At 48.5% G+C, this 70,693-nt stretch overlaps 4 protein-coding genes across 6 annotated transcripts; 1 reads left to right on the top strand and 3 right to left on the bottom strand.

Annotated features, from left to right (window-relative positions):
• Positions 1-2,389: 2,389 nt before the first annotated feature.
• Positions 2,390-3,346, bottom strand: TAS2R60 (taste 2 receptor member 60). Its single transcript, XM_012512166.2, has one exon. It carries the CDS (start codon positions 3,344-3,346, stop codon positions 2,390-2,392), a length of 957 nt encoding a protein of 318 aa, XP_012367620.2.
• A 5,482-nt stretch (positions 3,347-8,828) lies between these two features.
• Positions 8,829-9,767, bottom strand: LOC100589075 (taste receptor type 2 member 62). The gene has a single exon (XM_003270961.3). The coding sequence runs from the start codon at positions 9,765-9,767 to the stop codon at positions 8,829-8,831; it is 939 nt and encodes a 312-aa protein (XP_003271009.1).
• A 25,919-nt stretch (positions 9,768-35,686) lies between these two features.
• Positions 35,687-53,553, top strand: EPHA1 (EPH receptor A1). Its single transcript, XM_003270864.4, is given in 20 exon segments — positions 35,687-35,821; positions 36,881-36,948; positions 43,050-43,331; positions 44,603-45,005; positions 45,242-45,397; positions 45,710-46,054; positions 46,207-46,334; positions 46,585-46,735; positions 46,997-47,093; positions 47,309-47,339; positions 47,341-47,367; positions 48,166-48,244; positions 48,247-48,291; positions 49,175-49,360; positions 49,497-49,558; positions 49,665-49,871; positions 50,337-50,486; positions 50,820-51,013; positions 52,915-53,070; positions 53,155-53,553. Coding segments are annotated over 20 exon segments (2,928 nt in total). The 5' UTR covers positions 35,687-35,739; the 3' UTR covers positions 53,234-53,553.
• Positions 53,554-53,570: 17 nt separating this feature from the next.
• ZYX (zyxin) lies at positions 53,571-65,784 on the bottom strand. Of its 3 annotated transcripts, none has more exons than XM_030825958.1 (10): positions 63,276-65,784; positions 62,906-63,128; positions 62,245-62,444; positions 62,007-62,099; positions 61,360-61,893; positions 56,327-56,447; positions 56,000-56,169; positions 55,734-55,912; positions 54,702-54,822; positions 53,571-54,110 (listed from the first exon to the last, which is right to left on the bottom strand). In XM_030825958.1, exons 1-10 carry the CDS (start codon positions 63,438-63,440, stop codon positions 54,006-54,008), a joined length of 1,911 nt encoding a protein of 636 aa, XP_030681818.1. In that variant the 5' UTR covers positions 63,441-65,784; the 3' UTR covers positions 53,571-54,005. The 3 variants fall into 3 exon arrangements, with proteins under 3 accessions (XP_030681818.1, XP_030681820.1, XP_030681821.1); XM_030825960.1 differs by having other exon boundaries at positions 62,906-63,125; XM_030825961.1 differs by lacking the exons at positions 62,245-62,444; positions 63,276-65,784 and having other exon boundaries at positions 62,906-62,966.
• Between the last annotated feature and the right edge of the window lie 4,909 nt (positions 65,785-70,693).

Raw genomic sequence — 70,693 nt, 5'->3', positions numbered from 1 at the left:
CAGCTACTCAGGAGGCTGAGGCAAGAGAATCACTTGAACCTAGGACGTAGAGGTTGCAGTGAACCAAAATCAGGTTGCAGTGAGCCAAGATCACATCACTGCACTCCAGCCTGGGTGACAGAGCAAGACTCTGTCTTAAAAAAAAAAAAAGGCACTGAGAGATGATTCGGGTGATACACCTTCAGGAGATTAATCTGGAAATGATAATTCTGACTGGGGTAGTAGCAAACCATGAAATGAAGCAAGTAGTGAAGAAGAAATCTCAGCAGTGCAGGTGGGAGAGGAAGATAGTCTAATCTCAACAAGGATCAGGAATGGGAAGAAGGAGACAGATGATGGGGACATCACAGGGGTAAAATTTGAAAATGGTTACCTATTAGGTACAAGGGCTCAGTAGAAAGAAGGGGGTGAAAATTAACTCAGAGGTTGATAGCCTGATTTATTGAATAGCTGTAATAGATGAATGGATTCATCTGAGTAGGGGACAAGCTGGTGGGAAGAGGAGGGAGGGAAAAGAAGAGGAGGAGAAGGAGGAAATGAAGAAGAAGGAAATACTTTGAACTTGCTAAATTTGCTCATGGTACTATCAGGTGGTAACGTCCAATAAGTGGAAGAAAATATAGGATTGGAGTTTAGAGAAAGGTCAAGGTTTTGGTAATTATCGACATGAAGGGCATAACTGAAGCTATGTGAGTAGATTTAAACACAAAGGAAAGAGATTAGATATCATCTCAAAGGAAGAAGAGGGCTGGCTAAGGACAGAACCAAGGGGCAGGAGGATGAGTGGCTAGTGAAGGGGACACAAAAAGAAGCGATGGGAACTGGAAGGAGATCCTAGCATCCATCGCCAAGAGAACAACTTTTAGAAAGATGTGCAGATGGGCACTTATGGGTGAGGTTTAGTTTCCCTTTTAAAAAAAAATTTTTCACCAAGATCAGTAGTACTTTTGTAAAAATATTTTTCATCAGTTTATTTTAAGGAAATCATTTGTTATCAACAGAGGCAAATACCACAGAGACATGGGAGGATAAGGGCTGGGGACAATATCACATTTAGTGACAAAGAGATCGTGTGTGTCCCTGTAGAAACAAACACGTTTCAGCAGAACAGGGAAGCAGGAGAGGATTGGAAGGCACACAGGAGGACCCTGCAAGTGACTCACTGGCAGCACAGGGGTACAGGGAAGGGGAGGAGTGAGACAGATAAGGGGATTGTTTTCAGAAAAAACGTTTAGAGGCACATTTGTTGAAGAAGGGAAGGACAATAAAGAGGGAAAGTTGGAAGATTTGTGTAGAAGTAGAAATCCTTGACCTAGCAGCAGAGAGAAAACGGGCAGGAGCAGGTGGGCTAGAAGCATAGATGTCAGCCTTGAAAAGCCAAAAACAGAGACCCGTCCTCTAATGTAGAGGAGTGTGGTCGAGGTAAAAACTAGGAAAGGAGGCAGAGAGATTTTAAAGTGAATGGAGGAAAGTTGAGGGTTGTCCCCTTTGAATGATTCAAGGAGTAACTGAACTTAAAGAACGTTTGAGAGGAGCTGGGAAAAGCAGAAAGGCAGTCTGAACATGGTTCACCAAACACAAAGTCTTTTTCTTCTTAAATCTTAGGTCTTAGACAGATACAGATAAATTTCCCCATGTCAGTAGGGGAATTACAATAGGTCCCAATATCAATCAAAAGAAGTTACATCTGAACCCATAGACCTTAACAAATACAGAGGAGACTAACAGGCTGGGCTACTATAGAGAACATGAACCACATACAAATCATAGACCCCTAGCACTCAGAGGGATCTCCAAAGGTCATCAGAGAATACACACATCCCTGACAACACACACTGCCACACACATGCACCAATTACACTATGCTCTGTGTAGAGAGTTTAGACACCAGAAACTCTGCCATGGAAAGAAGGAGAGAGGCACCACATTAGATGGACAGAAAACTTTGAATTGATGAGAAGGGAAAGGTGGTTCACAGGACAAAGCCTGAGAAAACTGCAGTTCCAAAAACATGCCCCAGTTCGATTCAACAGATAAAATATTGCATGAAGTTTGAGGATCTTTGCATCCAGTTCCCAGAACGATTATTTTAAACACCAAGAGATCGATCACAGGAAAAATAAAGGCTTCTGGATTCTTTGACCACATCAAGTCCCACAGGAACCATGGCGACATGAACTACGCACTTGCTGAGTACATAACGTGACACTAGCCCACATTTCAGGACCTTTACTCTCACCTTGTATCCTATTTCATTGAAGTTATTTTTCTAATCATTAACTGTAGCAACAGGGAGAAAACATTCAATATGGCAGAGAGAGAAGCTATGTCCCTTTGAGTCCGTGCCTTCTCCACAAGAATCTCCTTGAAGTTTTTCATCAGCTGTGGCTCAAGGTGTCCCACACCTTGAGGAACGACGCCTCTTCAGCACAGCTCTCAGCCTGCGGTTGCTGAAGAGCAGAATGATGGGGTGAACTGCTGCACACAGATAAATCACTGACTCCCACACCCAGAATTTAAAGTCCAGAGGTGGAAAAATACCTGCAGCACTGAACACCAGTGACAGGAAATACGAGATGAAGAGCATGGCAAAAGAGAGGAGAGCCAGCAGAGCCTTTATGTGTGCCTGCACACTGGACTCTCCGAATCCTGAGGTTGTAAGGAGAGCCTTCTTCATGTGTCTTCCCAGAGATGTGATGAGCAAAATCATGCAAATGAAAAAGACAGCAGTGGGCATTGTCCAAGTAATCATTTTTAAAGGGAAGAGATAGAATTTCTCACAGTAGCTCCGTATGCTATTGCCAGTGACATTCCAAGGTTGTAGATGGTTCCTTAAATAGTTCTGATATATTCTGTGGTTGCCTATGAAAAATAGAATGGTGGTGAAGCTGGAGAGCCCTACAGAGCTGAAGAGCATCCATGGTACCCACCCAGACAACTTGTGCTTTAGCCAGAGGAAGACAGGGTGGGTGAAGGTAGCAATTTTCACACAATAGAATACACTAAGCCAGGTAGAGAACCATAAGGTGGCAGCATTCAGGAAGTCCCACTGGAAAGCTAGAAACTGCAGTACAGGGTTGTATGGGAAGGCCGTCGGATACAGGAAAACATAAATGGTCTTACCCATTACCACCCACTGCAGACAAAAGCAAGAGGCCCCTAGGCTAACCAATAACTTATCACAAGGCAACAACATTCTCCGTAGCACCCACTCTATGCCCAGAGCCACAGTGATGAAGCCATTGCCTGCTATTGCTACCAGGCATAAAAGAAGTAAAATGATAACCAAGATGATGGGCTTCTCGTCAGTCACCGAAGATCCTAGAACCACGTGGTCTCCATTCATCTCTCTGGTGGACAAGATGGGTCCCAAAGCTTCAAGGGTTATTTCTGTTGGGTTGCTCTGGAAGGTCCTGTAGGATATGTTTGTCCCTCCAGCTGCCTGAAGTGCAGAGGCTAGGCCAGAGTAGAGGACACAGGCTATCAGAGGAGGGTGAGAGGTTTTTTCTTCTCAGAGTAGATGCACATATTGTCAAGGCTCAATTTTCAAAGTCCACATACCTGCCCCAAAATTTGCCTGCTCTTCTGCCTATTCTCTGCCCATGTCAACATCAAAGTGGATAATATATCAGGCCCTGGCATTTAGTGTCCTTATACAAGAGGTTATACTTCTCTAAGCGGACACCTACGACAGGACCATGCACCTGCTGGCTCAGTAGTATCATCCGTGGGGCACACCCGCTACTGAGACAGCGCTCACATCCACAGGGCGGGGGTGGTCATTATGTTGCAGGCATTGTTCTGAGTGCTCTCCTTAGGTCTCACAACAACTCTATGAGGGGAGTGGTATGGCAATACCCCTTTAAAAGAGACAGAGAAAACTGAGCAAACCTTTACAGAGAAAGATTAATTCAAGTCTTATTACTCACAGTGACCATCATCATAAAAAAAGAACACAGGAGACAATTATACATAATGAGGCAGTCAACTTTTTTCAAAATTTAAAAATATATATTTTATAACTGGTGGCCTCTAAAATAGCACTTCACAGAGGAACCCCCCGTAGTGATAAGCCAATGGGATATGGCAGAATGAGCCCTGTGCTAGGAGTCAAGACAGCCTTTAGTCCAAGCTTCACCCCTTATTGTGAGTTGTTGGATATGTCAGCCCCTCTGTGCCTCATTTTGTCCATCTGTAAAATATGAAAAGTATCCTATGTTCTAATTCACAAAGATGTTTTAGAATCTAGACTTAGAATGAAAGAAGACATGAAAGATAATCTTACAGATAAAAGAAATAAGGCCCCAAATTACATATTAAGACTCCCAGCTAAAGTCACAGTTATGCAGAGGAAAGACCAAGATCCAAACTGATTCCAGGGCCAGGAATCTCTGCCATGGTTAGCAATACATGTTACACCCTCCATCTTCTTCATCACTAGCTGAACTCAGAAGCCCAAGTTTTGAGTCTTGTCGCAATCACTATGGATCCTCAAGCAATTAACCTCTCTGAACGCCCCCTTTCTTCACCTATAAAAAATATGGATCACAAATAAATATGACCATAAATATGGTAAATATATTGGAAATTATAAACCTCTGCATATGGACAAGCAGCAATGATGATGATGACAATGACTTTATTAGAATGGCTATCTTCTATTCCATCCATCCTGTGGCATAATAAGTAGCATAAGGAGAATTCAGGAGAGCATCAGGGATGCAACAGAAGTTCAGGGCACCAAATGTCAGACCATTGACATCAACCAGAGAAGGACAGAGCAAAAAAAAGACCACATTCTTTATAGAAATGAGCTTCAAAGAGTCAAAAAAAATCAGCAATCAACACTCAGGTGAGTGTAAGTAGGTTAACGTGTCACAGGGAGATAGGAAGGCAGAAATTGTTCTGGGTCAAATACAGCAATATTGAAGCCTCAGGATCAAGTAACATGACAGTAAGGGGATTTGTAATAGAATACACATCTTCTGACACCACAACCTACCAGTTCCATGTATAGGACCCCCACAAAAAGGGAATAGAACGCATGTCAGCATCTCTTCCCAGTTCCCAGTCTACTTCCCAGTCCCCAGTCCACTTCCAGGTGGAATTGTTTCTTTAACACATAGGCCAACCATAGTGGACATAGTTCTTCTGAGTAAAGGAAAGAAGATGAACTACGGTAATTCACTCTGCCTTTCTGCGAAGATGCAAATTTCCAGGAGATAGAGTTCCCAACTGCTCTCTTCCTTGCCCTTGTTCTTCTGGCTGACATTTGGCTGTTTTCTACTGGAACTTGGAGAAATGGGGCAAACTTTGGGCTTATAGCTCTGGAGTATGGCCACCTACAAACCACCCAATATAGAAAACTTGAATCTTTTTCATCCACCTCCCACACCTTCAATGATAAAGATGTGCATTTAACCTTCAATTCATTTAATAATAATTTATTAAGCATATCCTATATGCCATGATAACCCTTTGAAAGACATTGGCTACAACAATGAATTAGATATCTGCCCTCAAAGCACTTTTATGGTCTAAACATAAACCCAAACATTTACTGGATGTAATGTGCAGAGTAAGTTAATCCAAAAGAGGGAATAATCATTTGAATTTAAATATGCAATGTGTTTCGTGGTGATTCTTTTGTTGTTTGTTGTTTGTTTGTTTGTTGCATTTGGCTTTCTCATGTCTAGATTTATCTTCTTAGGTAAAAGCCAAGTCTGAGAGTTTTTAACTTTTCATAACCAGTCTTTATAAATGTAATCATGAGGGTAGTAGGATAGGGATCCTGAGTTAGCTCCCTATATGGAAAACCTTCAACTCAGTACTCTCAACAAGTGACTCCCAGTCTGTGGCTCTATGTGTTAGGGATCTCGTTATTCCCATCCCAAGATTTCTCAGAAGAGTTGAGCAGTAACAGCCCCATAATTGTGAGACAACAAAGATGCTGTCTTGCATGTTGGAAGGAAAAAGATGAGGCATCAGTAAAGGACGGGGATACATGACTATATCCAGAACGATTAGATACATTTAGCTACAACAGAGGACTTACATAGAGAAGATGGCATATCAAGCCAAAAAGGTAGGCTGGAGAGATCACAGAAAATTTTGGAAGCCTCGATGAGATATTAGATTGTATCTTTAGTCAAGACAGAGCTGCCAAGTGTTTTGGGGCTTTTATGAGCTAGAGTTTTAAAAAGGAGATTGAGAACATCAATCAATTGGGAACTCCTGAGACAAGTCTACTTAACCTGGTATCACTCGAAGGGCTGTGAAGATGGAGCAGAACATGAGAGTTGAATCACCACCCACTCCCCACCCAAACACCTTCAGTAAACTTCTGGAGCTCTGCCCAAGGGAAGAGCAGTCTTCCAGGTGCTCACAGTTGAGTAGAAGGGATAGAGGAGAAAGATCTCCCTGCTTTCGCCACGCTCCTGTCTTCCCTGCCTCCAACCAACTTGTGGCTTGAGCCCCAAGGCTCAGTCTCATAATCTATTATTAATCTACCTGTAGGAAGTCATTAGCTTGCTCATGTTGCTACAAAGAAAAAGAAAAATTCCTCGTGATTGATGATGAGGATAATACATGTTCTCTAGGTGGGATAATTCACAGACTTTAGGTGTCTATTTAATTTAAAGCCCGGCCACAGTGCCAGCTTCCCACAGGTTCCTCCAACCTGCCTCACCCTCGCTCTACCCTCTGGGGAAATCCCCCTGGGTTCCTCACCAGCAACTTGAGAATCTCCTCTTTTAAACCTTTAATCATCCTCTTGCAAGAGAAAATTCCTGATCTTGTTATCTTGCCTCTGGTCATCCCTCTCTCTTCTCTTGCCATATCCTGGCCTCCAGCTAGCATTGTAGCATAATGTTTTGGGGCCTCAGCTTCCCAGTATTATTGGACATTTGACCTTACATGCATTTATCTATTTGAAAATTCTTTGTAACCTCTGTTCTGTCCTGTTATTTACTGCTTCTATTTTGACTAGTTCGAACATACGAATCTCTCTTAACCGTGTGCAGTGTTTTTCCCAATCTCTTTTAGTCTATCGGTCTCCATACTTTTTTTATCATGAATTCCATCAGTAAAATATGTATATATGAACATGCAACCCACCAGCTGTGAATTGAATGTTTGTGTCCTCCCAAAATTCATACACTGAAACCTTAACCCTCAATGTGATAACATTTCGAGATAATGCTTTCAGGAGGTAATTAGTTCATAAGGGTGAAGCCCTCATGAATGGGATTAGTGTCCTTATAAGAAGAAACACAAGAAAGATAAATCTCTCTGCCACGTGAGAACACAGCAAGAAGGTATCTGTCTGCAACCCAGAAGAGGGCCCTCACCAGAACCCAACCATGCTGGCACCCTCAGTTTCAGGCTCCAGAACTGTGAGAAATAAATATCTGCTGCATAAACACCCAGTTTATGGTATTCTGTCACAGCAGCCTAGGCTGACTAAGATACTACCATATGCATATTTATTTTTAATTATATGCATGTACATTTTACTAATACGTTATATGCATCACAAAATACCCTCCAAAAAAGGGATTAAAAGGAAAAGATAAAAATAAATGGAAACTGAAATTGCTACAGGCCTAGTGGATCATCCTGCACAAGCTCTGGGATGCAGACATCCCAATCTGGAGATTCCCATCCTCAGCAGCAGCATCTGGGATCCACCTCCTGGGTGAGCAGACAGGAAGAGTAGTATCATCAAAATTAAGAAGTGTAGGACATTTCCTTTGTTTTCCATCTATCTTCTGTTGGCCAAAACCTAAAAGCATTTTTACATCAGACAATTCCTATTCATTCGACATGAGCACATGAAGTTATGGATGTGACATACAGTGGCACCAAACTCCTATGTGTCCTTAGCCTTCTGTGAGATCAGGCTGGAAAAGCTCCCTGAGTGGAATCAGTCTTAAGCAGAGCACAAAGGAAGGAAATGACGGAGATTGGCAGAGAAAGGAAAGAAGGAAGTATTGGGTGGACCCAAGAAGCACATGAAGAAGAAAAAGACTTGGGGGGGAGAGGGGAAGAAGATTTATTGAGCTGAAGTGGAGAGACGAGGCCGAGAGCACAGGTGTGGAGCAGAAGGGCAGACGATGTCAAGTGGATGGTGCTGGACAATCTATGTCACTATAAAAAAATAAGCTTCAAGGTGGGGTGCGGCGGCTCACGCCTGTAATCCCACAAGTGGGTGGATCACTTGAGGTGAGGAGATTGAGACCAGCCTGCCAACATGGTGAAACCCTGTCTCTACTAAAAATACAAAAATTAGCCAGGCATGGTGGCACACGCCTGCAGTCCCAGCTACTCGGGAGGCTGAGGCAGGAGAATTGCTTGAACACGGGAGGTGGAGGCTGCAGTGAACTGAGATCACGCCACTGCACTCCAGCCTGGGCAACAGAGCAAGACTCCATCTTAAAAGTAAAATAAAACATATAAAAAATAAGTTTCAGTTTACCCACAGAGACAACTGACAACAGTTATAGTTCTCTATAAAGGGCATACAGACCAAAATGATGCTTGGCAAATATTAGGGTTGCTTACCTATAGATTCTTGGGGCCCCATGAGGAAATGAGGCTACCAGCAAAGGTCAAGGTGATTGACAGCTAGCGCTAGAGACTCACAGCAGTGGAGGGGATGGTAAGAACACAGACAGCAAGATGGAAAAGGGATTCTGAGGCATGGACAGAGGGGGAGAGAAAGAAGAAACTGGAAAGAGAAAGACGGTACCCAAACCTTATACATTCCTGCCAGGATCATTCATCCCAGGACTGGTTATTGACATGGATAACTCAGGAGCAGAACCACCCTATGGCCAGCACCTTCCAAAGCCCTGTGAGCCAGCAGCACATGGGCACTGGAGCTGAAGCCATGTCTTCAGGCCCTTTTTCAGTTTGGGGCTTCTCAGCACCAGGACAGTAGAGTGCAGACAGATGTTGGCATAGATTAGCACTTCCCAGGCCCAGTGCCAGTGATTCTGAAGGTTTATAATTTTAAAAGCAGAAACAAACAAGGACAGGAAGTACAATGTACAGAAGATGAGGGAAAAGGTGAGTGACTTTAAAGCCATGGTGTAAGCCTGGGTGCTGGGATCACAGGGGCCGGGCCTGAGGTCCCTCAACTGCCCCAACTGCCAGCACAGTGAGACTATGAGCAAGACGGTGGACACTAGGAACAGAAGGAATGGAATCGACAACACAAACCCTTCATGAAAGAAAACGTAGAGCTGAAATGAAGCCTGCACTCTATAAACTAGAGTTTCATTTCCGTAGGAACTCAGGGAGATCTTCCTCTGACCCAACAGTATGTTCCCAGTGGCTGATGAGATGACTTCCAGGCCACAGATGATCAGGGAGCCCTTGATCAGCTTGGGCACTAACCGAGAGATCCTCCACTTCAGCCAGGAGAAGGTGGGGTGGGAGAAAGACGAGATCTTCACACAGTAGAAAGCAGCAAGCAAGGCAGTAAACCACGAAGTGAGGGCATTGAAAAGGCCCCAGAAGATGTTCACATAGGGAACTGCGCACCAAAAATCTAGGGAGGCCAGGAGGTTGTTCGCCATGGCTACCCCATGCAGGCAGAACCGGGAGGCAGCAAGACAGGCCACAATCATGTCACTTGTGGACAGTGTCCGGCACCTTACCCACTCCCTGCCCAGCATTGTGACCAAGAAGCCATTCTGCAGCATTGCAGCCAATGACTCCAGGCAAAAGATGGCTATGAAGATCAACGTGGGCAAGGAGGGCATCTTCTCCAGGGAGGTTCTGCTAAGTCTCGGCTCCTACTGCAGAGGGCTGGGACACATCTGCAGGGAAAAACAGCCTCTCTGGCTGAGTCAAGCCACCCTGTCGACACCAGAGACTCAGAAGCCCTTGCCCCTGGATTCACAGAAAATCCCAGCCACCAGCAAACACCCCCAGTCCCCAGAATTTGAAAAGATAATTTCTGCAATCTCCTTTGGCATGCAAATCACTCCCAGCTCAATGACACCGTCTCTATTTGCATAACCTGTATTTGCCTATCCTTTCTCAGAGCCAGATGCAGGGAAATGTTAACAGAATAGAGGCTGCTGGGGTGACTGAAAATACCCACATTTTGTACATGATGCCTTAACTGTACTATTTCTTTCCTAACTCTTCTTTAAAAGACGTTGTTACTCTTATTGGCCTCCCCAAACCACAAACCTTCCCTTCACGTCCTGCCTTAATATTTTATTCAGTAACCTCTATACACTGCCTTAGCTCACCTCCTGAATGGGTGGAACAGAAAAATCATTCGCATGCACAAGGCTTCACATTACCAAGAAAAGGCTCCCTAACCACTGACCTCTCACGCTGCCTAAAATTTCACTGTCAAGCTCCATTTAAAATGTGGATTTCTCTGATGTGTTACCATCAAATCTGTTAACCGTTATCCCCTTGGCTCCAGAGTGCTTGATCAACCAAAAGTAATCAGATCCTAAGAAGCCTCTGAGGAAATGAGAGAGAGTAGATAAGTCATGATGAGAAGACGAGAAAGACAGAGAAGGGAAACTGACCCAGAGAGGACATCACCATAGGAGGTGGGGGAAGCAAGAGTTGGTGGAATGACAAGAAGAGCTCAGGGCAAAGCTGGGCCACAGGGAAGTTCTGCTTTATGTGGAGTGAGGCCTGTCCTATAACAATACTGAAGATATAACAGTAAAAACCACCCTGCTGGAACACCGTGTCTTTTTTTTTTTTTTTTTTTTTGACAGAGTCTCGCTCTGTCGCCAGGCTAGAGTGCGGTGACGTGATCTCGGCTCACTGAAACCTCCGCCTCCTGGGTTCAAGCAACTCTCCTGCCTCAGCCTCCCGAGTAACTGGGACTACAGGCATGCACCACCACTCCCGGCTAATTTTTGTATTTTTAGTAGAGACGGGGTTTCATCAGGTTGGCCAGGATGGTCTCGATCTCTTGACCTTGTGATCTGCCCACCTTGGCCTCCCAAAGTGCTGGGATTACAGGTGTGAGCCACTGCACAGGGCCCCACCTTGTCATTTTTAAAGTGATTTCACACATGTTACATTTCACCTATGTTACATTTCACCTTTACCGCCAACCACACAAAATGACACTGGTTCAGATCAGCCAACCCAGGCTCAAGGAGCCATGAGGACAAGTTCAACTGAGGAAAGAATGCCTATGAATGTGGAAAAAGTGAAAACAAAAGGGTTAAGAGGGAAGAGAGAGAAGAAGGGTAGCAGAAAGCAGAGGTGTGGATAGAAAAACAGGGAAGGGAATCCCCCAGCAAATGTCTCAGATCTTGGAGTCAGGGCTCTCCACCGAGATAAGTCATAGAAAAAATAGCCTTGCCTACTTCCCATAGTCTCACTCAAGATTCTACAGGTGAGAGAGGCCTGTGTGTGAAAGATTAAAGAGAAATAAAAACAATGACAAACATTTATGGTGGCGACTTCAAGAAAAAGAGGTTCAGCTCTCTCGAATACAGCAATTGCTTGAAGAGCTGCTTGTTTGTTTGTGTGTTTGTTTGTTTTGAGATGGAGTCTCGCTCTGTCGCCCAGGCTGGAGTGCAGTGGTTCGATCTTGGCTCACTGCAAGCTCCACCTCCCAGGTTCATGCCATTCTCCTGCCTCAGCCTCCTGAGTAGCTGGGACTACAGGCGCCTGCCACCATGCCTGGCTAATTAAAGAGCTGCTAGTTTTTACTGAACTCTCAAAATATTGTTAGAGAGCGGATAATTCAACCTGATCAACTGTTTTGTAACACAGCTTCAGTGTCTTTATTTAATTCTTTGCATGTCTTCCTCTGGCTTCTTGAAGACAACAGCAATGAGTGGCTTCTGCATGCTCCACAGCATTTTGGCTCGTCTCAAAATCCTTTGGCCAGAGCCCAGATTCATGATGTCATCAAGAAGCGAGCTGAGGCCATGGTACACACGCCCTGTTGCGGTCATGTGTAACCAAGCAGACATTCAATGTTTGCAGGCAATCTTCATGTTCTCTGCAGAGGTGCCAAAGCGTGCACTTTGCCAGAACAAGTCTTCCCCAGGACTTTTCTTTTTCTACAGTTGATAGCTCTAGAAAGTAAACATTTTCTCCTGTTTCAATACTCTTCTATAAGAAGGCTGAAAGAGTACCTTTCCCGCAGGCACCTGTTTATCCATCTCTCAATGCTTCACTAGATATATCTTACGGGGGTCCCATGTCCCATTCATAGTCTGCCACCAAAAGAGACCATAAGCAAGACGATGTTTTAGGTTTTTTCAATTTTTCAAGAGTCCTTTGAATATGAAATAGCAATCAAAATACAAGGTGTTTCTCACAAAAGTTTGGGTCATATTTCTCTTTTTTAAACGTGTCTCATTCCTGCAGCTGAAGCTAATGAATTCTTTTCTGCAGCATGATTGGAGACTTTTTTTTTGGGACGAAGTCTGACTCTTCTGTGAAATGGTAGTAATGGTAAATAAGTAACAGCAGAAGACTGGATTAAAATGGAAGATTCTGCAAAGAGCTACTCGCACTTCCCTCACATTAGTCCTCTACACTAGTAAAGTGTTTTTTGGTTTCTGTTGATTCTTTTTTTTATTTGTTTTTATTTTATTTTCCTTATCACGTTCACGATTACATTGGTTCATCTTAGAGACATACAAAAATACATTTCATTTGACAAGGTTTCTCAATCTTGGTGCCCATTCTCAACTGGACCTTTGAGTGACGTGCATTGCATAAATACTTCCACATATTTCCATGGCTTTATCAGGTAACTGACGGCCCACTCCAGGGAAAGGTGGAGGAAGAAGGAAATAACAATGTTTTTAATGGCTATACTGTGCATAAATGTTAAGCTAAACTATGCACAAATTTAATAATGATTTCCCTGCAAGATAAGCCCTAAATGTTTTTTCTCACCCTGAAGTCTTCCTCTGACTCTTATATTTAAGTAAGTAATTTAAAATAAACATTGGCTCTACTAGCAATCCAGCATAATAGAGAATTTTAGTTTTCTGAAAGTAAATTTGGGAATTTCTAACATCTTCCATTATCAAAATGTGAATGTACAGTTGAATATTGTTTAATATTCAGGTAAATCTACAGACTTTCCTCTCAAGTAAAAAATAGCATTTGATAGTTATTTTTGTAATTATAAAGTTAGCCTGCAAGGAAGTTGAGTCCAATTCCATTTCAACTAAAAGATCTTTAGAATGAATCTTTCTCTTTGCCTTGCTCCATTCGAGCATTTAGAAGCAATAAAATTAATCTCCAAAGGAATAAATCAAATGTTCTTCCAATAATGCCATGAACTTCACTCAATGTCTAACATCTACTAGAGGGATAAGTTATGTTCAGTAATTTCTAAATCAGTGGTTTACAAATTATGCTTTCCAGGGAGTTCTCATGGTAGGGAAAAGGTAAGAAGCAAACTGAGAAAGTAGAACCATAAACCCTCATTTCCTTTTGAAACAGAGCAGTCTTGCTTATATGTATTTTATATACTGAGCTTCTACATACTATTTCAAAGAAAGAACTCCATTGCAAGAAACGAATTTAAACCGCTGCCACAGATAGATCCAAAGTCAACAAGTGGGGTAAGGACAGATTGCATCAACCCACCTTCTTTCCTTTGCTCCCCAAAACTCTTCTAAATTAACTGTGAAAGATTTTTGAGGCCAAGTGCAGTGGATCACCCCTGTAATCCCAACACTTTGGGAGGCCAAGGCGGGTGGATCACATGGTCAGGCATTCAAGACCAGCCTGGCCAACATGGTGAAATCCCGTCTCTACTAAAAATACAAAAAAAAATCAGCTGGGCATGATGCCGTGTGCCTATAATCCCAGCTACTCAGGAGGCTGAGGCAGGAGAATTGCTTGAACCAGAACCCAGGAGGCAGAGGTTGCAGTGAGCCGAGATTACACCACTGCATTCCAGCCTGGCCTACAGAGAGAGACTCCGTCTCAAAAAAAAAAAAAAAAAGGAAATTAAGGCATAAATCCAAATAAAATAGATGGAAGAGTGATCAAAGATACAACAGCCCTAAGAAAACAGAATCCTATCCAAGCAGAAGGAAAAGTCAAGAATGAACCTGACTTTTACCCAAGATTTGCCATACCAGGTTCCTCTAGAGAAAAATTAGTTAAAAGTCAGTTTAAGATTCAGATTCCCAAATCACTGTTCCCATTTTGTATACCTGGGCAACCACAACTCTCTCACCCTAGTGTTGTCTGGAAAGGATCAAACAGTATCACTGAGCTGGATATATCTATAGCACAGTTGAGACAAGGGTACTATACTGAAACAGGGACATTAGGTGAGCAAATGCTCTCCTCTCACATGGTTTTTAGAACTCGGGAACCCAGGCTTTTTACCCTACAGGCAGATGAGTATCATCTTTTCCAAGAACTCAAACATTCTAAAAGGAAGACATAAAGACAATATCAGATATTCCTCAAATAATTAGTCCAGCCAATCACTTCACAGTGAAGCCCATAATTAACAAGTCCCATTCATGAATTCAGAGTTTCCCATCAGCCTTTCCATCTCTTTTGCAACAGGAGCAGACAACAAGGAGCTTGGGACATCTGAGAATGGCACCTAGCATGGAAAATAAGACCAAAACAAAACAGGTATTTGGAGGAAGAAAACAATGCAAGGAGAAGAAAGCTTTCCCAAAATGATATCAGTATTCTCACAGTTATGAAAATATACTAATAACATACAAAACAACAGGTTACTGTTTAAAAGAGATACTCAAAATTTTTTAAAAGAAAGTTCTTGGAATTAAAATGACAATATCTGAGATTAAGTATCAATAGAAGAGCTGAAAGCTAAAATTTATTAAATATCTCAGAAAAGAGACTAAATAAACCCACAGGTTAAAAACAAAAGAGAATGCCAATCCAGGATGTCTAATAACCAAGAAATAGGAGTTCTAAACAGAGAGATGTCATAAATGGCGGGAAAAATATCAACAAAATAGAAGAAAAGTTCCCAAAGCTAAAGGACACGACTCTTCATATTAGAAAGACTCACCAAGTATCTGTCTCATTTCATACACTTTTAGAAAACTCAGCACAAAGAGAAGTTCCTACAAGTTTTTAGAGAGGAAAAAGAGGAGAGGAAAAATACTAAATTCAAAATATAATATTAGGAATTTTATTTTAGACTTTTCCATAGTAATTTTGGAAGCTAGAAGGCAACAGAGCAATGTCTTCAATATACAGAAGGAAAATTATCTCTACCTTGGAATTCTCTATCTGGATACTCAAGTACAAGGACAAAATAAAGCCTTTTCAGACAAGCAAAGTCTCCAAATAAAGTTAATTTTGTATGTTCTCTTTTTGTGGAGGATACTGGAGAATATGTCCCTCCAAAGCGGGAGAGTAGGCACGATAAAGGAAGACATGAGTCCAGGCAATGTGAGGTTAAGGTGAGAGACAGGCGGAGGAGGCCACCAGGAGGACTGTAAAGGCAGACCCAGGATGGAGGGAGGTGCATCAGGCCTGAGCGTAAGTCCAGACTGGAGCAGGATATGAAGCCCCAGGAGAAATTTTCTCAGGCAAATAAAATTTGAGGATACTTGATGATGGAATTGAGAACGAAAAGCAAACAAAACAAGGTAATTGTTAAATCAATGGAAACAAAAATGTGTACAGGAAAGAAAAACTAATTGCAGTTTAATACATGGTTTCACCATGAAGAGCATTTGCATTGGCCTAATATTTTAAACACTAAATATTGATTTTACCATTACAATAAAACTATATTGAAAAGTGGGAGGCAGAAGGGGTTTGCCAGGGGAATGAGGGTGAGGAAGAACTAAAGGTTCATATTCCATAGTGGAAAGCACACAGACGCACACATGCACACACACACCAGGTAAAACAGTTGAAAGTAGTTGCCTTGGGAAACAGGAATTGGAAGAGGATGAAAACGAAAGCCTCTATTTTTAAAAAAACAAACAGAGAAATGTCTGGTCCTTTAAGTAGAAATACCTGGCTCTTTAGTCTAGATGCATATATAACTTTGATAGAATCTTAAGAAAAAATGAGAAAAGTCAAGAAGGAGAGGCGTACAAGCAAAAAGAGTCAAATTGGCCCTCTTTGGTTTTCATAACTGATGGTGCCTCCTAGAAGCAAAGATTCATTTTCCTCCCACAGTTAGGTACTGGACTGCTGTCCTCCGTAAACAGGAATTAAAGTGATCTAATACTACTCATAATTTTATTAAAATCTTCCAAGTATATGTTCTTCATAATTACTTAGAGGAAGAAAGGGCAGAAGACAATATGACTCATGTTTCTAAAATGGCTTAATCATCTTGCAAAAAAAAAATCCTAATCCAAGATTTCCATTTCTCAAGTAATAATTTTTCTCCTGATTTTTTTCTCTCCATCCTGTTCCATCTTATTTCCCCCTCCCATCCTCAGACAGCCCCCACCCACCGCTCAGCAGCCCAGCCCTTCCCTAAGGCACCAGGGGTGAGGGGAGTATTGGTGGTGTTAGATTGTGAAACACTTCTTAGGACAAGGCCAGAATGCAGCAACCTACATACTCACTCTTAGTGGTAGGACAGTACTGGGCATGGGAGGGTAAAATAAAGAGGTAAATGAAGAGGCATCTGCTATCCTCCCAAAATAATGGGAAAACTCACCCATTTCCTCTTAAACTCAATGGAGAAGGAGTTTCCAAAAGCATTCCCAATCTTTCAGCTCCTGACAACGCCCACAGAAATCCCTTTCATTTTACTTGCCTGCACGTGCAGAAATGAAGAATGTAGAGGAACTTCAGTGTGGCTAAGGTAAAACTAGGAAGGGATTTCAGAGTGGTTGCAGGAGCACTCAAGAGTGAATGTGGAACCAATAGGAAATGAGCACCAGGCTCCCAGGTAAGTCAGTTGAAAGATGAGTTCATTTTTTTCCTCCATCAGATATTGGGAACAAAAGTAAGAAAAAAATTTTTTTTAAAAAAATCACAAGGCCAAGCACGGTGACTCAAGCCTGTAATCCCAGCAGCTTGGGAGGTGAGGCAGGTGGATCATCTGAGGTCAGGAGTTCAAGACCACCCTGGCCAACATGGTGAAACCCCGTCTCTACTAAAAATACAAAAAAATTAGCCGGGTGTGGTGGTGGGCGCCTGTAATCCCAGCTACTCAGGAGGCTGAGGCAGAGAATTAATTGCTTGAACCTGGGAGGCGGAGGTTGCAGTGAGCAGAGATTGCACCATTGCACTCCAGCCTGGACAACAGAGCAAGGCTCTGTCTCAAAAAAAAAGAAAAAAAAGAAAGAAAGAAAAGAAATCAAAAACCACAAGATATTAAGTAGTTCCAGAAAAGAGATACAACCTCAAATTAAATGAACATTAATTAAAAATCTAATATGAAGCTGACATTGTGCTAAACACATTCACATCCATCATTTTTTCCTGTAATCTTATTTAAGGATGTCGTACGCACTCCAGGTTTTGCTCTTTTTTATGAGGTACACTGTCTATGCCTCTGTTTTTCTCAGAAAAGTGTAGTGAAGCTGCTGCCATTCTACATTTGCCCCGGATGGAACTCCGTGATACCACCTCACTTCACGATATTTCACATTGCCTGATGGAACCCAAAGAAACCAGCTTTATTTCTGTGCCATTTCTCAGTGATTAAACCTCAAACTTCGGAACCAAGATTGCTGTTTTGAATAACTAACAAGTGTTTTCTCACCTTCTCTGTTTCTCCTTTTTCCCATAATATTTCATATTTATATCACCAGGTGGCAATGAGTAAATATGCCCATGCAGGCAAATATTAAGAAGAATCAGAAAATAGGGTGACATTCCAAGGAAAGTTACAAAAATAAAATGTTCATCATGACATTCTACCATTTTAAATTAATTTAGCATTGGTCTGCTACAAAGTGCATATAATTTAGATTCAGAAGAATTGGGCTTCAGTTATACTTTTGTCACTTTCTCAATATGTAACCTAAGATAAATCGCTCCCTCTTTTTCAAATTTGATGTGTACAAATGTAGTAAGAAGTACTTGGCAACGTCAGGAACATTTGATAAGGCAAGATATATAAAGACATCTGTGTATCCAGGCATGGTGGCTCTTGTCTGTAATCCTAGCACTTTGGGAGGCCAAGGCGGGTGGATCACCTGAGCTCAGGAGTTCAAGACCAGCCTGGCCAACATGGTGAAACCTTATCTCTACTAAAAATACAAAAAGTAGCCAGGAACCGGGTGCCGTGGCTCATGCCTGTAAACCCAGCACTTTGGGAGGCCGAGGCGGGCGGATCACGAGGTCAGGAAATCAAGACCACTGTGAAACCTGTCTCTACTAAAAATACGAAAAATTAGCCGGGTGTGGTGGCGGGCGCCTGTAGTCCCAGCTACTCCGGAGGCCGAGGCAGGAGAATGGCGTGAACTCGGGAGGCGGAGCTTGCAGTGAGCCAAGGGCGCGCCACTGCACTCCAGCCTAGGCGAGAGAGCGGGACTCCATCTCAAAAAAAAAGAAAAAGGTAGCCAGGCGTGGTGGCATGTGCTTGTAATCCCAGCTACTAGGGAGGCTGAGGCAGGAGAATCACTTGAACCTAGGAGGTGAAGGTTCCAGCGAGCCAAGATTGCGCCACTGCACTCCAGCCTGGGCGACAGAGTGAGAATCCGCCTCAAAAAATAAATAAATAAATAAAAAACAAAAATAATTTTAAAAAAGGGGGCCCGGGCGCGGTGGCTCATGCCTGTAATCCCAGCGCTTTGGGAGGCCAAGGCTGGGGGATAACTTGAAGTCAGGAGGAGTTCGAGGCCAGCCTGGCCAATGTGGCAAAACCCTGACCTTACCAAAAATAAAAAATAAATAAAAATAAAAAATTAGCCAGGCGTGGTGATGTATGCCTAGAGTCCCAACTACTCGGGAGACTGAGAAGAATCGCTTGAACCCTGGAAGAAGAGGTTGCATGAGCTGAGATCGCGCCACTGCACTCCAGCCTGAGTGACAGAGCAAGACTCCATCTCAAATAAAAATAAAAATAATAAATAAAGAAGGAGGTATTTTTATTTCTTACTAACAAACATATCTCAAATCTCGTAACAGCATCGTCTTAATATTTTAAATCCTGCAATGGGCATCAAAGACCTTGAACTAGATATCTTCAAAGTTCCCTGCCAGCCTAAGATTCCATGATTCTGACTTTCTCTCTCTTTCCTTTTCATCAGTCTCTCTGGGACGAAGTCCAACTTTACCATCTCTTCAAGAAATGCCTTCAAGCTACTGACAATTTTAAATTAAGATACCTTGCTAATCAATGAATCTAATAATAATAGCTTCTGCTTATTTTGTTCCTATTCTGAATCTGATATTTGTCTAAGTAGTGGCATCCCCACCAAAGGGCTGTCTAACCAGAGATTAAATCTCACAATGTGTTTAGTTTACAAACAAGTCGGACTAGCTGAGGAGGGCCTTCTTGGAAGAGTAGCGCAAGCTCTTTTAAATCATGAGTGAAACACTCTTCAGAGAAGGCCCAGTAAGCGTTACCTCCCCTAAGGAAGGCTGGATTCCCAGAGATAAAAGAAAGCATAGCTCTGGGTTTTCTGAGTGAACTGGAATTTGCTCCAACCCAGGTCTGGAGGTCACATAGAGAAGAGAAACAGAAAATGAAACAGCCATCCTCTGGAGAAGTCACGCTTCATGCCCCCACCTAGTGAGAGCGCCTAAGTTGAAACAATATTCTTCCCTGAGGAATTGTTCCGACATGCGCACAAAAAGGCTTAGAGAAAAGTGCTCCTCGTGAAAACATCTAGAGGGGGAAAAGGCGTAAGCATTATCATTAAATCATTGGTTCTTAATGTGAATAGTGCCCCCCTCTAAAAGGTATTTAGGAAATTTATGTGAGTGTTTTTGGTGGTCACCAACTTCGGGATTACTATTGACATTTATTGGTTTCAGCCAGGATGCACCCCAAAAAATGAAGAATTTTCCCCCATCCAGCAAGGACTTTGGGTGTCCTGCCAGGCATTCATGTGGGCGAAAAACATCTAAGCCAAGAATTTAACTACGCTATATATAAAGTAATTTTTGCACACTTTTAATATACAGTGACTTTTCTAAAAATGAAACCATCAAATAAATTGAAAGACTCTGGAGCTTTGTTTAATTTGAATCTTTACCATGAGTTATTTATCATCTCAGAAAAATCATGAAGTTGATGGCAACATCACACACATTATTTAAATCAGTAACAAAACACACCTAAATCTGCCTGGATTTGGATCTGTCACATTCCCTTGTGTCTCCATACAGGGGCAAGCACCTGTCTATGTCATTATGTTATCTACTACAGTGTACCACTTACCTATCAAGTGTGAACTATTTATATATCAAAATGCAAATTATTTTTATTATAAATTGCTTTCCTTTATATTCTTATATTCAATTAGGACATCATATTGATTTTTAGTTATTTTAGGTAAATTAATATAGTTTATGAATTTCAGTTCACCATATTATGGGGGTCATTCCCCCAATATTTTTGTAAAAGGAGGCATTGGTCCAGACACAGTATCTTTTTTTTTTTTTTTTGAGATGGAGTCTTGCTTTGTCACCCAGGCTGGAGTACAGTGGCACCATCTCGGCTCACTGCAACCTCTGCCTCCCGGGTTCAAGCAATTCTCAAGCCTCTGCCTCCTGAGTAGCTGGGACTAGAGGTGCCCACCACCATGCCCAGCTAATTTTTGTATTTTTAGTAGAGATGGGGTTTCGCTGTGTTGGCCAGGCTGGTCTCGAACTCCTGACCTCAAGCCATCCACCCACCTCCGCCTCCCAAAGTGCTAGGATTACAGGTGTGAGCCAGCACACCCGGCCCAGACACATTATGTTTAATTACATAAAATATGATACATTATACTGTGGAATACCCTGCCACAGTTAGAAGGATTAGCTAAATCTATATATACTGATATGGAGAAAGCTCCAAGATAGCTGAGTGAAGAAAGTTGTTTCAGAAAAATGTATATGGCGTGGACAGCTGATATCAATTATATAAAAATCTATACATATAAAAACACGCTATGTCGCTATGTGTAACTATAGAGAGAGAGAGAGAAAGAAAAAGCATAGGGGGAGGTCTGAAAGTTTAAAAATAAACTGATACCCAGGGGACTGAATCAGGAATGGTAGTCAAGGTGAATTTCTGCTTTATATGTAATGCTGGAATGTGTACAAAGAGAACATATGCAGGTATTCATTACATAATTGAAAAAAAATACTGGTAAAACAGAAATGTTGAAAAGAATTGCCAGGAAAAAAAAGCTGTGCCCAAGCTTTCGTGGTTGTCACCCAGTATTCCTGGGTGACGGGAACAGTTCCACTGCAGAGTCAGCTTTCTATAGGAACAGCCTCTTGGCACAGTGTCCACCAGGAAATGCTGGGCTCAGCATCTCCTGGTTACTGGAGGGAGCTCACCAAGCCTGGCATTCTTGAGCCTCTCTGAGCCCAGCCCACAGCACCCTGATGCCCCACAGCACTGGGCAGCCATATCAGACCCCTGCAACCTTCTGCACACTGCACTTTGACTTAAAACCCAGCCTAGTCCAGGTGGCACCCTCCACTGAGTACAACCTTGGGGAAAGGGGGCAGTCCAGTGCTGAGGTTAGCCAGGCCAGTGAGCAGCAGGCATTATCATCATTAGCCATAAAGGAGGCATGAAGCTTCACCTGGCTTTTGGGTTTTAAGGCAATTACTTTGCAGCCGTCGAACTGGGCTCCCACCCACTTCCAGACCAAGACTCTAAGAAGCATTAGGAGACCCAGAGACATAACAGGACCGGGGAGGGAGTACCCGAGGAGGGTTAGAGTGAACTCCTGGGTCTCCTGTCATCGCTGTAAGGTGGAGGGCTTGACGCACTCTGAGGAAGGAGGCACCTCATCCTACGTGACTACATCATAGCCATCTCAGGGGTTATGGTCAGCAAAAAGCACCCCCGTACAGAAGCTCATGGGGCTCATTGTCAATATCAAGTATAACAGAAAAACTAGAACTCACCTTTTGGTAAGGCAGCTACAGCAACAGACCAGCACATTTCTCAAGTCCAGTTTGGAGGAAGAGGTTTTATACATAAAAGATCAATTTGTACAGTCATTTCCCCAGGTCCCCCCAGCCTGGGGGACAAATGACACATCGCAATGGCACTAGGCCCTGTGCGCCCGGCCAGCTTGGTCTGTGAGTCTCCAGACCCAGCCCTCTCATGGGCATCCAGCCCTTGCACAGCTGTCCTGGACTCTGTTCCCACAGCGGCTCTGCTGCCTGCTGTTGCTGTCCGTCTCCACCGCTGCTCGGCCTGCCCATGACCTGCCACCAGCCTCCTGCAGCTCCCAGCCTTAGAGGAGAGGTCTTACCTCTGAGAACTGTGCTCTTTCCATCAGCTTTAGATAGTCGAGTCTTTAAGGGATCACACAGACCTTTTTTCCCCATAGAAGACACACTTTCATTGGGTATCTCAGAAAGCAGACACCCTGAGAAAACTTCCTGGATGGCAAGGCCAGTGTCCCATTTTTAGCTCGAATATCTGCATTCTCTCCAACTCTGGATGCAAGTTCCCTGCCTTCCAGGTATCCAATGAGGCAACATTCTTTAATGCTCCTTTACTTTGCATACCATCTAAATCCCAGAGTCTTCAGAACCTAGCCATCGCTACCAAGGCCTTTGCATAAATAAGATTCCTCGTGTCTACACAGAGTGATAAGAGTTAAATGCAGCAATTGAGTGTGACTTCTGGTGTCAGACCTTCTGGGTTTGAAGGTCACCTTGACTATTCCTAGCTGCATAACCTTGATTTCAGTTTATTTATCAGTAAAATAAGCAAACCACATAATTTCTTATAAGATTGAATGGCAATGTATATGAAGGGCATGACACAATGCTGGTTCATGTATGAACTGCAAAACAGCTATCAATGTTCTGTCCCAGAGCCACCTAGAGATGCGTGCAGATAAAAGCCCTGTTCTAACTTTTCCACACAGCAATGTGCATCTTAAAGGTTGTATTATGCCTTATATACTGCTTCATTTTAGTATTGCCTTCTTATCTCTGAACTCTTCTTCAGAGTAAGAATTCTAAAATTATATTGGATCTGGCCAGGCTTGGTGGCTCATGCCTGTAATCCCAACAGTTTAGGAGGCTGAGGCAGGTGGATCACCTGAGGTCAGGAGTTCAAGACCAGGCTGACCAACATGGAGAAACCCCATCTCTGCTAAAAATACAAAATTAGCTGGGTGTGGTGGTGCACGCCTGTAATCCCAACTACTCAGGAGGCTGAGGCAGGCAGGATAATCACTTGAACCCAGGAGGCAGAGGTTGCAGTGAACCAAGATTGCACCATTGCACTCCAGCCTGGGCAACAAGAGTGAAACTCCACCTCAAAAAAAAGAAAATTATATTGGATCAGTTGTAACTTTGTTTCTGAGAACTTCAAGTAAATAGCTGATATGGTTTGGCTGTGTCCCCACCCAAATCTCATCTTGAATTTCCATGTGTTGTGGGAGAGACCCAGTGGGAGGTAATTGAATCATGGGGGCAGGTCTGTCTTTCCCATGCTGTTCTCATGATAGCAAATAAGTCTCACAAGATCTGACGGTATTATAAGGGGCAAGTTTCCCTGCAAAAGCTCTCTGTGCCTGCTGCCATCCATGTAAGATGTGACTTGCTCCTCCTTGCCTTTCACCTCCCACCGTGACTGTGAGGCCTCCCCAGCCATGAGGAACTGTAAGTCCAATAAACCTCTTTCTTTTGTAAATTGCCCAGTCTCGGGTACGTCTTTATCAGCAGCATGAAAACAGACTAATACAATAGCATTCACAAAATTTTAGATCTTAATTCTAAATGGCCCTTGGGAGATTATGTAGTCCTGCCCCTGACTTTAGATAAGATCTTATTATCCCCATTCAAAGCCAAATGAAATCAACAGAATTGCCTAAGATTGCATGGCTAGTAAAAGATGAGGGATCAAAGCCAAAAGGCTTTGATTTACCTAAGAATATTGGGACATTTGGTCATTTCCATTGCATGTGAGTGTCCATGGTTCTTGGTGACGGACTCTTAACTCCTTAAGTGCCATGAGGGTTTCTTAAAGTAGTTATGTTCGTCCATTGCTGTCCTCACCAGCCACTTACAATTGGGTGCTTCATAAAGACTTGGTGATAAAGGTAACACTAATTATGATAATAACAAGGGGCCATCTTTCTATTATCCTCTTGTTTGTTTTATTTATGTATTTTAGTTCTGAAAGTTGCAAAAAGGCAGTGAGGGATGCATTTCAAGCTGGAAGAAGAGCGATGAAGAAAAACAGAACAAATCCTCACGAGGAAATAAAAGACCAGTAAAGAACTGAGTAAAGAACTGAGTGAACTTCAGAGCCCCTTCTGAACAAATACAACCTTTTGGCAGAAGGCCAGACCTTCAGGGAGGACGGCGGGAGGTGTCGGTGCTGCTGCAGAGAACTGGAGAGCAAAGGCACCATCAGAAAGTGACTTTTATTTTTAATCCCGCTAGACTATTGGGAGATACAAAGTGAAATTCATGTCACAGAGCAGAAGCATAGAGCAAAATAGGAGGATTAGAAGAGCAGATAGCAGGAAGAGAACATATCAAACAGAGGAAAGGAAAGAAAAATAGCAGTACTTAACTAAAATTTTCATTCATTTTGTTCTCCTACCAGGTGACAAGCAGCAGAGGAAAACAAAAAGACTGCCTTAGTCATGGGTAACTGTCCTTAGTCTTCAGTATCCCACCCTTCCAAGAAAATCAAGACTCTAAATCCAAAAGCACCACATGATGATATAGTTTTTACAGAAGGCATTGCTGGGGGACAGAGATGGAGGATGCATTCCATCCCACAGCCCACTGCAAATCTTCATAAATGCCCCTTCCATATCTTGGCTGTTTTTAACCAATGCTCTCCTCCTGAGCATCTGAATGTCTCTGCCTGCATCCTGACCTTTTCTCAACAATCCTCATCCAGGCTTTTCTGGTTCCCTGCCTCTCAGTCTCCATTGCCAACCCCATCACTCAAAGTCTCCCATCGGCCAAACAAAATCCTAATTCGTCACCATTGTCTCTAAAGCATTTTCCCAGAGGTCAGAAATTTATTTTCAGCACCCCTACCTACTTTCACACTGAGATAAGGTTTTTTTGAACCAAAAATATAACTACCAATCTGAATATGGGTATTGGTTAATTTCCCTCACCTCCATGTCTAAGCAGCCAACATACCCTGTCATACTACAAGTGAAATGTCACTCATCCCCTCCCTCTATCCACTCATTGCCTAAGTTTGAGCCCTTCCTGTTTCTTCCCTGGATCATTGTCTCTCTAATTCCAGTCGCTGCCTCTTCCAGCTCTTCCCCCGTTCAGCCACCAGAGCCCAAAATGCTCCTCTGAGCATGTGTCTCCCATACTCAAAACTTTTACTGGTTCCAGGTTAGATAGGTAAGAAAGTTCAGAGTCTAGTCTGGTCACTGAGGCTGACTCCAGCCTTAGCCCGTCTCCCAGTTCCCCCTCTTTAGCCCAGCTCAGCCAGTCACACCACCCTGCACGCCATTCCTTGGACAAAAGCCATTTTCCCATTTCGTACAGGTATCAAGCTGATGTTTGTGTGGGCCTGAAACATTTGCCACACAGCTGACTCTCCCCAGCCCCTACACAGTCCTGGACACCCCACTTCAAGCCCTCTCATCTCTTATTTAGCCCAAGACAGCAGCCTCCTAACCTACCCATGCTTCTGCCCTCAGCCCTCCCCTGCCTTGCCCCATCTGTGTTCTGCACGCTGGGCAGGTTGATCTCTTCAAAGGTAAGTCAGAGAATATGCATCTCCTTTTACTGGGCTCCCTCTAATGGTTTCCATCTCACTCAAAGTCAAAGCAAAAATCTGTGAAATAGCCTGGGAGGCCTTAGGTGTGCTGCTCCCATCCAACACCTATCACCATCTCCCTCCTAAAGCTCTGGCCTCTCTGTCCTTCCATTAACCCCATGCATGCCTGCCCTGGGCTTTAGGGCTGTTTCCTTGGCCTGGATTGCTCTTCCCTCTGATGACTTTGTAGCTCATTCTTTCCTTCCTTCAATTCTTTGCTCAAAAGTTACCATATCTGTATAATACAGCCCTCCTCATGTGATTCCTATTCCCCTAACCCTGTTTTAATTTTTCTCCCAGCATGTCTCACTACCTGAAGAATGCATTTTGTTATTTTTTTATGTACTGTCTGGCTCCTCCCCCTAGAATGTACACTCAGGGAGGGTGGGGTTTGGGTTTTTTGTTTTTTTTTTTCTATTTTGTTGTTTGCTGGTATATCCCCAGCACTTAAAACAGTGCCTGACTCATAATAGGATCTCAATAAATTTTTGTTGAATGAATGAATAAAAACTGCCTATTGAAGTCATTCTACTAGGCTCAACACAAAGGCCACCTTTTCCCATACTGTTCCTGTCAAAATTAGCCTCCTGTATTCCCTTGGCCACTTGCTTCTGCCTCCACCTTAGGGCTTACCCCTTTCACATGGTGCATCCCCCTCCCACAGAGGTGCTCCTGGAAGGTAAATGAGTCCATTTGCATGTGAAGAAGCTCAGTCTCAGACAGGTTAAGAGAAATGTCCAAGGCCTTACACATAGGAGGCAGAAAGCTAGGAGTCTGCAGAATCCCAAAGCTACTAAATATCCACTCCATTAACTCCTAGTGCTTCTCAAAAACCAACAAGAACTTTCTAAGCAAACACTCAGTACAGTGGGTATCAGGTTTTAATTTTGGTCTAATATTTAGTACTTCCCCAGAACTGTTGAAACAAAGAAGAAAGGAAGGAAGAAAGGAAGGGAGGGAGGGAGGGGAAAAGCTTCAGTCACTTCTTAATTGAGGCTCTGTTCAGACAACACAGCAGCTTCAGTGTAAGAAGACTTAATCAGAGCCAGGTGCGGTGGATCACACCTGTAATCCCAGCACTTTGGGAGGCCAAGGCGGGCGGATCACCTGAGGTTGGGAGTTCATAGACCAGCCTGACCAGACCAGCCTGACCAACATGGAGAAACCCTGTATCTACTAAAAATACAAAAAGGTAGCCAGGCATGGTGGCACATGCCTGTAATCCCAGCTACTTGGGAGGCTGAGGCAGGACAATCGCTTGAACCTGGGAGGTGGAGGTTTCGGTGAGCCGAGATGGTGCCATTGCACTCCAGCCTGGGCAACAAGAGTGAAACTCCGTCTCAAAAAAAAAAAAAAACAAAAAAAAAAGGATTGCTTAAAGCCAGGAGTTCAAGACCAGTCTGCCAACATAGTGAGAGCTCATCTCTTAAGAAAAAAAAAAAAAAAGTTAATCAGAGTGTAAGCATCTCTCTCTAGCTTACAACCTAACAGACACACTACAAACAGTAGGCACCATTTTTTTCCCAGCCAACGCCTCCTAGGTGACTTGGTTTCTGGTTTTTTTGTATCCAAAGCAGAAAGCCCAAAAGTGAGACAACATGGTGGCACACCCCTCCCTCCCTTCCTCACCTGGTCAAAAGTCTATCATTACTGTGATGACTAGGTCAAGTTAAGAAAGCTACTTCCTAGCCTAAGAGCCTACCATCTTTATAATAGTAGGAATATATAAAAATCGCTGTCACTTTCATATCATGTTGATAAATATTCCCATGGTATTCTAAGATTTTATAAACAGAAATTATCTGTGTCTCTCACACCAGCAATTTGAAGATATAGGTGCAATTATCAAATTTTCCCACTAGGTGGCTCTCATATTTTATGACCCATGGCCTGGGTCTCCTAAACTCAGGGATAGATTTGGAAATCTGTACATTACTTTCTTAACAGAGGTGGTTGTTATCTATATGTCCAAATGTGTCTGTGTCTGGGTAAGTAGATTTATAATACATTCTAACTAGAACTTGTTAGAAAAAGATATAAATTACCCTATTACGATCCCTTTATAAATAACTTCTTCAAAGCAAAATGTAAAAGAAATCCAAAGTGTGCCCAATTTAGAGGTCCCATACTTATCAAATACTTCTTTTATAAGACAACAATATAATATTAGCTCCTGACAACAGAACCAGTAACTTCAAATAGTAAGCATGGGTTATGCCGATCTTCTTCCCAACCCTCTGTAGAAGTTACAAGAACTCCTAGCCTAGCTAGAAATAAAACTGAATGTTTTTCAAATCAATTATGCTTGCTTAATGCAGAAGACAAAGCTGATAGTTTATTTCAGCCCTCTCTTCTTGCAGGCTAACTAAACTAAAATGGACTTCAAGACATGGCTGATTTATCACTTTCTCTTTCCCTCCTGAGCTCCAACCAGTACACTTTTTGACAAGGACCAAGCTATCGCTGTGCTCCCGGGGGATTCCGGTATTTAACACTTGTCTCAACCTGTTCTTATTAAATTTCTGACATGCCCCAGTTCACTGAGACACATTTGTTCTCTTCCTTTCCCTCCCTCACTTCTACCTGCCCAAGCATTAAGGCAGCGTATTAACTTCTCAGGTTAGCAACACTATCTTCTCAGGCAGTCAAGCAAACAAGTTCAGGTGGAAACACAATGATTTCTCATGAGACAGGCACAAATATCATCGTAAGATATTTGAGTCATAGCCACTTCACATGACTAACCCCTCCACATTTTCATTTCATGACTCAAGAAATCAAATGAAATATTAGGACAATTGGGAATGGTTTTATTTGTACTTCGGTATGAGATATGTGCAGAATGAGGGTAAGGAAGGTATTGAGATAAAGGCTTGTATCTGAATACACACTTGGATATAATGCACAACCCTGTGTGAATCCCCATTTGACTCCCTTTTTCTCTCCTATCAGCTCCAGAAACAAGCCCATCTCACTCCCTGTGGCTGCTATCATCCACCCTTCAACTTCAGCTTCCCCTTCTGTGTGTCCCACTGCTAGAATGCAATGCAGGTTCACAGCTTCTCAACTACCTTCTTGTCTCTAAAACAAAGAGAATGATTTAGAGGATGTTAATATTGCAGAGATAGATTTTTTTTTTTAAATCAGCACAGGGAGAATTGCCATATGTCCTGAAAGTGTTAGAGTGGCATTTATTTTCATATTGCATCATAATGTAAATGGGTCGAAAGTGATCTCTCAGCATTTTTTTTTTCTTTTTCTTTTTCCTTTTTTTTTTTTTTTTTTTTGAGACGGAGTTTTGCTCTTATTGCCCAGGCTGGAGTGCAGTGGCACGATCTCGGCTCACTGCAACCTCCACCTCCCGGGTTCAAGCAATTCTCCTGCCTCAGCCTCCTGAGTAGCTGGGATTATAGGCACCCGCCACCACACCCGGCTCTCTTACCTTTTTCTTTAGTTTTCTCTTGCCTCTTCTTCATATTGAAGCTTCATCCAAACATCCCTTTTAATCCAGGGGCTGGTGCTACTTTCAGCAGACTTTATCCTTAATTCCCTCAAAGCCATCTTGCAAATAAACCTGTACAGGAGGACACAAAAATAAAAAACATGCATCCTTAAATTGCATGGTGCCACCAGAAGCTTTTGCTTGTACACTTTCTCATATTTGTACTTTCCTCATATACTATGACCAACAACATTATCATCATTTCCCCCATTTTGCAGATGAGGAAGCAGAGGCTCAAAACAGCTAGGTGATTTGCCGAAGATCACTTGGCTATGAAGTGACAATATTAAAATCTTCTAAAATATAACTTTGCTTTTGCCACTTCAGAGAAAACTTCCAACTGCCTCTATCTCAAAACAGTTCTATTTCTAGCAAGAAGACAGCTTCCTAAACAATATTGGGAATGTCTTCCTCTTAGCAAACTGACTGGAAGAAGGGAGGACATGCAGGGTTTAAGGGTGAGGGTGTATAATTGGGACCTATGGCACTGCTCACAGACCGCCTCTGCATACTTTTAATCAATTAGAGAGTTGTTAGGAGGCTGTGTGTCATGGCTCACTCCTGTAATTTCAGCACTTTGGGAGGCTAAGGGGGGCAGATTACTTGAGATCAGGAGTTCGAGACCAGCCTGGCCAACATGGTGAAACCCCGTCTCTACTAAAAATACAAAAATTAGCCGGGCGTGGTGGCAGGTACCTGTAATCCCAGCTACTCAGGAGGCTGAAGCAGGAGAATCGCTTGAACCTGGGAGGCAGAGGTTGCAGTGAGCCGAGATCATGCCACTGCACTTTCAGCCTGGGCAGCAGAGTGAGACTCCATCTCAAAAAAGAAAAAAAAAAAAAAAAAGAGAGTCGTTTAGGTTAGCAAAAGTCTACTTTAAAAAAGGAAGTATGGCCGGGCGCGGTGGCTCACGCCTGTAATCCCAGCACTTTGGGAGGCCAAGGTGGGTGGATCACGAGGTCAGGAGATCGAGACCATCCTGGCTAACACGGTGAAACCCCGTCTCCACTAAAAATACAAAAAATTAGCCAGGCGTGGTGGCGGGCGCCTGTAGTCCCAGCTACTCTGGAGGCTGAGGCAGGAAAATGGCGTGAACCCAGGAGGCGGAGCTTGCAGTGAGCCGAGATCGCGCCACTGCACTCCAGCCTGGGAGACAGAGAAAGACTCCGCCCCCCCTCCCCCCACCCCAAAAAAAAGGAAGTAAAGGAAGTACGCGTTTTGTTTGGAAAGATTAAACTTCTCAGAGACACACAGATAAGCCGGATAAACCATGGAAGTCGCCCAATGTAGCAATTCAAAGGTAGAACCTGAACCTGTTTAACCACACACAAGTCAAGAGGTTTTTAAAAATAAGGTGTTCTTTATAAAGTGGGATACCATACAGCAATGAGAATGAATCCACACACAACCAAGGAATACATCTTCCAAACGTTATGGTAAATGAAAGAACTCGGACGCCAAAGAATGCATATCAGATGATTCCATTTTATAAAGTTTAAAAACAGGCAAATCCACTCCATGGTGTTTTAAGTCAGGATATTACTCTCAGGTGGAGGGCGGGGTAGTAAAACAAAAGTGAGGTGTTTGCTAACATCTCTGCTTCTTGAAACCCCGAATAGAGGTTAGGCCACAGGACTGGGAGTCAGACAGAACTAGGTTTAAATCCTGGTTCTGCAGTTGAGTGACTTTGAACTACTTTAATTCCTAGTGTCTCAGATTTTTCCACCTATAAAATGAGACTAATGATACCTTCCTCCGAGGGCTGGTGTGAGAAGTCAATGAAACGATGTATGTGAAGCGCGGCAGCCTGCGTAGGTGCTGTAATAAGTGGTAACTATTATTATCCCCGCCCCTGTTGCCTGGTGGTAAACGGGGATCAGAGAACAGATAGGTAAGAGCATAGACAAGAAGGAAAGGGAAGGACCTAACTAGGCTTATGATTAAAGATGTGCAGAATCCACCAGAAGGCTGTACTGGCAAGTGCCATTTCCTCCCTCCCACAGCCCACACAGTCTCCTAGATTTTGCTGCCTGCAAGTTTGGGCTGGTCTGACACAGCCAACCAAAGTTGTTTGGGTCCCATCCATGTGGGCCCTTGCTAGGGGACCCGATACTGTTACAGGAAAGGGGTCTGGATCCAGATCCCAAGAGAGGGTTCTTGGATCTCATGCAAGAAAGAATTCAGGGTGAGTCCATAGAGTAAAGTAAAAGCAAGTTTATTAGGAAAATAAAGGAATAAAGAATGGCTGCTCCATAAACAGAGCAGCCCTGAGGGCTGCTGGTTGCCCATTTTTATGGTTATTTATTGATTATATGCTAAACAAGGGGTGGATTATTCACGTCTCTCTTTTTTAGACCATATAGGGTAACTTCCTCACATTGCCATGGCATTTGTAAAATTATCATCGGTGCTGGGGGGAGTGTAGCAGTGAAGACGACCCCAGGACCCTCTCGTGGCCATCTTGGTTTTGGTGGGTTTTGGCCGGCTTCTTTACCGCAATCTGTTTTATCAGCAAGGTTTTTATGACCTGTATCTTGTGCCGACCTCTTATCTCATCCTGTGACTTCGAATGCCTTAACTGTCTGGGAATGCAGCCCAGTAGATCTCAGCCTCATTTCACCCAGCCCCTACTCAAGATGGAGTCGCTCTGGTTCACATGCCTCTGACAATACCAGTGCAAAAAATTAATTTGTACTAATTTTCTCATAGTAGTTGCTAGCAACATACTGGGTTACTCGGCTGGTGATGTTGGTTGCATTTTGACCAGAGCCTATGGGCATACAGACTATGACCTAGGCTGGGTGTCATTTCACCTTATCCTCAGTCAGAAAGGAGCTGGGTAGGGAGTAGAAGGGGAATAATATGAACAGGGTAGTGTTAAGGTCAAGTTTGCGAGAACAAGCCACAGCCCGGGCTGCAGGGACTCTGCAGGCTTCCCTTTCTGACTGCAGAATGAGAACAGGGCCAGACGTCAGAAGGGGAAAGAGGTGTCCCTCTGGGAGGCCCTGTCTGCTACGAGGCCTATGGTTCCTAGGGGACCAGAAAAAAGGAGGAGTTTTGGGGTTTGATTTTGTACTTTTAAATGATGTCTTAGGGCATCTCTATAGGGAATACTGCCTAGCACTGAAAAAGAGAAACTGCTGATGGAGGCAACAAGAAAGATGGATCTTAGAAGCGTGAGTCTTAGAAGGATGGATCTTGGGAGCATCATGCTAAAGAGAAAGACCCAGAGTCCAGAGACCGCATAAAATTCTGGAAAGGATAAAACTTACCCAAATGGACAGAAACCCTAAGGCTGGAGGTGGGATTAATTCACAGGAGCACCAGGGAATGTTTTGAGATGACGAAAGTGCTCTGCATCTTGACTGAGGTGGTGGTGCATATACATTTGTGAGAGCCCATTGAACTGTACACTTGGAATGGCTGCAATTTATTTTATGCAAGTTATCCCTCAATAAAGTTGATTTTGGAATGGAAAACTAATGATGTCTTAGTCATTGAGGTTGTTCTGCTCTGGGAGCAAGCTGGGAGGCCTGCAGGAGAACTCCAGCAATTCCTAGCTTCCACCATTCTCCTAGCCAATTAACGTTTGCTCAGTACCTTACAGTTCATAAAGCACTTTCTCCTCTTTTGATCCTTACACCGACTCTGTGGGGTGGACATGATTAATCTCATTTTATAGCTAAGGAAACTGAGGCACATTATGGCTAAGGGAACTGGCCAAAGTCTCCTGACGCAAAATCCTGCTAGCTTTTTATTTTCTGAGACCATCCCTGAATATAGCCTCAGAAATCACCCAGGTCTAGGGAAACTGAAACCATGGTCCAGAGAACATAAATAATTTGACAAAAGTTGTACTGCTAGTTAAGAACAGAGACTAAACTTGAAGATGTGCCTCCTCTCATGACAAACTAACCAGAAAATATCAAATCAAGATAATCCTGAAAGGAGACAGAAAGTGGACATTCATTCCCCATATGCAGAGACTTTCAGACCAGGATAAAGAGCGTATCCTAAAACAAAAAGCAAGACTTTTTTTTCCAGGGCTCTAGACTCCATGTCTCACTGCATGGAGCAGTCTCCCCCACTCCACCCACCCACCCCCAACCCCCCCCCCACCCCCTGGAGCCAAGCGTCTTGTAACTTTAACAAACTGCAGCAGCAAACACACGCATTACCTCACCACAGTCTGGCTTCTGTCCTAGCAGCAATTGTCCAAAGCTTGCTCCATTTCCCCCCTTCTGTTGGCTTTGCACCCTTCGCCCATTCCTCCCTGCTGAAATCACAAAGCTCTGACCCCCGCCAGCCAGAGTGAGCCTCCTCCTCCTTCCTGGAGTCCTTAACATTAGAAAAGAGGCCTCTGGTGCAGAGCAATGTGTATCAGATGGCCCCTCTGTATACACATTTTAAAAGCATGTAAGTGTGGGAGTAGAGGGAGAGAGGGAGGGAAAAATACACGATGGTGTGTACACAGTGAGGAGGCAATCCTGGGAGGACTTACAAGAAACAGTTGATGGTGGTTAACTTGGGGAACAGAAATTAGAGTGTTGGAGGGCAGAGGGTTCTACTTTCCATTTTGTTTCTGTATGTTCAACATGAATTTCCTAACCACTGTACATGAATTACATTTATTTATGCAAATAAGGATAGTCTGAGCCAAGAACTGATGGGCCGTGTTTGTCATATACGTATCTGCATAAGAAAGCAAAAAAAAAAAAAAACCTGAGAAGCATTAAATTTTGAAAATGAGAAAAAGCACCTATAATCCACCACTTCCCTTCATTCACAGTACCAAAATGTGCAACAATGTAAATGATAGAAAAATTATGAACCATTTACCCAAATGGGATGGAGCCAAGGAGGGGTGAAAGAAGGAGGGGCCAGGAGTGGACCCCAGCCTCTTTAGTAAATGCATCACTTCCCTTTGAGCCACTGTGACCCCTGTGTGTACCTTGCCTGGGGTCCACTCCTGCCTGCCATTTCAATCGTCTGTGCAATTATTTATGTCTCAACCCCCAGCATCCCCAAAGTGATAGCTTATATAGGGCAAGACATTGTCCTTTTGTTCTCAGGTGCTTCTAGAGCTTCCTGCATGCATAGTAGAAACTGAACAAACATTTACTAAATAGAATATAAGAAAGTCTCGGCAGAGCACAGTAACTCAGGCCTGTAATTCCAGGACTTTGGGGGGCAGAGGCAGGGAGATCACTTGAGATCAGGAGGGATCACTTGAGGTCAGGAGTTCGAGACCAGCCTGGCTAACGTGGTGAAACCCGGTCTCTAATAAAAATAGAAAAATTAGCTGGGTGTGGTGGTGCACGCTTGACGCTTGTAATCCCAGTTACTCGGGAGGCTGAAGCAGGAGGATCGTTTGAACCTGGGAGGCGGAGGTTGCAGTGAGCCAAGATTGCACCACTACACTCCAGCCTGGGCCACAGAGCGAGACTCCGTCTCAAAAAAGAAAAAGAATATAAGGAAGTCTGCAAGAAAGCGAGAGGGCACGTGGCTTGACACCACTAAGATGGGTTAAAATATCCTTCCCTGCCACCTGTGGCTGGAACCTTAACCAGATATTCATGTCTGCTGTGTAAGTGCATGTCAAGGTTCAAACTCCTTTTCTTGTTTACCCAGCCCTGGCCCGCACCTGCCTTTCTGCCCTGATTCCCAAGACAAATCCTGCGCCCCAGCAGTCAAACTGGTCCATTCACCACTCCCTGGGCGCATCTTGAGGCTCCCTGCCTTCAGGCCCTTGCTGGTGCCTTTCCCAATCTCTGCCACTGAAAACCCAGGTCACACCAGCTCTCCCTGAAGACTCAACTAATGTGCCCCGATAACTGGGCTTGCTTCCTCTTCTAACCTCCAGATGCTTCACTGCGGGTTGTACTCCACCTTGCATTGTAGTCATCTAAGCCTCCCCTGCTAGAGGGTGAAGATATGACTCTTACCCCTGCCTTTCCTGGTCCTATTACCCAGCTCTAGGGCCTGCACAAAGAGAGAAAGAGGAATACGGGAGTGTAATTCAAGTCAGAGGTAGAATTAGGTTAAAAGCTGAATCAAGATTGGGTTGAGTTTAGGATTAGAATTGGGAAAAGGTTCGTCAATTCTTAATCCCACCTACTAGGCGGCGCCCGCAGTCTCATTAGGGTCAAGACGTCTCCGGTTCTTGAATTTGATTACCAGTCTAGCAAGTTTCTTTCCTGCCCTACTGTCCCTTTAAGAAGGTGAACCAGGTGAGGCCGGGACTCCGCCCCCGGCGCTGGCCCCGCCCCCCGCCCCCGCCCGGCCCGCCCGGCTCGCCCAGTCCCTTGCAACCTGGCCCTGCCATCCGGGCCACTGTCCCAGGTCCCGGCCCGCAGCCATGGAGCGGCGCTGGCCCCTGGGGCTAGGGCTGGTGCTGCTGCTCTGCGCCCCGCTGCCCCCGGGGGCGCGCACCAAGGAAGGTACCGACCCCCGCCCCCGCGCGCCCAACCCCCGCGCCCGCGCCCCCGCCCCCGCCCCTTCCCGGGGCCGGGCCAGCACCCCCCTGCAGAAGCCGGCATTCCTCGGGAGGCCATGTTCCCCGCGACCCTCGCCAGCTCTCTCGCTGTGCCCGACCGCCAGGCTATCGACTGTCCAGGCCCATCTTTGGTCTTTAACCCCAAGCGGCTGCTCTCCCGGGTCAGTCACCCCCACTCCCGCAGGCCAGCAATCTGCGCCTGGGAGTGGGGAGGGAATTCCGGACCCTTGCCAGGAAGCAGCACCTGCCCCCGCACCCCTTCCTGCATTCCCAGACAGTCCCAGCTTCAGGTGCCCGCCCCAGAGATCTGAGCCCTTGGAAGTTGAAGGTGGGAAGTCGCCTCCTGCCAACCTAGGCCAGGGACAGAGGGACCTGCCTCCGGGAGAAGGGTTAGGACTGACGCCACAGGGGTTCCCAGTTGTACGAGTCGAATATTCCATGTGAAAGTTGGAACACCCTCTCCGGCCCTACTCCCCACCACTTCCCAGGCAAGCAGCTGTGCCTCTTATCCCCACTTCACGGCTCTGATCACTGGCCAGGTCAGGCCAAAGCAGGCTTCGGACAGTGGAGGTGAGCCTCCCTACCACGAAACCCCTTCCGAGGTCCCCGGTCCACCCTGCCTACTCCTGGCTAGCAGAGGTGAGCTCCTCCTGCCCTCCATCCGTTCCAATCCCGCAGCTGATGGGTGTCCCAGGCCGCAGCAGCCTGGGTAACTGAGCGTCTTGTGGGGCTGCTCTTCTTGCATTGACTTTGGTCAAAGACCCAGCGCTCCAACCCTTGTCCCACTCTGCCTGCCTTCCTTCACACACAGAAAGAAGAGCTGAAATCCCTGGAGCTCTTCACTCCTCAGTCCTGAGCCATTTTTCTCCGCTAAGCCTCAGGAAGTTACAGCTTTTAGGAACAGGATGTTGCAGCCTGGGGCTGGGGCCCCAGAATGAGGAATGTGGGCTGCAGGGGCACCTCCTCCCCAGAGGTAACAGACTTCTTTTCTCCCCACTCTCAGTTACTCTGATGGACACAAGCAAGGCACAGGGAGAGCTGGGCTGGCTGCTGGATCCCCCAAAAGATGGGGTAAGTGTCAGAAGAGGGAAGGATCTTGGAAGACTCCTGAAGGCCAGTGGGAAATGGGGTGGAGAGGTGGGTGGAGGAACAGAGAAAAGAGCAGGAAAAACTGGAAGTGTCTCCTCAGGGAGGGGGAGAGGAGGCTGAGTCAAAGCCTCCTCAATGGGACAAGGGGTGGGGGGGTCAGACTTCACCCCAAGATGAACGCTTGAATGGTCTGGCTCCTCCAGTGAATACTTGGGAATATTGTGAATACAAGCTGATACTTATGAAGGGGAGAGGAGCTCACATACCCGGGGAGAGAATGCACCATGCTGGGGATGGTTGAAGGCTGAGACCAGTGCTTTGCTTGGGGAGAGATAGAAAAGGCAGAAAAGCATCCTCAATCTGAGATCTATTCATCCCAGTGAAGTTGCATTGATAGGTTTCAGGGGGTGGGGAAACCCCATGAATGTGTACTCTAAATTCTGTATATGTAAGCAGGTATTTTTTTTTCTAGAGAGACCAGCCAAAGCTTTCATCAAATTCTTCAAAGGGTCTTTGACTCCTCCAAAGTTAAAAGCTGCTCCCCTAAAGGTTTCTGAGCCCTTAGCTCATCCTCCAAACCTCCTCAGGCTGACTGCATGCACACCATGCATTCCAGCTGTTTGAAAGTGTCAGAGCTTGTTCCGATTCCCTTCCTTCCTTGTATGTTCCTAAGACTCAGTGAACAGGTTGTGAGTGAGTCTGAGAGAGCATATTCAGACTCAAATGCAAAGAGCACCTCTGATGATGTACAAAAAACCAAACTCAGTTTTTTCCTACTGCACTCTCAACACAAATCACTTCGTTGACCTGTGGTCACCAAAATGCGTGTAGGGATTCCTCTCATCTACAGTCAGTTCTCTGGCAGATTCTTCAGTGGACAGTAGCTGAGTGTCCTCTAATCTTACTCAGTTCTTACACTATCTACTTGGAGATAGCCACAAGTTGAGGGCCCAGCCCCATAAGACTGCCCCCCTCTAGACACCGATCACAAGTAACAGGGTGTCTCCTATACCTCTGTTCCATCGGCTGTAATCAGGTTTACCTGACCCTCCTCCTCGGGTTCAATTAGTTTGCTAGGATGGCTCACAGAACTCAGGGAAACATTGACTTACATTTACTGGCTTATTATAACAGATATTACAAATGATACCATGAACACCAGATGCATGGGGCAAGGTATAGGTGAAGGAGGCAAGCCACCCTGCAGGGACCTAATCATGTTTGGCTGTCCAGAAGCCCTCCAAACCCCATCCTTCTGGGCTTTTATGGAGGCTTCATTACATAGGCGTCATTGATTAGATCATTGTCCATTGGTTATCAGCTCAACCTTCAACCTCTCTACCTTCCCTGGAAGTTGGGGGTGGGGCCAAAAGTCCCAACTCCAATCACAAGGTTGCCTTCTGCCACCCAGGCCTCCCCCACCCCAGTCTAGTTCCCATCCCCGTCAGCCAGCTCATTAGCATATAAAAAGACATTTGTCACTTCGGGGATTTTGAGGGCTTCAGGGGTTGTTTGCCAGGAAATGAGGACAAAGACCAAATATATATTTTACAATTCACAGCACCCTTTCTGCCAGCAGCACAGCTGGCCACAGAACCACAGGAGGCTGCCTAAGTTACTGGTGCATCTACAACTCTGGCTCTGGAACCCCTTCTCTCAGGGTTTCCTTCCTTACCCCAGTACTTGAGACTTCAATCCAGGCTCTGTTTCTGGGGTCACGGTTACTTGCTTTCTTTCCCTCTGGGTCCTACAGTCCTGGCTCCGTTCTCTGTTCTCCTACAGAGTAGCCTGTAATTAGAGCTAATAGATTAAACCATAGTGGATCCTCCAGGAGGGGCCGTTTGGAAGATCCAGCCCTAATAGGTAACTTATCTCATAAACCAGCTAATCACCCACAGTGATAGCTGCAGGTCAGTCTTCTGGCTCCCATGGGCCTTCCTTGGGCCCTTGACACCTTCACCCAAATAACTCCTCCCTAATTTGACTGGAATGGCAGCAAGGCCTCTTTCTCAGCTCAGGCAAAACAGTCCTGCATGCTAGGAGGGCAAGGAGACAGCCAGCATTCATACACTCCCACTATCTACCTTGTCCCCCTCCTTCTCCCCATCTTTTCAAAACACACACACACACACACACACACATGCACATGCAGGCATTCAGGTCCAGAATGCACCCATGTGGCAGCCAGCAGCGCCTGAGTGATAAGCAAAAGGATCCTTACTGCTGATCCTGGACAGAAGGCATTCAGGTCCAGAATGCACCCATGTGGCAGCCAGCAGCGCCTGAGTGATAAGCAAAAGGATCCTTACTGCTGATCCTGGACAGCTGGCTGTCGCCCATCTGTCACTGCTGGAACTGGGAGAGGCAAGTCACAGCTGGGAACATCTGCTTCTCCTGGCTCCAGCTGCAGCCATGGCAATCTGGCTAATGAGCTGCACGTTAACCACCCACCACCCTGCCCACCTGACCCCCGCCAGTGCCTTCCACTTGGGCTTCCCCAGCACAGCCTTCCTTAGGAGCAGACTCTTGGTGCCTTTTTCATTCCAGCTTCCTTGCCTTTTAGACATCCCTTACCCAATCTTTGAACTCCCTAACATAATGCAGAAATATGTGCCTCGTAGCAGCCTCTATTTCTGCCCCACCTCACCCCAAATTTTTGATTAATGATTTTTTTTTGCCTTTTCCCAGAGCTGAGGGTAGGGATGAGGGCCCCTGCATTATAATGGAGTAAAAACCTCAGGAAAGTGAACTTTTTAAGGGCCTCAATATATTCTGCATTAAATTATGGGGTTGCCACAAAAATATCAATAGAATACTTTATAGAATTTGAGAGCTTTTGAAAATTCATCTGACAGAGGAAATAAGAATGGTTGAGAAGAGTTTTTGAAGAATGAAATGGGAGACTTGTCTGACAAGCAGATATCAGAACCACAGCTATAACTAAAACATATGTCTTGCACAAGATCACTCAGGTTAATGGGACAGGATAGAAAGTCCAAAAACGAGCCTACATATATGAGATTTTAGTATGTGATAGCATCGGAATTGCAAATCAATATGGAAAGTAACAACTAGTCAATAAACTGACAGTTAGATATTCATAATTTTTTAATAAAAATATAAAGATATATCTCTCCATAGCCAGGTGCAATGGCTCACGCCTGTAATCCCAGTACTTTGGGAGGCCGAGGCCGGTGGATCATGAGATCAGGAGATAGAGACCATCCTGGCTAATACAGTGAAACCCCGTCTCTACTAAAAATACAAAAAAATTAGCCGGCCATGGTGGTGGGTGCCTGTAGTCCCAGCTACTTGGGAGGCTGAGGCAGGAGAATGGCGTGAACCCGGGGAGAGGTGGAGCTTGCAGTGAGCCGAGATCGTGCCACTGCACTCCAGCCTGGGCAACAGAGCAAGACTCCGTCTCAAAAAAAAAAAAAAAAGAGAAAAAAGAAAAAAAAAGATATATCTCTCCATTATACACAAAATTCATTCTAAGAAAACTAAAATCTAAACCTAAAAGCCAACCTACACAAATTTTAGGAGAAAATATAGATCATTATAATCTTGAGATAGGAAAACTTCCCAAGCCAAATATACAACCCAGAAATCATGAAGGGAAATACTGTAGATGTTATTATGTAAGAAATTTACAATGTATGTCCACATCAAAACATCATTAGCAAAGCTAAGTGGTATGGCAGACAAGGAGAAAATATTTGAAACATACATTTGAAGGAAATGATTCGTGTCTATAATATGTTTAAAAAAGAAACTCATCCAACTGAATAATCAAAAGATAATAGAATGTCATGCAAAGGTTATAGACAGATAATTGCATAAACATACAAATAGCCAATGAACAAAAGAGAAATATACAACTTCCTCCTCTAAGAAATGTAAATTAAAATGCTAAGAAGCTGTGTTTTGACCCTAGGATTGGCAAAAAAGCAAAAAGGTTATTAGTATTCTATGTTGATGAAGTTTTGAGAAAATGAGCCATCTTGTGTTGCTGGTGGAAGTATAAATTGATAAACCTTTTTTGGAAGACAATTTGACAGTATCTTATAAAACTTGTAGTATGTCTACCCTTTGATATGGCAGTTCCGTGGAAACCTTACATCAATCTGTACATTTCTTTAAAAAGAAAAAAAAGAACTAGAAGCTGTCTAAATGTCCAACAATAGGTGAATGACTAAATAAATTATGGCCTTCTTTACAATGGAGTATTACTTATGGATTGCTTAAAAAAAAAAAAAGAAAAGTAAGAAAGCTCTATATACACTTTTGTGGCTATCTTTCAAAGACGTTTTTGAGAGGGAATCTTGCTTTGTCGCCCATGCTGGAGTGCAGTGGCGAGATCTTGGCTCGCTGCAACCTCCACCTCCTGGGTTCAAGCGATTCTCCTGCCTCAGCTTCCCAAGTAGCTGGGATTACAGGCATGTGCCACCACACCCAGCTAATTTTTTTGTATTTTTAGTAGAGACGGGAGGTTTTGCCTTGTTGGCCAGGCTGGTCTTGAACTCCTGACCTCAGGGAATCTGCCTGCCTTGGCCTCCGAAAGTGCTAGGATTACAGGCGTGGGCCACCACTCCCGGCCCTCAAATACTTATTATTTGTGAAAACAGAAAGTAGGTTACAAAATAACACTTGTATGATCCCGTGTTGAAAGCAAAACTCAGAAACATTCAAGCAGTTCTCTGGAGGCGTTGAAAATGGTCTGGAAAGTTTTGCTAAAAATTGCTGAGAGTGGCTGCCTCTGAGAATGAGAGTGGAAGGATGAGGGTGAGGGAATTAAACTTTATTCTGTGTAAGTCTTTACTTTTTGACTTTTCACAGTAAGCACACAGAGGTATAATGATTAAGAGCATGAATTCTGGAGCCTGGAGTGTCTGGCTCATTTCCCAGCTCTGCCTCTCATAGCTGAGTACCTTGGCAAGTTACTCGACCTCCCCGTGCCTCAGTTTCCTCATGGAAAGTGCTTAAACCGGTGACTGGGCCACGGTAAGCACCATGTTCGTGCTAGCCATTAATATTACTAAGTTTAAAAGTTCTTTTCAGATAAAAGAAGCTAACATCCTGGCCAACGTGGCAAAACCTTGTATCTACTAAAAATACAAATAATTAGCCAGGCGTGGTGGTGCATGCCAGTAATCCCAACTACTCAGGAGGCTGAAGTGGAAGAATCGCTTGAACCTGGGTGGCGGAGGTTATAGTGAGCCAAAATTGTGCCACTGCACTCCAGCTCCAGCCTGGGCGACAGAGCGAGACCTTTGCCTCAGACAAACAAACAAAAAGTTAAGGGGAGTAGATAGTATCTAGATAGTATCAAGAAGTCCAGCCAAATCTGTCAATTGTTGATTTTGATGATGGCTATAATTGAAATATTGGAGAGGGTGGGAATCCCCTGTACAGTTCTGTGCTTGTTCTTACCCTCCAAATCTAAGGGGCTTTAATAATTAAAAATAAATCTTGCGCTGGGTGTTGTGGCTCACATGCTTTGGGAGGCCAAGCAGGAGGATCATCTGAGTCCAGGTGTTTGAGATCAGCCTGGACAGCATAGCAAGACCTCATCTCTACCAAAAAAAAAAAAAGAAAAAAGAAAAAATAGCTCAGTGTGTTGGCAGGCACCTGTAGTCCCAGCTACTTGGGAGACTGAGCCCAGGAGTTTGAGGCTATAGTGAGCTTTGATTATACCACTGTGCTGCAAACAGAACGAGACCCTGTCTCTGAAAAAAAAAAAATTCATCAATATCCTCTTGAACAAACAGAAGGGTTTTGTAAATGAGCTTTGCCTTGGGGGTACCTGACTGTTCTGCTGATGAAATAAATGGACTAGCCTAACTGAAGGAACCAGGATCAACTAGGGATGTTAAGAGACTATTGTCTTGCCCATCTTATATCCAGGTAAATCCCCAACCCTAAACACTCAGTCTACTGTCCTGGAACTGAGGGGTGGGGAGAGGCAGGACAAGTAGCATAAACCCGAGGGGCTATGACACAGCTGCTTCTCCATCAGCTCTAAAAACCAAGGGTTTGGGGAGCAGGTGATGATCTGGTCCCTGACTCTGATTCCCTCCTTGCAGTGGAGTGAACGGCAACAGATACTGAATGGGACACCCCTGTACATGTACCAGGACTGCCCAATGCAAGGTCGCAGAGACACTGACCACTGGCTTCGCTCCAATTGGATCTACCGTGGGGAGGAGGCTTCCCGTGTCCACGTGGAGCTGCAGTTCACCGTGCGAGACTGCAAGAGTTTTCCTGGGGGAGCCGGGCCTCTGGGCTGCAAGGAGACCTTCAACCTTCTGTACATGGAGAGTGACCAGGATGTGGGCATTCAGCTGCGACGGCCCTTGTTCCAGAAGGTGCTGCTTCCCTCCATGCCATCTGGGTCCTGGTGCAGATCCCTGCCTGGCTCCTTATTGGGTGCCAGAGAAGGTTGCAGAGACAGGAACAGGGTGCATAGGTAGAATCATGAAAAGAATTTGGCACTTGAAGGCTGGGCATGGTGGCTCGTGCCTGTAATTCCAGTGCTTTGGGAAACCGATGTGGGAAGATCACTTGAGGCCAGGAGCTTGAGACCAGCCTGGGCAACATAGCAAAACTTCATCTCTGCAAAAAATTAAACATCACCTGGGTATGGTGGCCCATACCTGTAGTCCCAGCTACTCAGGAGGCTGAGGCAGGAGGATCACTTGAGCCCAGGAGTTTGAGGCTGCAGTGATCTATGATTGTGCCACTGCACTCCAGCCTGGGCAAGAGAGCAAGATCCTGTCTCTAAAGAAAAAAAGAACAATGTGGCTTTGGAAACCAGAAGGGCTGGATTTGAGTACCTTTTCTGCTGTGCCGTGACTTGGGGGTGTCACTTAACCTCTCCAGCTTTTGTTGCCTAGTCATAAAATAGTGACAATAATAGGGCCAGCTATATCTATTTTATAGGCTTTTATAAGCATCCACTGGGATCACAGGAAACCATGGTGGAGGAGGGAAGTGTAGCACAGAGTTATTTAGACTTTTCCTATTGATACCCACGATGTTCATAAGCAACCCACTCCCATAGTATCACTGGAGTCATATGGCAAGACAATTCCCTGCAGGCCAGTACTCTCCAACACATCCCTTTCTTTCCTTCTCAAAAAAACATCCTGGGATGCAGAAGAGTAAGGAGCATTTTATGATAGGATATGCTCTTGTTTCTTCCCAAAGAGAAAATGTTGTAAAATTTGTTACTAGTAATAAATTGATAATGATATGCTCTATAACTCATTATGTTATTGGCACTGGGTTTGGGAATGCCTCTGAATAGTAGAAATTTTATGGACTGTAGAGTCCCAATGCCTGGATTCCAGTCCTAGCCCCGTGATGTGGTAGCTGTGTGATCTCATACAAGGTCTTTAACTTCTATTAGCCTTGGTTTCCTCATCTATTAAATAGAGACAATAAGCCATCCCACCTCATAAGAGGATTGCATGAGCTAAATAGCATAATGCACATAAAATGCTTAGCCTGGCACCTCACACATACAAGGCTCATTGTTCATGATTGTGGAAAGTATTAAGCAAACAATTGTTTCCGTTATGTGGGAAAGAAGCAGGACTTTGCCATTGCTCCCCTTTCTTCCCCATCCTCTACCCAGGTAACCACGGTGGCTGCAGACCAGAGCTTCACCATTCGAGACCTTGCATCTGGCTCCATGAAGCTGAATGTGGAGCGCTGCTCTCTGGGCCGCCTGACCCGCCGTGGCCTCTACCTCGCTTTCCACAACCCGGGTGCATGTGTGGCCCTGGTGTCTGTCCGGGTCTTCTACCAGCGCTGTCCTGAAACCTTGAATGGTTTGGCCCAATTCCCTGACACTCTGCCTGGCCCCGCTGGGTTGGTGGAAGTGGCAGGGACCTGCTTGCCCCACGCGCGGGCCAGCCCCAGGCCCTCAGGTGCACCCCGCATGCACTGCAGCCCTGATGGCGAGTGGCTGGTGCCTGTAGGACGGTGCCACTGTGAGCCTGGCTATGAGGAAGGTGGCAGTGGCGAGGAATGTATTGGTAAGAATGGAAGCGGTGAGAATCTGAGGAACCACTCGGGAGGATTGCAGGAGCACCCGGCAGAGAAGGAGGCCAGTGCTCCGCCTCAGTGGGTTTTTAACCTGAGTGCCCCAGAGCAGCAGACACACACATGCAGAGATGTTTCCAGTAGAAGGGATTGGGGCAGGAAGGGGTGGTGGTGGTTCTGCCTGTAAAAACATTTACAGAACCACTGCTCTGTTGCGTTCTCTCTCCAGCCTGCCCTAGCGGCTCCTACCGGACGGACATGGACACACCCCATTGTCTCACGTGCCCCCAGCACAGCACTGCTGAGTCTGAGGGGGCCACCATCTGTACCTGTGAGAGCGGCCATTACAGAGCTCCCGGGGAGGGCCCCCAGGTGGCATGCACAGGTGAGTCCAGGGGGTGGGGCATGGCCATCTGGAGGGAAGGGCTGGATCTTTGCTGAGACTTTGTCAGGGTTGGATTTTTCCAGAGCTTGTCAGATATTGGAGATGGTCCAGGGTGTCAGGCACTTTTAGCCCCTGCCCTGGCACCCTGCTCTCCCTAGAAGAATGCAGAGATGTAGTCAAACCCAGTAGAAATCAAATCTCCCCAAGAGGACTTCAGAGGACATTGAGATTTGGGTGGTGGTGGAGGCCGGGGATCAGCAGCTCGGGTGACAGCGAGGTCGGCTTCTACTGATGGCTCCTCTTCTCCCACAGGTCCCCCCTCGGCCCCCCGAAACCTGAGCTTCTCTGCCTCAGGGACTCAGCTCTCCCTGCATTGGGAACCCCCAGCAGATACGGGGGGACGCCAGGATGTCAGATACAATGTGAGGTGTTCCCAGTGTCAGGGCACAGCACAGGACGGAGGGCCCTGCCAGCCCTGTGGGGTGGGCGTGCACTTCTCGCCGGGGGTCCGGGGGCTCACCACACCTGCAGTGCATGTCAATGGCCTTGAACCTTATGCCAACTACACCTTTAACGTGGAAGCCCAAAATGGAGTGTCAGGGCTGGGCAGCTCTGGCCATGCGAGCACCTCAGTCAGCATCAGCATGGGGCATGCAGGTGAGAGGCTGAGAGGGGCTGGGACAGGGACCTGGTGGAGACAGAAGGGCTTAAGACCACAGGACAAATTGATGGGCAGGAAGCCACAGAAAAGTTACTAAGGTTGTTTCCTTTTTCCTTACCTACCCAACCTTATCCCTCTGGACCCCCAGAGTCACTGTCAGGCCTGTCTCTGAGACTGGTGAAGAAAGAACCGAGGCAACTAGAGCTGACCTGGGCGGGGTCCCGGCCCCAAAGCCCTGGAGCAAACCTGAGCTATGAGCTGCACGTGCTGAACCAGGTCAGGATGCTACTGAGAGATGGTCTTCAGTGTCCATGCCCGGGCACACCCCAGCATTCCTAGCTGGGGGTATGGGGCGGGAGGAATCCACCCAAAGTCCACTGTGTGGCTTTCTCAGGACAAACGTCTATGAAGAACCCTGTCCTAACCATTCTGCTTTCCAGCCCCTCCCCATGTGCTCTGATGCTGTCCATCACATCCACCCGGCTCTGGCTCAGCACTGCCCGCTTCATGCAACTCCAACCCACAGGATGAAGAACGGTACCAGATGGTTCTAGAACCCAGGGTCTTACTGACAGAGCTGCAGCCTGACACCACATACATCGTCAGAGTCCGAATGCTGACCCCACTGGGTCCTGGCCCTTTCTCCCCTGATCATGAGTTTCGGACCAGCCCACCAGGTGGGGTATCTTGTGCTCTGCCCCAACACACATACACCTGTTGCCCCACTGAGGCAACTCAGCTCCTGTTCCACGTAGCGACCCTTCCTCTTCCTCTACACACATGCGCACACACTCCCTTCTTCCGGGGGTAGGGGACAGACGCCGACCTGATGCACACTGAAAGATCTGACCCTAGGTGTACCCAGGGCCCTGCCCTTTAACCCCCTCATTCCTACGGACTGTGAGTCCCAACACTTCCTCATCCCTTTGTGCCTACAGTGTCCAGGGGCCTGACTGGAGGAGAGATCGTGGCCATCATCTTTGGGCTGCTGCTTGGTGCAGCCTTGCTGCTTGGGATTCTCGTTTTCCGATCCAGGTGCCAGCTCCTGCCCCCTCCCCAACCACCAGCCCTGGGTCAGAAGCCCCTGACTGCAGCCCCAACGACCTTCCCGTCCCCTAGTACCAAAGCTCAGCGAGTCCTCACACCCATCCTGCACTCCCATCCCGTTTCTGGGGAAGATTCAGCCAGAGTCCCTCGGCCCCCTGAGGTGGTCCTGGGGCCCTGAAGGAGCTGGTCCCCAACCCCCGCAGGAGAGCCCAGCGGCAGAGGCAGCAGAGGCAGCGTGACCGCACCACCGATGTGGATCGAGGTGAGTCGGGTGCACCTGCATGTGTCCCCACATGCGTGCGCACACCTGTGTGTGTGCGTGTGTGTGTGTGTGTTGGGAGGTGCCACTGGGAAGGGATCAAGGGACACATTTGCTAGGCCAACTCTGGGGGCACATGTGGGGTTTGTTGTCCCCAGAGCTCTTGTGTTTTGCTACCTAATTAACTTTGGTTAATTAACTTTGTACTGATAGCCCTCCAGTGGCTCTGATGCAATTATCTGTTAGTGTCCATCCGCTGCTGGTGCCGCTGTCTTGTCACCTTGGGCTCTGGACAGCCCTCCCCATCCTGGAGGCCAGGCCTGTGGGCCGAGGCCAGGTGGGAGGAGGATTGATGTCCTCCGAGGCTTATGAGCTTCTTGCTTGTCACCTCATTAGGTGACCCACAAAGAGGAGAGTGAGTGGTCCATCCGGGCAACCGGGGTGGGAGCCATGCGCGGCTCTGTCTGGGAATGTGAATGAGGTGCTACTGACCAGAGCAGTGTGGGGACTGGCCGCTGAGAAGATTGGGCAACTCAGGCAGCAAATATGCTCTTTGGGTGTGGATCGTGGCCACCGCCCTGGACCTTGTGGAGTGAGGACAGCAGAGCTTGGAGCATAGACAGGGAGAAGAAAGGCTTAGTTGCTAAATGGAGACTTTCTCCCACCTCAGCCCAAACAGGAGTCACCTTGGGAAACAGGGAAGTGTGGAGAAGTGTGTGGTCCGCTGCTGGCCCTTCTCCTGACCCCCATACTCCTAAGCCCTGATGTTGCTGCTTCCCCAACCCCATGTTCTGCCCATAGAGGACAAGCTGTGGCTGAAGCCCTATGTGGACCTCCAGGCATACGAGGACCCTGCACAGGGAGCCTTGGACTTTACCCGGGAGCTCGATCCGGCGTGGCTGATGGTAGACACTGTCATAGGAGAAGGTGGGTCCTGCTGTGCACCGCAGCAGGCCCCCCTGTGTGGGGCAGCACAGAGCCCCCAGCAGGCCCCTTCCTTCCAGCACTTCCCTGGGGAGCCCAGCTGGCTTCTCTGGTCCAAGAGTTTCCAGATGTACTCACTCTCTGCTCTGCTCTGTATCCTCTTTGAACCATTGTGTTCTTGTTAAAAACCCCTCATCAGGTGCCCTGGAGCAACCCCTGTCTCCTACGCACTTGCTTCTGTGGTTTTGGAGTTTCTGATAAAGGGCATTAAACACATTGTTTTCATCCACAGAGGTGTTGCTGTGCTGAGGGTCCGGATGTTCTCTGATGATGCCCAAATGTAGGAGTCATTCCCTCCCTAGCCTGGCATTCCACCCCATCAGAGGCCCAGTGTCCTTGGGCTGCCCTGTTCCCTTGGGTCACCAGAGGAAATGGATCTCAGTGGAGAACAAAGCTTGGTGGTGTCCTTGCCAATTGTGCAGTTGAGCCAGGCAAGCTGGGACCAGCGGAGCTCACAGAAGAGAGGCGGCCATAGCCAGCGTCCCTGCCACTTGGGTACTAGCCCTGCACTGGCTTGCTCTTCATGAGCACGGCCCAGTCCCGCTCCACAGGGTTCATTCACCCTGCAGTTGCCGAGCCCGCCTATTGTGAGCCAAGAACTGTGCAAACACTGGGAGACAGTGGTGAATAGGTCACGGCATTGCACTCCAGCTCCAGACTCTGACCTTCCCCAGGAAGGACAGCCCACGCCCTGTCCCAGGAAGGGACAGTCCACGCTTGTGATTCTCCAGAAAAGAAAAGGGCTGGAGGACTGGAGGGGTTGCTGCCTGTCCCCCGGAGGAGCCCTGCAGTGCATCAGGCCACAGCCTGTTTTCTTTCTACCCAGGAGAGTTTGGGGAAGTGTATCGAGGGACCCTGAGGCTCCCCAGCCAGGACTGCAAGACTGTGGCCATTAAGACTTTAAAAGACACATCCCCAGGTGGCCAGTGGTGGAACTTCCTTCGAGAGGCAACTATCATGGGCCAGTTTAGCCACCCGCACATTCTGCATCTGGAAGGCGTTGTCACAAAGAGTATGAGGAGTGGTCTCCCTCAGCTGGGGGCGGGAAATGCAGGAAGGAGGGGTGAAACCACTGGAAGTGGAGGGAGGATGTGTGGCCAAGGGCAGGAAGCCCGGTTCTGAGTGTGATATGTGTGTCTGGGTCTCAGGAAAGCCAATCATGATCATCACAGAATTTATGGAGAATGGAGCCCTGGATGCCTTCCTGAGGGTGAGGAGGGCAGAGGACTAGCTGGGGAGGGGCATGCACCATGGTGCCCTGGGCACTGGGAGGAGACCTGGCCCATCCCCTGACTCGCCCACTCACCCTGCTGTAGGAGCGGGAGGACCAGCTGGTCCCTGGGCAGCTAGTGGCCATGCTGCAGGGCATAGCATCTGGCATGAACTACCTCAGTAATCACAATTATGTCCACCGGGACCTGGCTGCCAGAAACATCTTGGTGAATCAAAACCTGTGCTGCAAGGTGTCTGACTTTGGCCTGACTCGCCTCCTGGATGACTTTGATGGCACATACGAAACCCAGGTTAGAGCCCGGTACAAACCCAGTGCACATTCACATTGCCCCATAACATGCCATTCATACAGTCACGTGTATATAAGCACAAAGACTTGGCCAGGCACAGTGGCTCACACCTGTAATCCCAGTACTTTGGGAGGCCGAAGCGGGTGGATCAGGAGGTCAGGAGATCAAGACTAGTCTGGCCAACATGATGAAACCCCGTCTCTACTAAAAATACAAAAAAATTAGCTGGGCATGGTGGCGGGCACCTGTAGTCCCAGCTACTCAGGAGGCTGAGGCAGGAGAATCGCTTGAACCCGGGAGGTGGAGGTTGCAGTGAGCCGAGATCATGCCACTGCACTGCAGCCTAGCAACAGAGCGAGACTTCGTCTCAAAAAAAATAAAATAAAAATACAGTAAAAGAAGCACAAAGACTCGTGCTCAGGTGGACACCATAATTTTCCGTCCCTGACCCATGTGCCTTCTTAGGGAGGAAAGATCCCTATCCGTTGGACAGCCCCTGAAGCCATTGCCCATCGGATCTTCACCACGGCCAGCGATGTGTGGAGCTTTGGGATTGTGATGTGGGAGGTGCTGAGCTTTGGGGACAAGCCTTATGGGGAGATGAGCAATCAGGAGGTGAGCCCAGAATATTCTTCCTCATCTCATCTCCAACTCACACCTCTTATTCCCTCCCAAGGTCCTCCCATGGCCTTTTCCTGCAAATATCTTTATTTATTCATGACCTTCAGTTTTTCTGTACTCCTGGCTCCTCTGGTCCTTCACCTCATGCCCTGCTCTCTTTACTCCTCCCACCCTGATCCTCCCACTGTGATCCTCCCACCCTGGTCCTCCCACCTCCTCCCATCCTGCCTAGGATCTCCACTGCAACTATCTTGTGTGACCGTCGGTTTCTCATGGGCCTCCGGGTTAGCTTGCTACTCTAGAGCATCCTCCTGTCCCGCCGTGCAGGTTATGAAGAGCATTGAGGATGGGTACCGGTTGCCCCCTCCTGTGGACTGCCCTGCCCCTCTGTATGAGCTCATGAAGAACTGCTGGGCATATGACCGTGCCCGCCGGCCACACTTCCAGAAGCTTCAGGCACATTTGGAGCAACTGCTTGCCAACCCCCACTCCCTGCGGACCATTGCCAACTTTGACCCCAGGTAACCATGCGGGGGAAGTCACTAGGGAACCCAGAGGCAGTGCTAGGAGAATAGAAATGGGCATTCAGCCACATCCTCTGAGTGCTGGGCCTGGGGAGCTCTGGACCAAGTCCAGGGTATGAGGCAAGACGTGCCCTTGGGGAGAGCCTAAGAGGTCAGCTTTAGATAATGCATTATTTGCAGAAAATCAGTTACGGCTGGGCCCCAGTTCCCTCACTTCACCTGGGCTCGGGGGTGGGGGGGCCCATCTTTTCCCTTCTCAGGCTGCCTCACCTAGGACACTCCCGGAGCCATCGTTGCCAATCCCACTGCGTTGTACTGTGGCCCATTCTTGGGATGCATCCCCTTCCCCATAGAAATATTTCTGCATGTGAAGGAAAGGGTCATCCATTCATGAAGTTTTGGAGGACCTACTGGTGCAAGCTGTTTGCTGGACATTGGAGATACAGCTGCACTTATTACCTGGCACCTGCTCCAGGAAGCTTGGGCAGCCAGGCTGGGGTGGGGTAGGCAGGAGCAGCCTTGCAGGGTTTGGGAAGGCACCTGGATCACATGGCTAGTCTGGGGGGAGCTGAGGGCTGGTAGGTTGCAGATAGTGCAGGATGACTGCGGCATCGTGCTTAGGAATAGCAGCCATGAGGCTGGAGAGACAACCAGTCAACACAAAGAGGACCAGCCCTGTTGAGATGTTTGGACTTTACCCTGAGTGCAGAGAACTTTTTTTTTTTTTCTCCACCCCGAGACGGAGTCTTGCTCTGTCGCCCAGGCTGGAGTAACGTGGCGCAATGTCAGCTCACTGCAACCTCCACCTCCAGGGTTCAAGTGATTCTCCTGTCTCAGCCTCCTGAGTAGCTGGGATTACACGCACATACCACCATGGCCGGCTAATTTTTGTATTTTTAGTAGAAATGGGGTTTCACCATGTTGGCCAGGCTGGTCTCGAACTCCTGACCTCATGATCTGCCCACCTTGGCCTCCCAAAGTGCTGGGATTACAGGCGTGGGCCACCTTGCCTGGCCTGGAGAACCAATTCTTAAAACCTGTCCACAGGAGCAGGGGACATGGTCAGAGCTGCATTTTACCAGAAGTATGGCCTGAGTGTAGAGAATGAACTGATGGGGGGCGGGGGGAGCGCTCACGTTGGGGAAGCAGGCAAGGCTGTTCTTCAAGTGCTTTATTGGGTAGCCAGCCTGGCCAACTGGCCTCTGTATCCAACCACCATATATAACCTTGTTTCTGGGAGAAAACATGCTCTAAGTTCCAACTTTTGAAACTATCTTTTGGAGCGCAGCTCCCTCATACACTGGAGACTGCATGTGCTAATCTTTCTGGAATGCTGGATATTTTTTCCCCCAGCAGATTTATTTTGCTAATGGTTTTTGGCTCTGGCAAGCTTTAGTACAGGAACACTCATTGTATTGTGGGTGTCAGAGTGCAAGAATAACAGCCAAAGTTGAAGGTGGTGAGGAAGGACTGCTCCCAGAACTCAAGCAGCCACTATGGAAAAAGGCAGGACCATGCCCTGGTGCCAGGCCTCTGTTCTCCTACTTTCAGCTTCCTCTCAGACAGGAGACTTCCATGTCTTAACCAGCCCTCAGTCAGGTGCCCAGAACCGGCCACTCCAGCAGACCGGCTGGTGATCCCCTTCTGTTGGGGCTTCCCAGGACAGTCCCTTTCTCTAGGCCTGTCGACACAGCAGGACTGTCAGCCAGTCCACTGTTGTGAGCACACCAGGAAACAGGCCAGGAAGTGGGCTCAGAGATAATGGTGGGTCAGTCCACAGTCTAGATGATCTCTGTGCCCAGACACCGAACTTCACTGCTGGCTGCTGATGCTCGGAGGCTAAGGCCAGCCAGATCAGCCCGTGTACCCGCTGTGACTGACGTGCCCATATCCCACAGGGTGACTCTTCGCCTGCCTAGCCTGAGCGGCTCAGATGGGATCCCGTATCGAAGCGTCTCTGAGTGGCTCGAGTCCATACGCATGAAACGCTACATCCTGCACTTCCACTCGGCTGGGCTGGACACCATGGAGTGTGTGCTGGAGCTGACCGCTGAGTAAGGAGCTGGAGCTGTCTGGGCAGGGGAGGGCTGTGGGGGCGGAGCCTCCGGACTCATGCCCCCACCCTTCCTTGCCCACAGGGACCTGACGCAGATGGGAATCACACTGCCCGGGCACCAGAAGCGCATTCTTTGCAGTATTCAGGGATTCAAGGACTGAGCCCTCCCCTCACCCCATGCCCAATCAGGGAGCAAGGAGCAAGGACGGGGCCAAGGTCGCTCACGGTCACTCCCTGCGCCCCTTCCCACAACCTGCCAGACTAGGCTATCGGTGCTGCTCCTGCCCACTTTCAGGAGAACCCTGCTCTGCACCCCAGAAAACCTCTTTGTTTTAAAAGGGAGGTGGGGGTAGAAGTGAAAGGATGATCATGGGAGGGAGTTGAGGGGTTAATATATATACATACGTACACATATATATTTTTGTAAATAAACTGATTTTCTGCCTCCATCCCACCCATGAGGGCTGTAGGCACTACAAAAGAGCTGACTACCAAGAATTCTGGAAAACAAGGTTTCTTTTATTTGTAGCTATAGCTACAACCTGGCAGCATGGGGGAGGGTGGGAATGTCCTGGAGGGTCAGGGCGTCTCCCAGCCCTCCGCAAGCAGAGTACAAAGGCTGCTCAGGGGGCCGGCCGAGGGCGCGGGTGCAGCAGTGAAAGCAGCAGCACTAAACCTGGTGCCCCCCTCAGGTGGGGTGTCTGGAGGACGGTGGGCAATCCCTGCAGGATGGGTGAGGACTAGACCCCAGGGCGGGGACCCTGCATCCCTAGACCATGTTGGGTCCTGGGTCAGGGCACCTGGGATGCTAGGGAGGGGTTGGGAATGGGAGGGGCTAGACATCAAAACAATAACTGAGGTGGGGCAGGTGGTCTCAGTGTGGGTGGTCCACAATGGGGCACGGACTGCGGTCTGAAGAGGGCCTGTCCTCACTCAGGTCTGGGCTCTAGCAGTGTGGCACTTCCGACACAGCACATGACCATCCAGGGGGAAGCAGCCATTGTCATCTGCCTCAATCGACAGGGGCTTCCCGCAGTCCTGGGAAGAAGGAAGGGTGAGGGGCACTGGACCGGAAGGCCCCTGCTCTGCTCCACCCTACCCCACCCCATGCAGCTCCATCTTGGAATTAGAAAGATGCTTCATAGCTCAGAGCTGGTGTCATCGCATTTTCCAGCCACACCCAACTTCCCATCCCTATCCTACTTCCAGTCACCCACTAGGACCTTCCTGCAAGAGGGCAAGCAGTGGTAGAGCTGCTTCCAAGGTGCTTGCTCCCCTGCCCACCACCACCCTAATAAAATAGAGGTTGGCTCACCTCCATTCGAAGACCTCTCAGCTCCTGTATCCCCATCCCCTACCACAGTAAAACACCATGCCCTTCCCTCCTATTGGCTTGTCCCCTTTCTTGGCTTATCCATGACTCAAAGTGACCTCAGAAGCCCCACAGCCCCATTTCCTGCAGTGGCAGGAAGCATTCAGGCAGGGCAGATGGGGTGCCACCATGAGCCACCCTCACAATCACAGCCCTGTTTCCTGAATGCTGGTGCTTTCCACCACCCAATTAGTAAGCAGCATCTCCCACAACCTCCTGGTCGGAACCTGCCCAAGGAGTCCAGAGGGATGGCTGACCTCACACTTGTAACACTTCATGTGGAAGTTCTTGTCCAGGGCGACCACTCGCACGGTCTCATCTCGGCCAGGCTCAGGCATGATGGGCTCAGAGCAGACGGAGCACCTCGGGGCGTACTGCCTGGAAGGGGCAGAAAGGGCCAGCAGAGTTAGCCAGGGCTTTCATCCCTGGTGTGTGCACGCATAAACCAGGTTGTGCAGCAAGGGAGCAGACTTCTCTGCCCTGCATCTCTAGGTGGAGGAAGCTCACCAGAAGGGCCTAAGACTGAGCCACCATGACTGGCCCTCATCAAAAGGAATTTCCTGCCTCACCAGTCACTCTCCCAAAGCAAGGGAGCCTCCCACACACCTGCCACGGTGTTCTCTCCCACTTGACCCTTACCGTCCCATTCACACTGTAGCTCCTGCAGAAAGCCAGCCCTGACGTACCCCTCCCATCCCATCCTGGGTCCCTGACCCTCACCTTCCCCCAATCCTCCCACCCCCGTGCACGTTGCCACTGCCCTGACTGCCTGTCACTGTGGAGGGATGTGAAGTTGTGGCCACCCCAGATGGAATCCTTAAAGTGTTTACCCAAACACTCTGTCAGAGGTGGGGGTCAGATTCTGCACTGTTCCCACAGTTGCACTGAGGTTCTGCGGGTCAGCCTGAGAAAGTAGCCACCTTCTAAACACTATTTCTGGGGAGAAACCAGAAATCTGAACAGCTGATCTCCAAAAGAACTTTTAGAACCCAGCCTGTGTGTGAGATGAAGTCACCCCAGCACACTTCACGAAATGCTGACATCCACCCACAATAAGTTTCAGTGATCAAGGGCGAGGGAGGGACCAGCCAGCAGCGGGACTCGATGCCCGGGCCTACAGCCCCTGGACAGCTACATCCAGATGACTTGGTCCCTGCTGTCTACAGACAGGACATGGGACCAGAAAACAACACCAGGGGTTTGGGGCTGTCCTGAGGCTAGGGTAGCAAGCAGCTGGGCTACCAGACCAAGCACGGCAGGAACCCAGAAGGCAGGTGGCAGGTCCTCACTTGTGGTAGTCGGGGACACAGTGGGGCCGGTTGGCCTGGTCCACGATGAAGGAGGTGCCCTCCAGGGGGCGGGCGCAGACCACGCAGGTGAAGCAGTGCGGGTGATAGGCCTTGCCCGTGGCCCTCAGCATGCGGTCGGTGATGGGCTCCCCGCAGGTGTTGCACTTCTCCAGGGTGTCCTGAGGAGGCAGCAGGAGGAGGTTGGCAGGGAACCAGCACCCCACAGCAAGCTTCCAGGCCCGACTGCCCAGCACAGCCCGACTCACAGTGTAGCAGCCCTCGCAGTACGGCGCCCCCTCCAGGCTGTAGAACTGCTGGCCCTGGAGCTGCTGCGCGCACTGGTGGCAGGTGAAGCAGGCGATGTGGAACAGCTGCCCCAGAGCACGGACGGCTGGCTGCGCCCGGGCCAGGGGTTGATGGCATCGGCCGCAGAGTTCTGGGAAGGCCGGAGAAGACAGCAGTAAATAGAAGGAAGTATGTAGGGCTGCGAGGGATCAGCTGGCTCGGATAAGGAATTAGGGAGTGGAGCCACAGCCCTGGCCCCCACCGTGATGTCGGGGCGGGGTGGTGGTGTCCCGGTGGGGTGGGCTCACCGTTGACGGCCACGTTCTGCCTCTGAGGATGCTCCATGTCCTGCATTAGCTGCTGGGTCAGCTGCTCCAGCTCTTCCACCTCCTTCAGAGTCAGGGGACCTGGGGCCCCAGAGGAGCGCACCTGCAATCCCAACACTTTCCTCACACTCTAGAGGGCTGCTGCCTCCAAGAACCCTCCCAGGCCAGCCTACCCGGCTTCTTCCAATGAGGACTTAGCTCCCAGCTCGTGTCCCAGATGCTCAGGGTTGACCCTTAAAGCTTCTCCCTCGTCCCCCTACCCCCACCATCCCCAGCACCACACAAATAACATGGGAAGGGGACCTAAGCCTGGATCTCATACAGCAAGACATTTCCACCCGCTTTGCCCGAACCCCCTGAGCAGTCACAGACAGGCCAGAATGACTGGGAGGACGGAGGCCACGCACACAGCAGCTCGGGTCACTGAAGCACCGGACACTCCAGGGCCACGCATCAACTCCACAGAGCATGCTCGGACATCGCCCCCATGGGACAGGGGCACGCAACGGTGTGCACACACGCGCACACACACCTACCCGGCCTGCCTGCTGCAGAGCAGCCCCTGTCAGCGTGAGGATACAACACAGGCAGGAAGTGCAGGTTAAACCCACTGAGCTGTCTGCAAGAACCCAGCCCCACCCCCACACAGAGACCCTGTCCCTCAAGTGAGGGGCTTCTGAACTACCTCACTCAGGTCCCTCCCCAGCAGCCTCAGAGAAGGTCCAAAGGCAACCCCCTAGGCCAGCCCAACCTTCCCACTTAGGGGATCCTGGGTACTGGGGTGGGGGGTGGATGTTAAGGACAGCGCTGCCAGTAACCCTGAGAGGTAACCCTGAGAACTCGGGGAAGGGCTGTCTGACCTGCATCAGCACTGCCAGGAGACATGCCCACAGGAGCAAGTGCACTGGGTGGGTCTTTTCTACGGCTGGAAAGGCCTACCCAGGACCGTGGCCCCATCACTGAGTGTGCTACCTGCAGACGCCTTCATTCCCATAACACCTGGAACCTCCAAAGCCCCCCTGCTACGTCCTCCCATAGCCCCTCTCCCCTCAGCCCTGGCTTCACTGTTCCTCACCCCGACCCCCATCTGTACCCAGAGTTGCGTCCTTTCTGCCCAGTGAAGCATGCGTCCATGTAAGTCCAACTCTCCAGATCTTACCCATCTTCCCTTAAGATCCTACCGTCTCTTAACTGACTCGTTCCCTGGAACACTCACTTCAACTTTGTCTCCTCCAATCTTCCCTTCCTGGCATCTTGGGGACAGAGTGAAGGCGCTCAGTCAGTCCTTGCTCTCCAGTGCCATTCGAAATGCCTGCCTCCTCCTTCAGAAGCCCAGAATCCTCATCTCCATCACCTCCCATGGGTATCCCCGTTCATCAGGACACTCTATCCAGAACTGTCCCCTCTGCCAGCCTGCACCAATGCCACCGCTTCAAACCAAACTTCCATCCATCTCAGTCATCGTCCATCATGGGACATCCTTGACCTCAGATTTACCTCCAAGTCTCTTGCCAGCCATTATCTGCCTCTTCTCTTCCCTATCCACACCTACTATGTGAACCCAGAAAAGCCTTAGTTCCCCCGCCCGCAACCCACCCCTGGACTTTGCCCACCATGCCCCAGCCTGGTCCCATGACCATCTAACTCCTACAAGGTTCACTGTCCCTCCGGGCGCCTATAGTCACCCGCAGCTATCCGGCCCAGTCTCCAACCCCAAGTCACACCACCACCCGCTTCCTGTTTCTGCTTCCAAGCTGCAGAAAGCAGTGGAGAGATCGCTGAACACTGCAGAGTGAGCTCACAACACTGCAGCACCCTCGCAACCTCCAGCCCGGCCTTCCCCACAGCAGCTGTTCCAGACCTCTCCATCTCCTGAGCCCCCACCTGCTTCGTCCCCTTGCTTGCACCGTGACCTCACCTCCCACATGGCTGAGGACATGGAAGCCAGCCAGCTTAAGCTCCCTCATCGTCCTTCCTATCCACGCTGCAACCACTCTGTCCTTGCTGTCTGGGATGCCTCTGGGGGAGGAAACATCACCAAGATCTCCTCCAGGGACCCAAGCAGCCTGCTCCTGCTCTCCCACGACACTCACCCTCCATCACCTGCTTCCCCGGGTTACACACGTACCTGAGCCCTTCTCCCCTAACTTGCAAAAACCACATACGCTACACCACAGACTCAAACACACACACCCTCACACATACCCACATACCACTCACATGCACACACACATACCAGACCACACACATACACCACTCACACTCACACATATACCACACCACACACACACACTCACACAGATACCATACCACACACACACACCACTCACATTCAGATAATACCACACCAGGCCAGGCACAGTGGCTCACGCCTGTAATCCCAACACTTTGGGAGGCTGAGGCAGGCAGATCACTTGAGGTCAGGAGTTCGAGACCAGCCTAGCCAACATGGTGAAACCCCATCTCTACTAAAAAATACAAAACTTAAAGCCAGGTGTGGTGGCACGTGCCTGTAATCCCAGCTACTTGGGAGGCTGAGACAGGAGAATCGCTTAAGCCAGGGAGGCCGAGGTTGTAGTGAGTATGGGCGACAGCCTGCACTCCGTCTCCAAAAAAAAAAGATATACCACACCACACACTCACACACACCACTCACATATATACACATATGCCACTTGTGTGTATATGTGTGAAAGTATGTATGTGCACATTCGCTTGTGCATACTTTCACTCATATACCACAATCACACACCATACACATCACAGACACACCACTCACACATGCACACACCTTCACACTCACACATGCACACATGTACTCATATACACATACTTTCACACAATCACACTACACACATCACACACCACTCATACATTCATGCTCGCACATGCACATACACTCACATACACATACACCATACCCACACCCACACATTAACACACACACACACACGCCCCTCATATATCCACCTATGTATACACACACACACACACACACCACACTCACACCACTGACACACAATCCTTCCCTTAGTCCTTTAAGACCAGGCTACACCAGCAGCCCCACTTCTCACCACCCACTCTCCTCAACTCCTCACATTGTGTTCCCACCACAGGGCACAAAGAGGCCATCCCAAGACCATTGACGACTTCCCAACAGTCTAATCTCTAGCCTTGAGCCCTCACTCCCTCCAACACCCCGCTGAGGAGCTCAGCTCTCTTCTCTAAGTGCACCCTGACTCTCCTCCTGACTCTTCTTCCTGCACCTCCTGGTCCCCGCTGTCTGCACTCCCTGGGAAGCTCCTCAGCTCCGACACTGACCCTCTGGTGTCACAGTGTCACTGTACCCCACTACCATGCTAGACCTCTCTGGCCCTCTCCTGAAACCTGGCCCTGAATTTCTAGCTGAATGACGGCCCCAGCTGAAAGCCCTCCTGGGACCTGTTGCTCAAAACATTGACAGCTGGACCCCTCCTCTTCCGGTCCAAACCATTTCCCCTTCTGGACTTCCCTATTTTGTCAGCAATCCTGTCGTCCGCCCACACCCCATCTCCAAATCGTCCTGGAGACTTTTTTTTTCCTCTTCCCCTCACCCTTGTCTTCCAATTGCTCATCCTTGCTAAGTCCTGAGGCTGTGCCTTTCCAACAGCTCTAGCACACAGCTCTCACATGCGGGGCTTAATTTTTCATTGCAGCTAATATTACTATTGCCCAAGAGTGAACTCACACCCATCACTGATCTCCCTCGAATACACATCTCTGCTAGTGAAACTTTCCAGAAAGCTTCCAAAAACACTGCTTTCACCAGCCCTCCTGACCCACCCCACACCTACTCAAAAATCATGAATGCCTCTCCAGTGCTCAAGAGCTCCTTGGGTGAGCCACTCCACCTCCTACGCCCTCCAGCCCCGCTTGCCTCTCCAAGTATAGCTCTGTCATTTTCCTGCAGGAACCTTCCACTTTCTGTTCTCCAAACATCCCTCTCCTCTCTGGATTCTTACGTCCTGCCCATACTTCGAAGCCTTTCCTAATTTGCCAGGCCCCGCGTTGACTCCCAGGTCTGAGTGCCTGTGACTCACAGGATTCTGCAAAGCTCATTGGCCCTTGGCATTTCTTCCTATGCTGTGTCTGAGTGTAGGTAGACATCAACACTATCAGTGGACTCCATGGAAGCTTGGACTAGATGACCATCAGGGTCATCTTCGTCACCAGAAATTGGACCATCTTATTTCCTGAACTAGAAGGCAAGAACCATTTTGTAATTATAGCTTTTCTATTTTGAGCGTTCCTGTGCTAGATACAGAACCCAACACTCTCTAGGTATTAGCTCACTTAATCTTCACAACCACTGTATGGAGGAGAGAATGTTAAAGATTGAGAAACTGAGGCTCAGGGTTCACCTAACTTGCCCAGTCTAAGGACTTGGGAGAAGCTGAGCCAAGAATTCCATTCCAGGTCCATCTGACACCTGAAGGCTGAGCTTCTTGCAGAGATCTCTTCCCTCCCATGTCCCACCCTCCTGGGCACAGAGCACAGTGCCTGGCACGTGGTGGCTGCTGGCTCAACCAGTGTTTACTGGGGCTGTCTCTTATCTCCAAGCCCTCAGGCAGAAAGAGTGCTCAGAGGAACAGGGAAATTAACTCAAGACCCAAGAATGGGAAAAACCAAGGTGGAACTGGTGATCTCATCCCTCCCTTTAATTTTCTGGGGTAAAGGCACAAGGAAAGGTCCACCAGATCCTCCTAATTCAGAGCCCCGTGCTGTCCGCGCCGTCCCAGCCAGGCCCCAGCCAGCCCCACACCCAGCCAGGCCTCTCCTCCAGAGGAGCATTTTCGTACCATTGTTCCACCAGGCTAACCCCAGAGGATGAAAATTCCTATCCCGCCGCCACCCCCCGCCTGCCGCCCCCGTGTCCACCCTGACTCTCCAATCACCTTATGCTTATGCTCTGGCTCCGGACTCAGCCCCGCCCCCAGTGCCCTGGTCCCAAGCCTTGTCCTATCACCATCCCTCACCTGGTCTTGGTTCTGAGCCGGTGGGGGCACGGGGTGCTGCTTCTCCTGCACTCGGGGCTTCTCCCTCTGCTGAGCATAGGTGAAGCTGGGAGGCTGAGGAGAGCCTGTGCCAGCGGAAAGAGCTTCGGGGTCCCCCAGTTTTTGATTTGGCTGTGACCCGAATCCACCTGGGGCTCCAGGACTGAACTTGGAAGCCACAGGAGTAAACTTAGGAGTCACTGGAGAAAACTTAGGGGCTGGAGCCGGAGATGAGGCTGGGGGCCCTCGGGGCTGGGTGTTAGCCAAAGACACAGGCTGGGGCTGGGACTGGACATGGAGTTGGACCTGAGGCTTGGGCTGGGGCTGGGGCTGAACATGGAACTGTGTCTGGCTCTGAGCCTGAGCCGGAGCCGGAGCCGGAACCTGGGGTAGAGGCTGGGAGCTGGAAGGGGACTTCCAAGGAGGCAGGGGTGCTGTGCCCCCGGCTGCAGGCTTAGTACTGGACTTGGAACTGAATGGAGTGGCCACTGGTGGGGGCACATATCCAGATGACACCTGCAAGGGGTGGGAGAGGAAAGAGAGATGCAGTCAGGAGGACACCATCCTCCTTAGCTCTATCCCCAGTCTCTGGCCCTGGGCCCTGCTTTTCCTACTCTCCGGTCCCTTACCCGGGCTTTGAAAGGATCATTCTTCGTCATGTCATCCAGCAGTGAGGACAGAGAGTCGATCTCCAAATCAATACTGCTCACCTTCTCCCTGGGCTAGAGGATCAGAGATCAGAGCACCTATTCCATGCCTCTATCCCCCAACCCCCAAGGCAGAGGTGCAGGGAAGGTAAGAAGAAAGGGCCCTCTTCTCCTCTCCTTGGGGGTGTCCAGTGCAGCCGCCCCTCCCAGGCCTCCATACCTGTGGTGGGGGCGGTATGGGGGCCTCAGGCCCTCCCTCCTCCTCCAGAGGAGGCGGTGGGGAAGGGAAGATCTCCTCCTCCAGAGGCGCGGGGGGAAATGATTCCTCGATCGGGGGAGGGGGCGGCGGGAAGGCACCTCCCAGAGCGCCCTCCGCATCGTCACCATCTCCAGCAAGGGGAGGCGGAGGCAGGGGAAAGTCTGGGGTAGGAGGGAGAAAGACGTCGGCCGGGGTCCCTCTACCCCTCACCCTCGGTTTACCGCTCTAACCCCTAACCCAAGAACTCTCTCAGGGGTCCCAGAGCGTGTGGGGAAGCAAAGGAGGGGCGCAGGGCGCCCTGGGAGTACCAGGTCAGGAAAGGTCGGGGGCACTGCCGAGGAGTGGTGCAGCTCCCGTTACACTTCGGAAAACGGACCCGGAGGGGAAGATTCGTGCCCCACATTCCCGCCTCCCACCCCCAGGCGGGGGACTTGGAACGGTCCCAGGAGCCCTGGCTCCCAGCCACGAGCTCCACGATGAGGTAAGAACATCTGCTCGGGACAGGGTGGCTGCGCCCAGCCCCCTCGGCAACAACCTTTCCAGACATCCCCAAATTCCCGAAACCACTATACCCCCCACCCCGGCGCCTGCCGGGGTCCATTCCCCAAGCCCCGCCGCATACCTTCCGGGGGCGGCGGGGGAATCTCGCCCACCCGGCCCATCTGTGCGCGCTGGGCCCCGGGTGCCGGGAGAGGCTCGCTGTCCCCGGGCCGGAAGGGATTCACTTTGGGCTTTGGGGCCACCACAGGGCCGAACTTCTTCTGCGGGGCGTAAAAAGCCGGAGCCGAGACCGAAACGGAGATCGCGGGAGACGGACGGGGGGCCGCCATGGCCGGGCCGGGCTGCTGGGGTGGGTCGCCGGGTTACGCAGCGCGGAGCCGGGCTCAGGAGCCCCGGGCGGTCCCAGCTCCCCTTGGCGACCCCCACTCGCCCCCTCCCGGCGCCCCGCGCCCCCTCCCCCTGGGGCCGCCCTGCAGCTCCCCGCGCCTCACCGCGGGCCGGAGCGTGCGCGCCGCGTCTCGGGTGGCCGCCTCGGCGCCGGGTCCGCGGACTCTGCGTCCCGGTCCGGAGCAGCCTCCAGCCGGACGGGGAGGGACACACGGAAGGAGGAGGGAGGGAGAAGAGAGGGGGCGGGGAGAGAGCGGCGCCCAGACCATACAAGGAGCGGCCCGGAGAGGGGGCGGGGAGAGCGGGGAAGGGCGGACCAGGCAGGAAACTCCCCCAGGAAGGGGCCCTGATCCTGCCTCAGGCCGGAGGCTCCGCCGAGGTCCGCCCGCCCCCACCCCACTCACTGCCGCCCCCGCCGCCCCAGCCCGGCTCAGACCCCTGCTCCCTGAGCACAGGCCTCTGATGTCATTTCCTGACCTGCCTCCCCCTCCCCGCCCGACCAGCGGGTGCCCGAGATCTGACTCACCGTCCCCCTCCGGGCTTAGCCGGCGGAGGTGGGGCGGGTGCCGCCGAGGTAGCCACGCAGCCACTGTGCGCCTCCGGCCCGGCCCAGCGACCTCCTCTAGGGCCTGCCGTTACCCGGTCCCGCCAACACCTGCTACCCGGCCACTTCCGAGTCCGCCTGGGGTGGCCGAACGTATGGAGCTGGGCTCCAGGGTGCACGGGGATGGGGGATGAGGAGCGGGGCGTTCTCCCTCCCAGCACCCCCCAGCTGACTGTGCCCGGAGGGAGTGTGTGAGCCGGAACCTCCAGCATTCTCGGGGATACGAACTTCCAACGCTGGGCAGCCTCTTAAGGCTTCTAGGAATTCGCATCCCCCGCGCCCCAGCCAGCAGATCGGTTGCGAGAGGGACTGTTCGGGCCCGCGGGGCCGGGAATGGAGGTGGGAGAGCGGGGCCGAGGCGGCGGCCGCCTGCGGACTGGAGACCCGGGAGGACGGACGCGGACGCGGGCTGCTCGTCTTTTACGGCTCTTCAGCGCCCACCACGACCCACTCCTCTAGGAGACCCCGGGCGACGGTGGGGCTCTTGGGCATTCTGAGACTGCGCTTAGTGGAGCCCCCTACTGGCCCGACCGGATTTCTCAGCCTGCGACTCAGCCCCAGGCTACACGAAAGAAGCCGGACCGGGGTAATTCTTCTAGTTCTTTTTTTTTTTTTTAATTGCACTGGGAAACTTACCCAATCTCGGCCCCAGTTCTTTCCCACTCACTATCTTCAAACTAAGGAGTCATGGCCTTTCGCCCGCTAGTCCAATATGCACCCCTAGGGCGCTTCATTTTCTCTCGTCAGCTTTTACTGCCTCCTGAGGCCTTCCTCTTGTGCACACTGAGTGTCCTGTCCCTCCAAATCCTGCTACACTCCACTGGCAAGGAGCACCTGGGCCATGTTTTAGAGATCATCCGAGGACTAACCCCAAAAGTTTATGAAGTGAAAGCAGAGGCCGAGCTGAAGAGATGGACCCGGGTCACACCCAGGTAAAGGCAGGATCTAAACTGAAACTGGTGTCAGATCTGGTTGCCTTGCACCCCTGATATCAGGTGAAGCAACACTGGGCAGGATAGAGCAGAGTGAGGTCAGAGTGTGAAGATCCAGCCTGATGCCCAAACTTACGCCTCTTCATTCTCCCCTGCTCCATCTGTAAAAGTCACGGTTAATCCATCTACTTTATTGCATTATATGGAGAAATAAATGAGATGTCATAGCTGTATGCTCTATGTGACTCAGTATTATTATTCAAATTCCAGTTCTGCCCAGAATGAAAATTCTGACCCGGTTACACTAAGGCGTTTTCCCCCATATGTCCCTTTCCGGGTTGCCAGGCAGATCTCTCAGGGGCCTCGGTATATGCAATGTCCTCTCTTTCCTTCAACCTTATTAAGTCCTTAATTATGCCTAGGATGACATCTTAATCACTTTTGCAAACCCCACTGATCTTTTTCTCTGGCATCTCATTGTCTTTGCCACCACCAGTATTTCTCACAGCCACAGGCATGTTGTGGCCATGTATGATGGGAAGTACGCAGTGCACACCTCTCTGACACGCTCAAGCCAGCCCTGGGCCTGTCTCTGAAGACCTGTTAGAAATTTGATACTGGATTTTTTGTGCATGTTGGAGATTGTGTCTTGGGCTTCACAGACCAAAAGTCTCATCACAAATCCTTCAAAATATGGCTCCTTTGGGGAAAAAAAGACAGTTAAGATGATTTCCAGATAACTTCTTAGGAATAAAAGCCATCTACCCTCTAAATGTCTCCTTAAGTGCGTGTGCAAAATAGAGTATGTGTAATTGTTAGGCAGCTGAACCTATTTATAAATCAGAAATAGAAGAGTGCGTAGGCAGGCATAGTTTTACTGACAACTAAGAGCATTCAGGATGCAGAATATTCAAACGAAGACTTTTAAGCCAGCCATTCTAAATACAAGTAGAAACACCCAGAGTATCCCAGAAGAACAGAATCACTGCCCAAGGTGTCTCAAGAGGAGCAGCAGAGTCAATGCTCTTAAAATGAAGATAATGGGCTGGGCACAGTGGCTCACGCCTGTAATCCCAGCACTTTGGGAGGCCAAGGCAGGCAGATCACTTGAGGTCGGAAGTTTGAGACCAGCCTGACGAACATGGTGAAACCCAGTCTCTACTAAAAATACAAAAATTAGCCTGGTGAGGTGGCAGGAGCCTGTAGTCCCAGCTACTGGGGAGGCTGAGGCAGGAGAATCGCTTGAACCCAGGAGGCGGAGGTTGCAGTGAGCCGAGATTGCGCCACTGCACTCCAGCCTGGGCGACAGAGTGAGACTCTGTCTCAAAAAAAAAAAAAAAAAAAAAAAAAAAAAGCCGGGCGCGGTGGCTCACGCTTGTAATCCCAGCACTTTGGGAGGCCGAGGCGGGCGGATCACGAGGTCAGGAGATCGAGACCACTGTGAAACCCCGTCTCTACTAAAAATACAAAAAAATTAGCCGGGCGTGGTGGCAGGCGCCTGTAGTCCCAGCTACTCGGAAAGGCTGAGGCAGGAGAATGGAGTGAACCCGGGAGGCGGAGCTTGCGGTGAGCCGAGATTGCGCCACTGCACTCCAGCCTGGGCGACAGAGCGAGACTCCGACTCAAAACAAAACAAACAAACAAAAAAAAATGCAGGAAATGAACAAGAGTGGTCTTAATGATTGTTGGGCATTTTTCTTAAGTAAGCAATTCTAATTGATATCCTTAGACAGTATGTGCGAAGTACAGCAAATAAGTAGATGTTCCTGACTGAAGAGTGCCCAACAGCTTAAGACCAGGCCAGGGAGACAAAGTGAGAAAATGACCACTGCCCTTGACTACCTAAAACATCTCCACGCACCTCCAAGGATTTATAACCATCAGGTACCAGAAAGTTTTCTTCAAGAGTGCGCAGCATAAAGTAGGAAGTTAAGAGCAGTTAGCGAAGGAAAAGGAAAAGACAGTGTCACAACAAAAGAATGATTTCTAAAATGGAAAGAGAAATGTGACCAGGAGTTTCTTTCCATATGCCAACTGCAGATAGATAGAGGTTCACTCACGGGCCAGGCACCATGCGAAGCATTCTGAAAACAGCAACAATAGTAGCACCCTAATAACATCAACAACTATAATAGCAGCACACGCTGAGAGAATGCTTAGAATATTGTTTGAGGTGCAATGCTAAGCACTTTAAATATATTAGCCCTGGCCAGGCACAGTGGCTCACGCCTGTAATCCCAGCACTTTAGGAGGCCGAGGTGGGTGGATCACCTGAGGTCAGGAGTTCGAGACCAGCCTGGCCGACATACAGTGAAACCCCATCTCTACTAAAAATACAAAAATTAGCTGGGCCTGGTGGCACGTGCCTGTAGTCTCAGCTACTCAGGAGGCTAAGATGGGAGAATCACTTGAACCTGGGTGGCAGAGGTTGCAGTGAGCCAAAATCGCACCATTGCACACCAGCCTGGGTGACAAATCGAGACTCTGTCCAAAAAACATATGTATGTTTCTTTATATATATATTAGCCCCTTCTAGTCATCACTATAAACCTGTGAGGAATATACATCATTATCCCAGTTTTTACTTAAGGAAACTGAGGCTAACTGGATGTTGAATTTTTCACCTCCTAAACTGCAAATTTTTTTTGCAACACAAATATTAAGACTCTCCTGTCCCATCCTTGCTTCCATCCTTGTATTCCATCACTTCTCGGGCCCTCCTACCTGGTCCATCAACAAACAGCCCATTTCAAGTCTGCCTTCACCCCAACACCCCTGCTTTATACCTGTGGGCCACCATTTTCTCTTTCTGTCTCATGACACCATCAAATTCTGTCTGTTTACGTATCTGTCTATCTGCATGTGAACACATACACACATTTTGTATATGCAAGCTATATGTATACGTGCTTTTGTAAAATAGCACATTTCCAGAAGACGTCAAGAATTGTTAACAGTACAGCCAGGCCCAGTGGCTCATGCCTGTAATCTCATCACCTTGGGAGGCTGAGGTAGGCGGATCACTTGAGGCCAGGAGTTCAAGACCAGGCCTGGCCAACATGGAGAAACCCCGTCTCTAGAAAAAATACAAACATAAGCTGGGTTGGTGGTGTGCGCCTGTAATCCCAGCTACGAGAATTGCTTGAACCAGGAGGCAGAGGTTGCAGTGAGCCAAGATCGTGCCACTGCACTCCATCCTGGGCGAAGGAATGAGACTGTGTGTCAAATAAATAAATAAAAAAGAATTGTTAACAGTAGTTAATGTTAGGGAGTAGATTGAAGAGGACAGAAGGCTTTTATACTGTTGTAGTTTGTCCCTGCGGACATGTATTACTTTATAATCTGAAAAAAGAAAGAGGAGAAATGAAAGAGCTGTTGTGTCTTTTTCCTGATATCGGAGCACCTCCCTTGCACTGCGTACTGTGTGCACTTGGCCTGCAGCTGCCCACTTGCTCCCAGATTTACTGCCCCCCTCATCCCACTGGCCTGCGTGCCAGTACAAAAGAATCTCTCCCTGGGGGCACTGCAGACACGGTGGATGATGAACCATGGATGGGTTGGGCGGGCATCAGGATGAGGTCAGGGTGAAGCACACAGCAAGACCCAGAGACCTTTGCAGTCAAGGCCAAGGTCGAGCAGCCTCCTGCCCTGTCCAAGGGCCACTCCCCCAAGAGAGGGGTGGGACTGACAACCACAAATGCCCATGTTGCCTTCTTTCTTCAGGGTCAGCCCAGGAGGCTGACATCAGAGCATCATCCCCTATACACTTTCCCTCCCTTTCCCAACCTCAGTTCAGCCAACATTTACCAATTAATTTCTATATTCTAGGCACTCTTGATATACAGAAAAATAAATTCAGTTCTTGCCCTCGAGGAACTCTCCATCTAGGGGGAAAAATACTTAAGTGGATAGTTTTAGTATAATAAGTGTTAAGATTAGAAAAAAAAGTTTTCTAATCACCCACCCAATAGAGCTTGCTTGGTGTGGCTACTAATTACAATACCTAGGTGGCCTTCTTACCATGTAACCTCATTATTATCCTACCAGATCAGAAGCAGCAGTGAGGATTCCAGGACCAGGGAACCAGGATCTACATAAGGCATCCAGGGAGCAGCGGTCAGAGAAGCAGGAGAAGGCAGGAGTCTCCTCATCCCAAGGGCTGGGCCAGATGGGCACCCAAAGGCACTGCAAGTGTCAGCAGCCAGAAATGTGTGGTGGGTGGAAGGGGCAGAGTGAGGCAGATGGTCAGATGGCGAGGAGTCAGCAACCGAGGGAGCTGAGAAGGGCAAACAGGAAAAGAGACCCAAGGCACCAACAGCAGCACAGCCAGGTTGCTGGCACCGAGGCAGCCACTAGTGGAGCATCAGCTGCCTTCATTCTCTGTGCACCCCGTGGAAGCCAAAATCAGAGAGCCTGGCCTAGAAGCTGGAGTGTTTGTCACTGAAAATAGCCGACTAAGTCACTGGCAGGAGTAAACATTGCAGAGAGTGGAGGCTGAATGTAGGCAGATAACCCATCTTGCTTGAGGTGACAAGTACTAGTTGTCTCTAGTTGCTCCCCCACCTCCACTTCCTTTAATAAGGTGGGCTTCATATGAAGAAACCCACTAGGCTGAACTGACACAGGAAGTGGGTGCTTCTCAGCCACCCTCAGAGCTTGCTCAAACTTCTTTAGGCTGCCCTTCCTGCCACCAGGTCTGTAGTTATTTATGCCACCCCCAGAGATGTGACCCATGTAGCCAAGGACACTGTCTCAGAAAAAGGGAACAGGTGGACCCATTCAGGTCGACCAACAGCAGACTCAGACTCTCGACATGCCTGAGCAAGCCAGTAGACAGGCCTTTGTACCCAAGCATGAGATGCTACCAGAAGACACTTGTGCCATTCAACTAGCTCCCTGGTTCCAGCAAAGTCATTCCAGTGTGCCTAAGAATAGTGGAGTAGGGCAGGCCCAGCACAGTGCATTTGCTCTATACATTTGCTGACTGAAACTGAGTTCCGGAACCATTGAAAGCTCACTCTAGATCAAGGCAGGCCCTTTATTTGGTAAAGCTTAAGGACTTTTATTGCGTCACTAATTATTCATTCATTTATTCAGCAAACATTTACTGGGCACCTACTACGTGCAGGACACTTTGTTAGGTGCTGGGGACAAAATAATGAGCAAAGACAGGCATGATCTCAGGCCTTGGTAAGTTCAGGCCTTTGGAGGGTCTCCTAGGGGAGATAAACACTAATTAAATAATGACAGACAAATGCGAAACTGCAACTGTTGCACGAACCTCAAGAGAAAGGAATAGGATGCATCCGGTAGAGCCTGTATGTGGGAGATGTGACCTGGTTGGGGAGCTCAGAGAGGGAAGTCCAAGCAGAGATCTGAACCGTAAGCAGAAGTTAAGTACGCAAAGTGGAAGGAGAGAAATATTCCATGCAAAAGGAGAAGTGTTTGCAAAGCCCTGTGACAGCTGTGGGCGCACTAGAGACCCCAAGGCAGGTAGCTGTGGCTGGAGTGTCGAGAGGGAGATTCCTCACTGGAGGCACAAGGTGAGGAAAGGCTGGACAGGTGGGTGCAGAGAGGTTGCAGAGTATGTGAAAGGGTTTCAACTTGATCCTGAGAGCAATGGGGAGCTGCTGCAGGGTTTTCGATTGAAAAGAGGGGCATGAAGAGACTTGGGAATTTTGAAAGTGTCACCCTAGAGGCAGTGTGGAGAGTCACAGGAGGGGCCAGTGCAGATGTGTGAAGGACAATTAAGAGGTTCTGGTAGAGCTCGAGGTGAAAGGGAGGAGATTTGTGGAAAAGGACAAAAGTGGATAGATTAGAGAGCCTTTTAGGACATGAACTCATCCACAGAAAGAATGGGACAGAGGGAGAAAGAGACATCACAGGCCCATCCCAGCTTCTGGTTGGTACCTATGTGGAGCGTGGAACTCTCCACCGAAAAGTACAGGTCTGGGAGTGAAATTGTGTGTTTCATTCTGGATGTCCT

Source organism: Nomascus leucogenys, chromosome 13 (assembly GCF_006542625.1).
Source record: "Nomascus leucogenys isolate Asia chromosome 13, Asia_NLE_v1, whole genome shotgun sequence".
Classification (NCBI taxonomy): Eukaryota; Metazoa; Chordata; class Mammalia; order Primates; family Hylobatidae; genus Nomascus; species Nomascus leucogenys.
The sequence above is the reverse complement of the archived record's forward strand: the minus strand, read 5'-3'. Positions and strand labels throughout refer to the sequence as shown.

Coding starts and splice junctions, on each gene's coding strand:
- TAS2R60 (XM_012512166.2), bottom strand. CDS start 3,346: ATGAATGGAGACCACGTGGTTCTAGGATCTTCGGTGACTGACGAGAAG.
- LOC100589075 (XM_003270961.3), bottom strand. CDS start 9,767: ATGCCCTCCTTGCCCACGTTGATCTTCATAGCCATCTTTTGCCTGGAG.
- ZYX (XM_030825958.1), bottom strand. CDS start 63,440: ATGGTCTGGGCGCCGCTCTCTCCCCGCCCCCTCTCTTCTCCCTCCCTC. Junction 62,445..62,905: donor TCCCCCGCCGCCCCCGGAAG/GTATGCGGCGGG, acceptor CTCCTACCCCAG/ACTTTCCCCTGCCTCCGCCT. Junction 54,823..55,733: donor TGTGTCCCCGACTACCACAA/GTGAGGACCTGC, acceptor TGCCCCTTCCAG/GCAGTACGCCCCGAGGTGCT.